General features: G+C 38.6%; 2 protein-coding genes across 2 annotated transcripts; both read right to left on the bottom strand.

Annotated features, from left to right (window-relative positions):
- Positions 1-9774: 9774 nt before the first annotated feature.
- Positions 9775-15871, bottom strand: LOC149089309 (uncharacterized). The gene is made up of 3 exons (XM_089239717.1): positions 15790-15871; positions 12365-12974; positions 9775-9962 (listed from the first exon to the last, which is right to left on the bottom strand). Exons 1-2 carry the CDS (start codon positions 15796-15798, stop codon positions 12372-12374), a joined length of 612 nt encoding a protein of 203 aa, XP_089095843.1. The 5' UTR covers positions 15799-15871; the 3' UTR covers positions 9775-9962; positions 12365-12371.
- Positions 15872-22701: 6830 nt separating this feature from the next.
- On the bottom strand, positions 22702-31614 carry LOC149089308 (uncharacterized). The gene is made up of 3 exons (XM_089239703.1): positions 31530-31614; positions 26585-27477; positions 22702-22926 (listed from the first exon to the last, which is right to left on the bottom strand). The coding sequence occupies exons 1-2, from the start codon at positions 31536-31538 to the stop codon at positions 26587-26589; spliced, it is 900 nt and encodes a 299-aa protein (XP_089095829.1). The 5' UTR covers positions 31539-31614; the 3' UTR covers positions 22702-22926; positions 26585-26586.
- Positions 31615-54000: the final 22386 nt, after the last annotated feature.

Genomic DNA, 54000 nt, shown 5'->3' with positions numbered 1-54000 from the left:
CTCAATCCTCCAGACTTCTTCCTATTCCCACGACTCAAACTCACTTTGAAAGGAAAGAGATTTGACGATATTCCTGACATCCAACGAAACGTGACGAGGCTTTTGAACTCCATCCCAAAAGAAGACTTCTTGCAAAGTTTCCAGGACATGTATAGGAGATCTCAGCGGTGCATAGTAATGGGAGGTGACTATTTCGAAGGACAGTAAGGTAACTTTCGTTAACATTTCATCTACGTTAATGTTACAGGACTATTCACCGAACTTTATTGTCAGAGGTTGTATAAAAACTGATTGTGTCCTTTCACCACACACCTTCCATGTTTTTGCTCAAGTTGGAATTTTTTGTTCCACTGAGATCAGACGATTTCAGTTTGTGCTCCCTCTTTCAACAGGGAAGTGATTTAGCGATTTTGGTGGAGTTTTTGCTGTGTTCTTACTTCTGTGAACCCTCAGCTCGCCTTGTTTTACTCTGCAGAAGCGTAAGAATAAATTGTAATAAATAAATAATTTTGTTCATGTTTGCTATAGCTGGTGTTGGTTTGGCATCATAGACTGGGGGGGGGGGGATTCATTCTTTCTCTTCCTTTGACCACTAGTTCTACATTTCGGATGGGAATGGTGTATGCCAAAATTCGCTCTCAACGCGGATGACTAAGTAAAGTGAGTAGTAATTTTTTTTCTCTTGTTCTGCATTTGGTTATTTTTTAATATCATTTATTTATCGTTAAAGCCTTTCATCGTAACTGAGATTTTTGTGAGGAGGAGCAAACATGATTTTGTCGCCCCATCCACTTCAAATTCCGATGATTTTATAATGGTATTTTTTGTTCTTTCCTGATATATGGCACCCGGAACAGTTACCCCATTTCTCTCCCCCCCCCCTTCCCCCAGTTCCGGCCCAGAGTTCGTCTTTTTTCTTTTACTATTTTCTCGTTCTTTTGACAGCTTCTTGCATTTCGTGAATTTTAATGTGGATACTTAAACGCGCGAAATCAGTGATACTTGCGTATCAGTTGTCATGATTAAAAAACCGTGGGTATGTGTGGAATACTAATTACATAGCAGTGGAATATGGTAGCCCAGGTCAACAAGATTCTCGCGAAATGTGCCTCAAGCCGCCTGGCAGTCCAGTGGTTAGGGAGCTAGCTTCTGACTGTGCAGGTCTGGGTTCGAATCCCGGGTCGGGCATGGATGTCTACTAACACTAACAAATTTCCTGGACAGGTCGTAACGATCTCTTGGGAATACGTGCTGATGATATTAAAAAAAAAAGATGCTCAGAGATGTCGTGTGTTCAATACCCTCCTTTGCCCTTGCCAATGCCTTTTCTGATACAAGGAGCAGTTGATGATGAAACAGCACATTTTTATAGAAGAAAGTCTGTTTGGCGTACGAACCTCTCGGTGAGATAAAAAAGCCGTTCAGAATCAGCTGTGAACTGTATAAGTAACAGTCTAAGTAGTCCTAATGTGCAGAAAATGAAGATGGTGGAAAAAAAATAGTTTCATGAGCATGCTTTTCGTTTTCCAAAAGCGACGTGTATAACTAGGATGACCAAATGAAAAAAAAAAACAACCACGTTTTCACATTGATGCGTAGCTAATGTTAAAATAACGAATTCACGATTTAAAAATTTCAAAGTGAGTTTTTTTAGAAAGCTTGAAAAAATCGACATTTTTATTAAAAGGATGCCGAATTATATGAAAAAATAATTCTGCTCTGTAAAATATGGGACAAATAGGTGTAGTTCAGAAATATATTTTTATGACACAGATTCTTGTTCCGCAGAGCGAATGCGGACTTTTTTTGACACCCGGTCCATCGAAGAAATTTTCATAATTTGATGAGTTTCACGTAACCTCACCCCTATCGCTAACGAGAGGATAAAATATCACATTTGATTTACACTCCCGTAATCTTAGCATGATTTAAAGCAAACTAATACATATGTACTTAATTAAATTATTAAAATGTTTATTGTCATTAATGAAATATTAATTACTTCACTTTACAATAAAATTCATTATATTATAATAGAATAAGCTCTTATCCTTGTTATTTGAATTTTTTACAGGAAACTAAAACTAGAATAACAGAGTTTTCAATCTATGTGATAGAATTGCAATTCATAGATGTCGCGCGTTCCAATACGTAAAATGAAACGCGTGACGTAAAAAATAATAGACGTTAATAAACGAAAAAAATTCGGATTTATTTCAACACAGAAAATAATTGAAACTATAAATATAGGTGGCGCTCTCCGCTGCCGCACGGAAAAAAAATGCATGAAAAATGAAACAAAATTATATAGAGCAGGCATTCGTTTTCATTTGCAAATGTAGAAACAACTAATAAATGTCAGACTTGTTTACTGCCATTTGCAGAAGCATTCTGCAATCCTGCGAGGAAACCATTTACAGAACACAGAACTACACTATTTTTCCAAGTTTGTTTAATTTTCTCAAATGGGGGGGTAAGCTATTGCATAGTTTTCCAAACTTTTCGCTCCACACCCCCCGCGAGATGCCACGGGTGCTCCCTAATTGTATATATTCCCCCCACACAATACTTCTATTTTGTATATTTTCATTAAATCCGCCGGAGCGAATGAACTCAACCCAATAAAACTGATGCTGGCTTCCAGTCTGCAAGTTATCAAACCCATTTGCTCATCAATAAGGTGTTAAGCGAGATGACTCGCTCCGATGGATATATATTATTACACAATAAGATTCTCATTTCTTTTTCTTTTTGTATCCTGTGTATATAATATGGCAAGTGTAAGATGCATGGGGGAGGGGGGCGCTCAATTGCTTTTAAAACATACCTCCATCCTAATATGTGAGTTACATTCATCTTAACTAAACCCCGAAACTTCTCCAACTCCTAATCCCATCTCGTCTGTAATCACCACAAAATTTGTTAATCGCGACTGTACCCAATTGTCCGGGGAAAATATGTTGTAAAAAAAGTTTGTATGTTTTTTGTTTTTTTTGACACAAAATAAAGTGTTCCAGCCTCTGCCACGAAGCCTGGCTGGAAGAGATCTCGGCAACGGGATAAGTCCAGTGGCAAAGTTCTGGCGTTCATTCATTCATTCGCTTCACACCCCCCAAGAGGCGGTGTTGCCACTTTGGGAAACATTGAGCTATTGTTTCGATATTCCTTATTTTTCTACCTGAACACTGGCTTTATTTACCTGTACATGATATGCGCACTACACATTTTTTGTAATTAAAATAAATGTGAAAACCAACATTATATTTGACTTCACCACCCTGAACCATACTTATGTGAAGTTAATTAGTGATTAATTGACGATGAATTACTTATTAACTTTATAAGTAATTAAATAACGATTTATAATTTTTGCCACTTTGGGAAACATTGAGTTTCGATATTCCTTATTTTTCTTCCTGAAAGCTTGGGATTAAACATAATCTTAGTTGAATATTACGAATTCTCGGTTTTTGTCTGATTTTACTGTTGGTTATCGAGAGCATCCGCTAACGGGGAGTGAAATACATTAAGGCCCTATTCCACGGGATCGGAAATCAGAAAAGTATCCGTTAGGGGAGGTTCTACTGTACTGTATGTGTTCTACGAAATGTAAATTCTGTAGCATATACTCATAAATTTTATTGACTAGCCAAGAGCAGCCCACCTCTACAGTAGACCTAGTTGTTGATAGAAACACTTCTAACCATAATTGACGATGCAAAGCTCTTGGAATATCAAACGGAACATTCTAGAAGATTATCTTTTCCATTTGCACGTATTAGACACAGAAATGGATGGGACACACCTACGAACTCCATCGGGTTGTGTTAACACGAGCTTTAGTAGCCAAAAGCTGGTATTGGGTGTGTACATAGAGTAAAACGAAAAGATCTTCAATTTCTGATCTTCCTATAGATTCTAATTTATCTAATTGTGAAGCTGTTTATTTCAGCCTTCAATCAGTTTTTGTCTTTTTTATAGCATTCCTTGGTGTTTTTTTTAGAAAACAATTTATCTTTAAATTTTGGTCAGAAATTGGAACGAATCAAACGATTTTCCATGGAAACGTATGAGAAATCACGTTCCGGCTAACGAACGTGATTCTGGAACGAAACATCTTCGTTAGCCGAGTTAACACTGTATTGTATTAACGTGGCACCGAAAAGCACCGCATATTGGGAGAATTCTTACTGTTTTCTGTGCCAAAAAAAATCCGACTCTTTGATAGTTCCAAGGGCGAAATCTGAGTACATCAATTCATTAATTTTTGTTGTGAATTTTCTTTTAAAATCCTGTGAAAAATTTATAGCAACTTTGTATTTACAATGATTAACCCTTAAAGCGGCAATTAGAAATCACCAAACACCCCTTCAAAAAATGCCATATCTATTTTAATTAAGTAGGTTGGGCGAAACGTGATTTCCCATAGGTTTCTATGGAAGACCGTTTAATTCGTTCCAGAATTGGCCCAGAAATTAAAACACCTAAGATCACTATAGAAAAGACAAAAACTGATCGAAGGCTAAAATGCACAGCTTCAAAACAACACTAGCTTCGAGGTCGTCGGTGTCCCTATCCATTTGTGATTTGATCAGTTCATTTCTGTGTCTTACACGTGCAGATGGATTGTCGATGAAATGCTCTAAGAATACAAGATTAATTGAAAGACTGGTTATTTGTGGAGATGAAGATTACAAGGAAGAAAATTCATCACTGCCCCCCACGGGGACTCGAACCCCGGTCTCTCGCTTGCCGGACGAGTGCTCTACCATCTCGAGTCCCCGTGGGGGGCAGTGATGAATTTTCTTCCTTGTAATCTTCATCTCCACAAATAACCAGTCTTTCAATGAATCTTGTATTGACAAGTGGAGAGGACATTTCTATATGCTCTTAGAATGTTTAGAGTCTAGGCCAGTGTCTCCCCGCCTTTTGAAATTCGCGGCACCCTTGGGAATAACGTCAAGATTTGGGGCACCCTTCCTTGAACACAGAGTTTACTGCAACAAAATTCACTGAGTGGAAATACATCAATAGAGTTTTGTTCGATTAATCATTAATGCGAAACATATATGTGAAGAAATCTAAATGAGCTGCGGATTTTACTTGAACTAAAAAAGAAAAACTCACACGCTTCCTGAAATTTTAATCTATGGTCCTCTTGCCATCAGTGAGCGACGATGGTCGACTTTTCGCGTTCTTCATTCTCAGCACAGCAAGCGTGCTCATTTAATCTTGTTTTTATGGGTCTCTTTGTCCGCCCTTCCAAGAGGGCAAACACCACATAAAATGTAATGAACGTTTATCCTGCGGTGTAGCATCTTTGGGGGCTTGAAACCTGAGTTTTTAGTAGGAAATCATAGATGTGTGTGGCTACTCAAAATTTAGTGCGTCACAACGGTCACACGACCGCACAGCTGCATAACGTATTCTATGACGCAAAGCCTACCTCAATTTTTTTATTTGCTCTACCACTCCTTTTTTTTCAGTTTTTTTCCTTCTCGCCCTCTTAAGACAACATGAGGCGATTATAGGTATTTCTGGGAGTTCTAAGACAATTCATAGAATCCTATACAGTCACACTCCGACTTACGTCAATGATTCGTTCCAAGACTGATGACCTAAGTCGAAATGGAAGCAAGTGGTGGCAAAGTTTTCCCAATGATAATGCCTATCTTTGTTCTGAGGAGCAGGGGGGTCGAATTTTTGCGGATTTTTTTTATTACTTTCTATATATTTGTCTTTTTTTTTATGGGACACCACTCAGGAAAATTTTTTTTATCTGAGAACACGATGACAAAAGCCGTAAGTGACGTAAGTGCGAGAAGACGTAAGTCGGGGAGGGGTATTAACGTAAATTATACCCATAACTCGGTGTGCGTTGCGGCTCCTAGGGACGTCGCGGGAACATGGAGATATTGATTATTGAACCTATTTATGCTTTGAAGTGCCCTTTTCATATGGGAAAATATCCACTCAACTATTTTGGGGAGCCACAGATGAACCATGAATTGGGCAAGGGGGCCGAGTGTGAAAAAAGTTTAAAAATAACTGCCATAGCTGCCACCACTCTCTTGGATCACTCCATCTTCCACATTGAGAAACACTGTTCTAGAGTCAGCCACATATTCTATCATCAACGGAGTGTCTACATGAAAGAAGATGCAAGTGGATCAACAGAGATTATTATGGCCCCCTAAATAATTGGTTTAAGGGCCCACCAGAATTCTCGGGGACTAAATAAAGATCGATATTAAACAAATTAGTGACCCGCAGACTGAAGATAACAATCTACTACACCCCCCCCCCCCCACACACACACACACACACACACACACACACACACACACACACACACACACACACACACACACACACACACACACACACACACACACACAATTGCCGTCCTCTATATAATCATTACACTTCATTCACAATTTGAAATATAGCTGAAAGCACTGAAAAATCTGAATCCACCCCATTGAAAATTTTGAACACTTCGATCATATCTCCTCGACAACTGCGTTCATCCAATGTAAAAATATTCAAAAAATGAAGTCTGTCTTCATAACTCAAGCCCCGTGTGCCAATAAGGACACGCGTAGCTCTTCTCTGCACCCCTTCAACCAAGTCTATGTCTCTCTGTAGGTATGGTCTCCAAAACCTTACAGCATACTCCAGTCCAGGACAAACTAAGCCTCGAAAAAGTGGAAGAATGACTTTAGGAGAACGCGAAGAGACATTTTTGAAAATAAGAGACCAAGCATTCTATTCGATTTTTTGACCATTGCTGAACAATGTTCAGAAAACCTAAGCCGCTCGTCAATGAGAATTCCAAAATCGGTGACCCTAGTTGCATCCGGGATAGTGACACCATTCAACTCGTAAGAGAACCGTGGGTTGTTCGAACCAAAATGAGCGACCATGCACTTATCAACGCTAAACGTCATGCTCCATTCATTTGAGCCAATTCGTTGAAAATTCCGCAGAGGAATGTGTATGAAGTACATGTAAGTTAAGATGTATCTGTTGGGTCCAGTCGCACAGATATACACGAGTAGTGTTGCTGAGGGTATCGTCCCAAGGGATTGGGAACTTGCTAACGTTGTTCCGATATTTAAGAAGGGTAGTAGAGAAGCGGTGTCAAATTATCATGCAGTGAGTTTGACGAGCTCCCTCTCGAAAATTTTGGAAATTATCATCAAAAGCCAGTTTGTGAAGTGGATAGACGAGAATAATGTATTGTCGGATAATCAGCATGGGTCCAGGAAGGGGAAGTCATGTGTAACTAACCTTCTTTGCTTCTATGATCACATGACTAAGGCTTTGGGTAAGAGCAAAAATGTAGATGTTGTTTACCTTGATTTCCAGAAGGCATTCGATCGGGTCCAACATGGCAAACTCTTGAAGCGTTTACACGAGATTGGAATTGGGGGCAACTTGCTGAATTGGATAGAGTCGTGGTTAAGAGATAGGTCGCAACGAGTTATGGTGAACGGGGAATTCTCTGGTTGGACAGGCGTCGCAAGTGGAGTTCCTCAGGGAAGTGTCCTTGGCCCCATACTTTTTTCACTTTTTATCGATAAACTCGATCAGGGTATCGATGGGATTACTAGCAAATTCACAGATGATGTGAAGCTAATGGGGATAATCGGGAATCAAAGCGATAGGGAGTTGCTCCAGACCAACTTAAACAGGATTGCAGCAAAATGAGCATTGGCGTTGTGTACGTGCTCTTTGAAATGGTATCCGAATGAACATGATGGGGTTCTCCCATTTCATTTGCACAGTCTCGCACTTTTGTATAATTATTTTTACTTGCATACGTTACTTTGAATTTCGTATTTAAATAATGTCAAAGAGCATGGAGGAAAGAATAATAAGAGGTTATTCTTTCCTCCATGGTCAAAGAGGGTTCTCCAGACATCTTAAAATAGTGCCTCCCCCCCCCCCGAACTTTTTGTATAACCTGATCATTTTCGAATATGCCTGTCCCCTCACATGATTTTTTGAAATTGTGTCTGAATCATGGGTGTAGCGGGAGGGACTTAGGGATCTGGTCCTCCCCGAAATGTGAGAAAATGACCGAAAAAAGGGAAAAAGATGGCGAAATCTATTGTTTTATCACTTTGGTCCCCCCCCCCCCCTCGAAATGAAAGTGGTCCCCCGAACGTAATTTCTGGCTACGCCCCTAGTCTGAATGCACGTACATGATTGGGGGGTCCTTTAGGCCCCACAAAATAGGAACCCAATTTCATTTTATTTATTTTTAGTTTCCCCCTTGTAACTCAGAATTTTCTCCGGCACGACCACGCACTCCAGGGCAATGAGCTTATATCGCGTAAGCGACATTGCCAAGTTATGCTCGGTCCGTTCTGTCTGTGTATATGTTCGTTCTCTATACAAAACTACAATTTTAGACAGATCTTCGCCAAATTTTGCATATCTACCAAACAAGACCCAACTCGAACGATTCAAAAGTTCGTCAAATGCCAAAAATGGGCAAAAAACTGTCGGGAACAATGGTTTAGGACAATGACTTCCGGAATGTTTTCACATTGGGTACCGTGATTCACAAACAATGCATTTCAGACATGTTTACCCTTTTAAAATAGGTTGTAACTTCTCTTATGCTTCCTGGAAAATACTCGTGCAGCGCCAGGTTTTGTTTTTGCTAGTGTATAAATAATCTCAGAAAATAGAAACTTGACTTGATGCATAGATACTTGCCTTTCTCACAATCAGCCGCAGTGTTGAATTTATTAAAACTATCATTGAAGAATTCAATAAATATGTAAAATATTGCAATAATTTTCGGGGAACCTGGACATTTGCAGATGCGAGAGAAGTGTTCTGTGGTCCAAATTTTGATATCGATTGACTGAAGCTGCAGCAGAATGTTCTGGATAGACCAACTTATTTTATAATCGAATCACCACATATATATATAGGGTGGGCAAAAAGTCCGTAGAAACTTTAAAAATCCATAAAAACCGGAAAAATAACCGAAATAAAGAACGGTTTGCAGGGTTGGCATGGCTAAGGTCACGGGAATTTTTTTGACAGGAAAAAAACCATCCGATAGGTAGCGCTGACGTACACAAGTCAAAGGAAAGTGTATCGATCCGGTCCGACCAATCTGTCGAAACTGCAAGATGCGATCCGCCGAGAGGTGTCATGTATACATCCGGACGTGCTGTACTCTGCCGTTGCTGGATTTGTGACTCGCTTGCAATGTGTTAATCCCTGTGGTGGTGGTGGTCATGTTGAACACATACTGCTGTAATAAACGATCTGGAGGAATTTTGTTCGTTATTTGCGATCTTTTCTTTGATTTGTGTACGTCAGCGCCAACTATCTTTTTGTAATTTTTTTTCCTGTCTTAAAAAAATTCCCGTGATTTAGCAATGCTAACCCTGCAAACCGTTTTTTGTTTCGGTTATTTTTCCGGTTTTTATGCATTTTGAAAGTTTCTACGGACTTTTTGCGCTCCCTGTATATTAAAAAAAAGAAGAAATAGTAGAGAAATTTTCGTTTTGATTATTACGTGCTACACACTGTTTTACAGGCCAAACAATAATTTTTATTTCAAAAGCTTCAATAGAAACCCCCATTTTACGGTCAGTTCTCTTTTACGGACGCCGGTGTGTGTGGAAAAGAAGGTTTTTTTGCTGTATAAAATCAAATGCGTACCGAAGGAATAACAATCACTATAAAACAATAACTAAGTGAAAGAAAAAACAAGAAAACGGGACACTTTTTTGGCAGTTTTTCATGGATTTTTATTTCACAAAGAATAAGAGAGAGATATTGCAGAGTGGAAAATAATAAATTATTGAGAGAAGAGACAAACACAATCAATATTCAATTTTTTTTACAAACGCTAAGATGTTCTTTTTTTTCTTCTTCTAATTTCAGTCCTTGAGTCGGATCATATCTTTCAGTTGTTTCTGGATTTTAATCTGGAAACAAATTGAAATGAAATTAATGAAAAAATAATTTCTTATGTCACACAAAAGTTAATTTTCTATTCCCTCACTAATATATATTTAAAACAAGGAATTCATCTGTTTTAAAGTTGCACCGGAATGTGTGTCACGTTCAGGAAGTAGGTGAGTTTAGAGAGAGATGTGCAATGCGTGTAATACGCAAATTGGTCTCGCCATCTGTCTTTCAAATTAGAGGCAGGGCCGTCTTAAGAGTATCATGGACCCCCGAGCCAATTGATTTTTCTGAGGCCCTACCAAACAACTTCTCGAAAATTTCAATCAGATCTCATTTTTGTGAGGCCCCCGGGCCGTGCCTTAAGACGGCACTGATTAGAGGGGAACAAATGCAATCCAGTTTCGAGGATCAAGAACTTAGATCATATTTTCCCGAAGGAAATATGGATTCTAGATATGAAAATATACGGGACATAATTAGTTATCGCCAAAAAATGGTTCCTAACCGGTGATTCTCAACGTGGGACTCGCGCCCTTCAAGGGTGCAATTTGAGAATGAATTTTTTTTTTGTTATGGCTTGGAACCTTTCAGAATTTCTACCATTTTCTATATCAGTTCGAATTTATACTTTTTTAACAATTTCTTTTGTGATGACTTCTTTTATTTTTCTTTCAGTGTTTTCTTCAGGAGGAGGTATAGCCAGGGGGTTTTGATGTATTGTGTCCAATGGACAATTTGTGTCAGTAAGATGAAGTCCACGTACCCCACGGTAGGAGGGGAGGGGGCAAAGCTTCCTGGGTTGCAAAATTTAAGGATGCAAAACAAGAAAGTTTTAACAAAACCAAAAAAGAATTGTCATGGAACTATGAATTTTCAATGGGGGAGGGGAGGGCAGTACCACTCCCCCTGAGAAAAGTTATAGTAATGACGTTGATGGGGGGGGGGGAATCAGGATTTCAGTGGGGCTTTGGTGGAGCATGGACTATAAACGGTTGGGAACCACTGTGCTAAAGGTAAGCTAAGTTTGCCAAATTTGTCCTAAATCACTGGAAAATTGTCAGTGGAGTGAAATGAAGCATTGCTGCAAATTGCTGGGAAAAATTAAAATGAATTTCACGAAATAAAACTTTTAAACATGACGAACATGTGAATTTAATATTCTTATTCATAGTTGTAATTATGGTATATAATTTATGGGTTGAAAAATAATTTTGATTTTGATTGATTTGAATAGAAACTTTAACTGGGACTTTAAGTGGGAAATACGTGGGAAAAACGGGACGTTTTTGTAAAAAAGTTGGGATGGACAAATTACTTGAGAACATACGGTAATGTTTCGAGAAACACGCCACTTAGCACCCGAAACTTAGCAATTATGTATAACAAGTTATACTTCTTCTTATACTGCTGTAATTCCTTTAATTTTGGGTTACCATATTTCATTAAGACATTGCCAATAAACGTCGCTAAATGGTAACGAAAACTGCTAAGTACGGCGAAATTGCTTATTTTATGGTTGGCTAGCCAATCAGCGATAAATATAGGGATTGTACAGCAAATAATATTTGCAAATAACATATGATCTTATATTATAAGGTCATAATTAAAATGTATTGTACAAAAACAAAGGTTTGCAGATGACAAATACATTGGTTAATTCAATTTTATTTTTATTTCTTTTGTTGTGTTCATTTTAATTTGGGATTAAAATATACAGAAAATCACCAATTATCGCCAAGAACAGTGCCAAACGTAAGAAAATAACTGCAAATTTTGATTGAAATCGGTGAAAAATTGTGAGCTGGCGGGAAATGAAGCACTACTGCTAATCCCAGTGTACTGAAATTTAATTAACGAAAAAAAAAAATGCTACATGGCGAATATGTGAGATGATCATTTGTATTTTCGGCATAATTATCATAATTAATTTCGTGGTAGGCTGACCATATTTCTTAAATACGAGAAAATACGAGAAATCGGCAAAAAAAAAACGCCAAACGTAAGAAAAGTTGCCAATTATGACTGAAATCAGTAAAAAATTGCGAATTGGCGGGAGATGTGAAGCACTACTGCTAACTCTGCAGTGAATCAAAATTTAAACTCATTATGGTGATGATGATAATAATAATAGCATTAAACGATTAATATGTGAGATGACGTTCACATTTGCATTTTAGTTATAACTACCACAACATAATTGATAATTTAGGAAAATAATTTTCATCTGATTTTTTAGTAAAGAATTAAAATTCACGTAGGCTTCGTTGAAAGTGCGGGGAAAAATAGGACATTTTTACAAAAAGTCCCAGAAAAGTCCTGGGATGTCCCGGAAAATACGGGTCGTAAATTGGAAACAGTGAATTGAAATTACTTTTTACAATTAGATTCCTTAAGAAAGTAATCAAAATTCGGTACTCACCAATAAATTAATAATGTCTGTATGCGGGTGCTGCGGCAGCTGCGTGGTACATCTGTCCGTGGGATGCGCCATGTCGGCCGTATGCGCTGTTTTGGTGGGCCTGGACACCGTATCCGTGACCTCCATACCTGTCGTGAGCTCCATAGCGGTCGTGTCCGGCACGAGCGTAGGCTCCAACATTGTGGTGTGCGTTCCTGTCGTGGACTCCGTAGTGTCCGCTGCGTGCACCGTGGTCGGCGGTGATGGCGTGGTGTCCGGCCTTCTTGTCGTAAGCGTAAGCCTTCTCGTAACCTGCTCCCTTATCTTGGGCGTAAGCTCCAACGTTCCTGTACTTGTCTTGACGGGCGGCGTGGGCACCGTAGGCGTCGTGGGACCTGGAAGCTCCAACGTTGTGGTGTCCGTGAGCGGCGTGGGCCCTGTCGGCGTAACGTCCGTGGTCACCGTGGTATCCGTGTCCGTGGGCACCGTATCCGGAAGCCTGACGTCCGTAGGCACCGTGGGCTTGTCCGTGGCTACCGTGGCTGACGACAGCTGCGGCAGGGTAGGACTCTGCTACCTCCATCATTTCCTCTGCGAAGGCAACAGCCAACAACAGGGCGACGATTGCGAGCTGCGAGAAAAGTAAAAAAAAACAATTCTTTCATAAAATTTTCACTCATGAACCACAATATTTAGCATTCGGATTACAGTATATACAGTATTTGCCACTAAGTGCTGATCATTTAGGGCTATCAATATTGATGAAATTAGTTCTAGAGAGACTAATGCATTCAATATGCGGATGTCTTGAAAAATCCTCATTCGCACTACGATAGACACATACCCAGTATCAAGAATAGTTCCGCCGGCTTTCTGCTCAGGAAAACTAGGCAGATGCCTAAGGACATGTTCTCCACAAGGGTGGGGCTGACAGGGCTCCAGCCCTGAGACCCGGGACGATTCTAATAATTTTTTGTTTTTTTCACGCTATAAATTCATCATAAAGGGGCCCATGAATGTCTGGTCTGAGGGCCCAGAAAAAATCCAAGCCTAGGGGACTTGCTCCAGGATGTGGGGGGGGGGGCATGCCTAAGGACCCCTTTTAGGACGAATTGTACTCTCTGAAAATATGGAAGGTTGTGAAATTTCTCTCTGGACTGAAATTATATACTCCTATGAGGGAAGAAAGTTTATTACGTGGAAATGTAATCTTGTGTAGTCAAACCTCCGTTTAAAGACCACACATCTCGATTCACTAGGGCACCCAGGGCTCCGAATCAAACCGGGGGGGGGGCTATATTATTATAGAATTTATTCTGAGATAATTCATCTCTTTTTTTAATTTTCATAATCCTCGAATACATTTTTTTACATTAAATATGAATTTCTATTTCGTCTGAAATTATTTTACCGTTAAATTTGAATTCCATTAATTCTGAAATTGTCAATAATTCTGAAAATATTTCTTAAAATAATTCTGAATAGATTTATTTCGGTAATTGTTGAAATATTTTATCATTCGTTGTGATTTTTCATGAATTACAATATAGATTTTTCCGATAGTTCTGACGTTATTTCTTTCAATAACAACCATTTCTATTAATAAATTTTGAAATTATTTCGCATTAATTCTGAAATTATATCTCACTAGCTTTGAAATGATCACTTATTAATTCTGAAATCACTTTTTCATTAAATGTGAACCCTCATTAATTCTGAAACCGTTTCTCTCAATCATTCTGGAAATATTTCTTATTAATTCTGAAATATCTTTTTGAAAATATTTCTTTTAATATAGTTCTGGAAATATTTTTCATTAATTATAAATTTTCATTAATTATAAATTTTCATAAATTACGAAATAATTTTTTCCACCGATTGCGAAATTATTATTTTTTCGATAATTATGAAATTTCTGAAATCATGTGAATTCAGAATTAAATTATTAACTCTGATCGGAATTAAGATTAAATTAAATATCATTGATTCTGAAATTATTTCTCATTAATTCTGAAATTATTTCTCATTAATTCTGAAATTATTTCTCATTAATTCTGAAATTATTTCTCATTAATTCTGAAATTATTTCTCATTGACTCTGAAATTATTTCTCATTATTTCTGAAATTATTTCTCATTCATTCGGAAACTATTTTCCATTGATTCCACAATTATTTCTCATTAATTCTGAAATTATTTCTCATTAATTCTGAAATTATTTCTCATTATTTCTGAAATTATTTCTCATTGATTCTGAAATTATTTCTCATTATTTCTGAAATTATTTCTCATTGATTCTGAAACTATTTTTCATTATTTCTGAAATTATTTCTCATTGATTCTGAAACTATTTTTCATTGATTCTGAAATTATTTCTCATTATTTCTGAAATTATTTCTCATTGATTCTGAAACTATTTTTCATTGATTCTGCAATTATTTCTCATTAATTCTGAAATTATTTTTCATTATTTCTGAAATTATTTTTCATTGATTCTGCAATTATTTCTCATTATTTCTGAAATTATTTCTCATTAATTCTGAAATTATTTCTCAATATTTCTGAAATTATTTCTCAATATTTCTGAAATTATTTCTCATTGATTCTGAAATTATTTCTCATTAATTCTGAAATTATTTCTCATTGATTCTGAAATTATTTCTCATTAATTCTGAAATTATTTCTCATTGATTCTGAAACTATTTTTCATTGATTCTGAAATTATTTCTCATTATTTCTGCAATTATTTCTCATTAATTCTGAAATTATTTCTCATTAATTCTGAAATTATTTCTCATTATTTCTGAAATTATTTCTCATTGATTCTGAAACTATTTTTCATTGATTCTGAAATTATTTCTCATTAATTCTGAAATATTTTTCAAAAGTAATCTCAGTCAAGAAGTTCACCTGGTTCTTTGAAATTACATCTTTCATTTTAGCATTTTTTTTTCCATCGAGTTCTTTCTCTATCATTTCAATAAATTCTGCAATTACGCAAGCTCTTTTCGTCACTGCAAAAAAGCTTCGAGAGCCACATCCGGCCCGCGGGCAAACACGTTCAGGTCCCTCGGCGTACATCATCGTCGAGTATAAATCGGGAATTCTACTCAATCGGGAAAAAACCAGCAAATGACAAACTAATAAATTCAATTTATCAGAGCTGCAAAAAAATTTTCCAAGTGAAAAAAATTAAATTTTTAAATGAATTCTTAATAACTTCAATGAACTTTCAGAATGACTAGAAACATCTAAACCAATTGGAATGAGTAATTTTAAAATTTACTATTGATTTGATTAATCTCCAAATATTTCAATGATTAATTCAGAAATTTTTAGACCAATAAAGTGAATATTCGAATGAACTTCAAAGTCAAATTTGAATCGAATTTTCAATTTTACGTCGATGAAATTAAATGTAATGATTACGAGGTTTTCGTTACTCACCACTTTCATGTTTGCTGATGTGTATTTGAGAACGTATCAACGAACGAATACGACTTATCGGTGGCGGGCGATTGGCTTTTATACCCGATCATCAATTATTCAATTTTACTCTATTTATTTATTTATTTTCCTTCCCCTTGTGGCCAGTTTTTCACTCACTTTTCTTTTCATTTTTTTTTTCTTTTTTGCGCTCCACCTGTAGTTGTTATGAGCGTATAATTTTTCAGCGATGTCTTTAAAAGGGTGGTGCCCGAGGTGGAGCCGAGCCACGCTATTCGGATCGGAAAGGATCTCGCTCCCGATCGAGGTCAAGACCTGGCCCTGGTTCTTTTCTAACATTGGCGTGACCCGTGTCCAGCCCGTTACAAACTTTGCCTATGCATTACCTTGATTTAAGGGTCAATATATTGCTCAAGGGGGGCTTTTTTTTCTTCTTCACCCTCCCTTCTCTGCGCGTGATTTTAACGTTGTCCCGTGTTTTTTTTTTTGATTTGGCGGTAAATTATTGCCAAAGATAATATTTTCTCGCCGAGACAGATTCATATCTCTATTTCTAAAAGACATTCGCCCATGGCCTTTGGTCAAATTTTGGTCACTCCCCTCCCCCCCCCCCCCACTCGAAAAATGTAGCGTTGTATACCGTCGAGGACCTTGAACGTTTTCGTTTATTATTAATTACATCGGTGAGTTTACACTTATTACCAAATGTAGCTAGCTGATGTATTGAGAAATAATGTAATGATCTGTGAGCGGGTATAATTACATCGTGCCATGAGAAAAATGGATTGACCGCAATATATTAGTGGCTTTCTATTTTGTGTTCTTAACAACTTAATCCGAGGTTATCAAGCTGCGTGGGTGGCCTCTCTCTTGACTTCTTCTTCAGTTTATACACTGAAAGTTCGTTATAACAAGTACGACTTGTAAAGAGAATCTCGCTATAACGAGGGATTTGCGAGTGATTGTAAAATAGCTAATGTTAACAGAAGCGTATTTGTATTTACCGGGGGGGGGGGGGGCTTGACGAACTATAGCTCAAGGCGGCAAGTTCGAAGGGGCGGAAAATTTTGAGTAAAGTGTGGTCAAGGAAATTAGCAGAATGGGGGGATAAAGGAGACGAAATTTGTTTTGCTCACGGGTGATGAAACATACTAAAGAGCGAGGGTCTAAGTCGACGAGTAACCAAACGAGTTACCTAGAGGATTTACAAGGATGTAACTAACCATAAGGGTGACCAAAAGCACAAGTGATAGAGCCAGCGAGAGGCCAAAAGAGTGACCTAGAGTGTTTGTGACAAAAATAATGTGCAAGCATGTGAGTGACTAAAGCTGTTTGCAATCATATGAGCCACCAAAATGGTTTGCAATCATATCAGTATCATTATTATCCTAAAATAACTTTCCGATAAGCGGGAAAAAGTTCACGAATCCGTACAGCCACAAAAAAGATTGCTATCGCAGGGAGTCCCACACCGAGGGGTTAGCGTACTAACCTCTCGAGGAGTACAAAAAGTCTGCCGTTCTGAATCGACAATAAACTTAGTAGGTCTCAGTCTAATGAATGATCAAATGACCAAATGAGTGAGCACTGTAATTGAGACTTTTAATTGTTCAGTTGGTCAACGAATCGCTTCGATAATACGAAATTCTATGCGAAAATGTCTTAGGCCGGTATTACACTATAAAAGTTTGACACAAAATATTTTTACAAAACTTGAAAAAAAAACAACAAATAAGCGTATAGGTTATAGTCGCTGGAATCTAACCAATAATCTTATTGGTTGCATTTTTTAAGTTTTATAAAACTTTTATAGTGCAAAGAATTAACAGCTACGAGAGACCGAAAATCAATTTCGTGACCAGAGTTCTGTGCATTCGTTCGATCTTAGAACGAAACGATCTAAAAGACATTTCAATGCAGATAAAAGTAGAAATTTTCTACAATTTTCTCACCCGGCATAGCAAAAATGGCAATTCGTTTGCAACAAGTATTCCGTTCTAACGACAATTTTCTTCCTAAGAACTGTTGTTGTAACGGACTCTTACTTTATTACACGAATAATGTGATAGTGATGCTTCAAAATAGGGTTCAAACTTCAACTTTTTAGCCATTGCGGGCCGAATAGAAACTTATTTCCACGAATCCCACTGCCCACCAACTCTTACTGCTGTATTTAGAATTGTAAGAATGGAATCCAGATTGGCAATTGTTTAAAAGAGGGGAAAGCCTGATCAGGGCCGCAACTAAGGGGGCAAAGCTCCGGGCGCAGGGCAAAAGGAGGGGTGCCAATTTAACCCTTTAACCTCTCTTTCAGCATTACGAGGGGGCACCTAAATTCGAACTTGCCCCGGCTGACCAAGTAATTCGTTGTGGCCCTGGGTCTGATATATTCTATAAAATGGTCAGAAACTATGTTCTTGTATAAATGAACATCTTCTGTTATGGACGAATACAGGCAGTCTATATAGAAAATGAAAAAAGTGATTACCTTGAAATAAAAAAAGGGAAACCTCAGGGAACAGTACTTGGCCCCACACTTTTTCTGATATATATAAATGAATTATGCCTTCTAAATTTGCATGGTAGAATAGTGTCTTTCGCGGATGACACCGTATTATATGTTGAAGGTAAAAATATTTCTCATTTGATAACTGAAGTTGAAGATGACCTTAGACAGATTAACACATGGCTAACAAAAAATAAATTACTTCCAAACGTAGAAAAAACAAAATTCATCTGTCTAAAAATTAGAGATATTAAACCAGAAACTCCAATATCACTAAGATTACACGTTTTTAAATACCCCTCCCAAATTTGTTCTTGCAGTCACATAGAAAGAGTAAGAGAATATAGTTATTTAGGTGTAGTTATACAAGACGACCTAAAATGGAATAGTCATTCTAACAATGTTTGTAATACGATAAGAAAACAAATTGCAGCTCTATATAGATTAAGAAACATTGTAAGTCCGGAACTCCTTAAAACAATTTTCTACGCCTGGATCCAATCAAGAGTAACTTACGCTATTACAGTGTGGGGAGGTGCCTATCACGACAATATTAAGAACTTAAATAACATCTATAATCGCATAAAACGTAAGGTAATGTTATTTAATAATCCAGATCTACTGAAATCAGAAATTTTAATACTTGATCTAAGACAAATTTATGTGTATAAAATGATAATTTTTATGACTAAAAACCATAATTTATTTCTTAAAACTAATAACGATAGAACCTCAAATAGATACAACTTCTTGTATATAACTCCAAAAACAAACAAATACCTTGTTCAAAAAAGTATAAATTACCTAGGACCAACTATTTGTAACAAATTCGGAAAAAAATTATCAGACCTTAGAATAAATAAACATCTCAAGAAAGAAATCTTCACATTCTCAAACTCTATAACGAATTTTGAAAGGTTTATTGAAAATATAAATAGGTAACCAAGGAAAAATTTGAAATATCTATAATAATAAAAAAAAAAAAAATGAATGAAATGAAATAAATATAAATCGAGTGTGCCGTTTATTATATATAATATTTATTAAGCTGTAGGACGGACCAAATGGGTCCCTAAGAGCTGCATAGTGTATGTTTTGTTTTTTGTTCTGTTGTCTTTATTTTATTTTGTATATTTGTGTCCATGTATTTATGTGTGCTGTTTTGAATTATTAATAAAAAAAATATATATATGATTAAAATTATTTTATTTAAAATTTGGTAACTCATTGCCATAAAAAATTTGCGCACCAAGAAATAATTGTGGGATCGAAACGAAAGTTGGCCTGAAGGTACATGTCGGGCAGATATGCAAATGATTAGAAATGCAGCGTGATTGCGCATTGCGTAATGCCACTAGAGGGCGTTGAACTTCGTTCTCCTTGGAGTATAAAACAGGTAAGCAGAGCTTGATGGAGTGTATTTAATCGTTTGCAAAGGAAATGCTGAGGTAGACATGCCGTTACGCCGCCGTCGAAGACCATATGAGCAGTTGTCAGAGTTCGATAGGGGAAGAATCATCGGGATGATGGAAGCTGGGTGGTCAGCTCGGCGAGTAGCTCGTCACTTAGGCCGTTCTGATTTTACTGTGAGGAGGTGTTGGGACCATTGGACAGAAGAGACGTCATTTACACGGCGACCAGGTTCAGGACGCCCTCGACAGACCAGTCGTCGAGAAGACCGTCACATCATCCGAAACGCACGCGTAGAGCCAACTGCCTCATTGGCCGCTATCCAGACACAGGCAGCAGCTTCACTAAGGGGCCCTGTGTCTTCCCGAACCATCGCAAAGCGCCTGGCTGAAGGACATCTGGTATCGCGGCGCCCATTACGTGTGCTGCCAATGACACCCACCCACCAACGCCTCCGTTTGGAGTGGTGTCGAGCACGACGGGATTGGACTGCAACGGAATGGAACCAGGTCGTCTTCAGCGACGAATCGAGATTGAACTTGAGCAGTGATGACAATCGTGTTCGTGTGTGGAGGCCCCGTGGTGAACGCTTCAATCCTGCCTTCGCTTTACAGCGACACACCGCTCCCCCAGCTGGTGTCATGGTATGGGGTGCCATTGCTTACGATACACGGTCACCCCTAATATTGATCCATGGCACAATGACAGCCCAGCGGTACGTCCATAACATCCTTCAGCCACATGTGTTGCCACTCATGGCAGGGCTCCCAGGCACCATTTTTCAACAAGACAATGCTAGGCCACACACAGCAAGGATGTCACAAGACTGCCTCCGCCACATTACCACCCTTCCCTGGCCTGCTCTATCCCCAGATTTGTCACCAATCGAGCATATCTGGGATCATTTGGGACGGCAAGTTGGACACCCTACGAGGTTGGTCGAACTAGAGGCGCATTTACAGCAACTGTGGAACGAGATGTCTCAGGACATCATACGGAACTTGTATGCCTCAATGCCCGCTCGTATCGCATCGTGCATTCGCGCTAGAGGGGGTCCAACAGAGTACTAAAACTTCTGTTCATCTGTACTTTTTTCTGCAATAAATGATCCTTTTTCTTGGATTTTCTAATCACTTACTTATATCAACGTAGTACTTACATGTGTAAAATTTCGTTTTATTTTGACTTCTTCTGGGTGCGCAAATTTTTATGGCAATGAGTGTATTTTAGATTTTGAATGCCCGGGTTTTTCAACCGCTGATCACCGGTCCGTGGGAATTTTCTGCCAGACCGAAATTTTTATTTTTGTGTGTTTTTGACGCCCTGAATGAATGAACGCCAGGGGCTCTGTCACCGGACTTATCCCGTTGCCGAGATCTCTTCCAGCCCAGCTACGTAGCAGAGTCTGGGACAAAGTGAGTGCCCCTAACAGTCTGAGTGTGTAGCTATAGTGTCGTGTTTGATATTTCAGTGCTGTCATCTATACTTCAAATTGCGAGTGAAGTGTAATGATTGAATATTTGTAACGTTGTAGGCCTTTTGCTCTCTGTGGCGAGACTTTTTAACGGGGAAATCGACTCGCATTCGCGCCTTGAAGTTGGAAACCACAGAAAACCAACTTCAGCCGACCACCGCTGTGGTGCCAGTAGGGTTCGAACCCGGATCCTCGCGATGCGAGTCCGTCACTATGACCACTCGACCATCACAGCGGCTATTTTGGACAGCCTGCAAATTATTTCTCACATTAATTTATTTTTCGGTGGTGGTTCAAAAATTATTCTCTCATTGCTTGTATTTACTTTTACAAGACCGCAAATTATTTTTGTCATGAATTATTTCTTCCATTTCTTTTTTTTTTCCTGTCCGCAATGCATTTTTCTCCTATTTATTGATTCTTTGTCGGTCCGCAATTAATTTCTCCCATTTATGAAATATATTACATTGTAGGGTGGGAGAATGAAACGATCGCCCCAAAAGCCGAATCATACTAGGTAAATTGTCTTTCCCGTAGAGGGCCGTTAAAGTATTACGTTAGCAGCCACCCTAACCCGTGGCCTTCGGGGCGATTCGATGTGGTCCGCCATCTCAAACCTAATTTTGCAAAAATGAACAACGCGACACGTTTTCGTATCGCTAAGGTGACCCTCTGAATAATTCCGGAACACTTAAGCGGTCTGTGTGTCACATATTTAAGGTTCCTCTTAAGTGACACGTGGCGCAGTTTTAGATCACTTAAGCGACCAGCAGTGCAGTTCTGCATCACTCAAGTTACTCGCGGCACATTCCCAGATTACATAGGGGATCCACGACCTAATTGCAGATACTTGAGTGACGCGCGCCAAAGTTACAGAGCACTTAAACGGCCACACACATTTTCAGAGGACTTACTTTTCTCGCTGTACATTTCAAGAACACTTGAGCGACCCGGACACATTTCCAGATCACTTGAAGGATACGCGGAACATTTAGAGATCAGTGAAGGGGCTATATAGAGGACTTTTCATTAGGGGAGAATGCCAGTTCAGGTGCCCACAAACTAGGGAAAGGTTTTTCTCGTTTTTGGTATACCCCGAGTAAGATGCCATTAAGAATATTTGATATTTCCATATAGGGAAGGGCGGTTGGTGACGTAAGCATCATTCAAAATCCTTCCCCCCTTGTCATCAAAAGTCAGCAACCCTCCCCCCCCCCCCCCACACACACACACACAGATGCTGACGTAATACTCGGATGACCCCCTAAAGTTAGAACTCCTTAATACACGTATATGAAGGCGTCTTACCTAAAGTACGGTCCAAGAACTCACAAAATTTGTCCCTTCCGACACGTTTTCCTGGACCCTCGCCAAGGCTTATGCACCGGAAGGGCGTCGAAACGATGTCTCATACTATTGAAAATTTTGTTTCGAGCCGCCCCTTCTTATAGATAAAGAGGAAATACATATTAATACACGTTGAGACACACAATGAGATACAATACTCCATTTTTTTCCTTTTCCTAAGAAATACAATCTTTATTATCACTTTGCGGAGTCCAAGATCGAAACTCGGACACAACTTTCTCTGACGAGATCTACATTCTTTTTAAACCTTTGGTATATAGACAGACCGCTTTTCCGACTGAAGAACCTTCGGAGGTGCCGCAGGTGCTCCTCGGATCGATGATGAGAGGCGATGACGTGATATTGCTGTTGAGGTCTTTTCTACGGACGAGTCCTCTTCCTATTTACGAATATATGACACGAATCAAAATTTACGCACAAATAAAAGTCGGTTAAAGCAATTATGATTTGTTATACGGTAGGCATTGCTTATTAGAATCACAGGTAATGTTATCATTCGGATATTGTTATCATTTTTACCAAGTACGAAACAGACCAATAAGGAAAAAAATAATTCGTTTCACCAGGAATTCACTTTATGATTTTTTTTTCGTCGAAAGTTTTTGCTTTTTGATATTCTCCGGCCCGCGGGCCAAATGTGGCCCTCCATTGAGCTCGATCCGACCTGCGAAAGATGTTTCGGTAGAAAAGTGTCAACATACACAACACTATAAATACCTAGGCTGACCATATTTCTTTCATAAAAGTACGGGAAATCGTGACTCATACGTGATATTACTTATTGTAGATAAAAAATTGTTAGAGGCAAGTAAAGTAGTAAATTACAGCCAGCAATATTTGTCAAAGCAAGTAAAGTTGCCCATTGCTGCCAAAATTATTCGTTAAATGCAAGGCAAAGTTACCAATTACAACCAAAAAAAAAAATTGTCAAGCGCAAAGAAAACCACTAATTACAGCCAATACAAATAAAGTTGCTGAAAGGCAAAATTTGCAAAAAAATCGCTAATGGCGGGAAATAGAGGGTTGCAAGTCGGAATAAAAAAAAACACGCCAAACAGTCCATATGTCTAATAAATGCGTGGGATGAATATATTTATAAGACGATATATATATACAATTAATTATATTAGAGATAATTATCCTAATACGTTCTTATGAAAATAATCTTAATTCTTGATTTCAGCAATTCAAGTTAGCCTTGTTGAAAATATGGGAAGGAATGTCCGATTTTGTCCGAATGCCCGAATTTCGGGCATTGGCCGGCCAGTTCGGAAAGTGGCCGGTGATTCCTGACAAAAGACATGATTCGGGATCATCGTCAAGTTGACGTATTTTTTTCGCGATAATTATGTCCACGTCAGTTATGGAAACCCATCGAACCGCAGTCACGATGCGGTAATAATTTTTTTCCTGCAAAATTTGGCAGAAAAAACGATGTCTATATAGTTATTTTCAGTTTTTTTTCTCGAAAATTTCAATTTTTTTTTTCGTCTCATGGAGCTAATGCAATAAAGCTGCTCTATATATAGACGTGTATCACACGTTGACGATTAAAAAAAATTGATTTGGCTTCTATCGGGCCGTCTTGCATCAGCTCATCGAACTTTGGTTATGGATCTCCGGTCAATTCACGAAATGGCCGGCCAGAGTCCGAATTCGGGCTTTTTCAGTAACATACAAGTATATGGCCGAACGGCAGAAATACCTACCGCATATATCTGGCTCGCGGACTGAAAAAAGGTTGTCCATTCCTGGCCTACTATAGAAACACGATGTGTTTTATGAACGTTTTTTTTTTGTTAACATGACAGCGAAAAGCGCCACCTACAAGGAGAATCTTAACTATTCTTTCCGTATGGGAAAAAAACATCCGATTTCGTTTTCAAATCCGTTTGAATTTCTGATATATTCTGTATTCTCTCCGAACGATTGGAAAGGTATCTGCTGGATTTTCGCCTGAAAAAGACACTAGATGGAAATGCTGATCATTTTATCTATCCAAGCGCACGTCATCTATAAATAATCCTTCCATAATATGGATATTCACAGTTTCAATCAGTCTAATTACTTAAAAAAAGCCAAATAATGAGTTAAAAAACTCATTTTAATGAATTCTTTTTATAATATGAAAATATTTGTTGGCCATGAATCCATAACGGATGGGGGAAAAACACGGCCTCGAGTTAAACAGGAGCCCGTAAACAATCGAAGATGTGTTATTTGTTCTGAAATCATTACTTTCAACAATATTCTGAAATTATTATTTTTTTTTCTGTTTCTCTGAAGTTATTTTTGTCACTAATTCTGAAATTAGTTCTTTGAGAACTGCTGAGATTCCTTTTTGATTAATTATTTCTATTACTTATTTTGAAAGCACTTCAAATAGCACTCATATTATTTCTTTCATTGATTCTGAAATTATTTTTTTAAATACTGTATATCTCGAAATTATTATTTTTTTGATTTTTCTCAAAATTTTCTAAAATTATTTCTGCCATTGATTTAAAAACCATTTCTGTACTGATGCTGAAGTTAATTCTGTCACCCATTCCGAAATTAATTTCTTAAAAGTTCTGAAATAATTTTTGTCCATTGGGAGGGGGGGGGGTTTCATGCATATCCATTAATTGTTAAATTATGCATGCTGAATTTTCCCTCCAGGGATAATGAAATTAAGGTCACCCATGAAAAGTGTTTGGGGTCCCAACTGCTCGCTATCTTATTAAGACGGGAATGTATCAGGTGAACGAGGTTGTGGCGGTTTCATAGATTTATTACTATTGAATTTTGGCACTTTTTATTCAACCGTGTTCCAATGTTTTTAGCTTTTTCTTGAAAATGATCGGCGGGCCACGGTGAAGAGCTCATGAGGCCACATTTAAACCATGGGGGTCATTTATTTAAGATCCCTGTATCATTAAAACTTTCAATATGGCACGTAAAGAATAATAAAAAAAATATTAATTGAAGCATCTCCTGATACCGTTCAAATTATTTCATTTATCAAGGAGCCATCTATCGACGATTACCTCTGGTCCCATAGGGGAAAGAACTTTGGTGCTGTCATCTGCCTTCCGAATTCGGTAGCAATAACTTGGCAGGTTATTTGGGCCTGTACATAATTATGTATGAATTTTAAACGCTGCTGAGAGAGAGAGAGAGATTGTTCTCTGTGTGGGGAATACTTTGAATTTCAGACAGGCTCGTATTCGCACCTCGAAGTAGGTAAACTGCAGGAAACCAACTTCAGCAGACCACCACTGTGGGGTTCGAACCTGAATCCTCACGATGAAGAGTCCAGCATGATGACCACACCACGTGCTAGACTGTTGGGGAGCCGTGATTTTTTTTCAACTTCAGAAAATTACTAAAAGTCATTAAAAACCTTACGGTATGGATAAGAGATAATAGATGAGGTAAAATTGCTTTTTCGGGAAAAGGGGCAGAGTGTTGTTTCAACGCATGGGCTCACACACGGGTACGGCCAGCACCTCCTAGAGATAGAAGGCCTCTGCACTGTGTGCCATAAACGTCATTCAGACTACCTACATTTTGAAACACAGCATCCTATTTCGTTTCTTCTTATTTTGGCGTAGAATCTTCCTGATTGGCTCACAAATACCGCATAGTGATTGGATGTGGGGCATAGAAATCGCCAATATTCTGAGCTCGATCATTTCTTTTCCCCACAACGGGATTTTTTTCCCCTGTATATTCTGAGGGAAAATGGACTACTGACGTCACAAGAAGAGTGCAGAGGCCTTCTATCTCTAGGAGGTGCTGGTACGGCTCGGGGGAACCTCAAGAGAACAGGCGGCCTCACAAAAATCACTTGGCCCGGGGGCCCATGATACTCTTAAGACGGACCTGGTCGGGGGGGGGGAAGTCTTTAAAAATTTACGAAAAGTGCCGTCAATTAACAGTAGGTGTCTACTATGTTAAAGATTAGTATCTTGTATCTATGTAAAAAGAGACGATTATCATGGTGCCCACCGATTATGGTGCTCGCGTCCGCGTCAAATTCAAAGATGGCTTACCTCTAATAGTGATAGCCGTATCCGGGCCCGTTGAAGTAAACTTTAGAGTAACCGCTTCCGCTGTGGCTCTGGTATTTCACTGGTGCGTAGACTGCATGTCCTCCTCCGAGTCCTCCACCAAGACCGTGAACGGCACCGTGATGTGCGATGGGTGCTGGTGCAATGACGGCAGCGTGTGCTGGTGCGTAGTGAGCGACCGGAGCTGCGATAGCGTGTCCGCCTCCGTAGTGAGCGATCGGTGCGACGGCAGCGATGGCTCCATGACCACCACCGTAGATGGCTCCAGCTCCTCCCAGACCGTGTTTGGCAGCAGCGTGATGTCCACTAGATCCGTACCCGTGTCCACCGGCTTGATAACCGGAGTTTCCGTATTTGTGTCCACCGAAGTTCTTGTGTGCTCCGTGGGCGTTGTGTCCGACGGCACCGCTGGCGGCCTTGTTGTGATAGGCGTTGTTGCCGTGGGATCCGTATCCGGCCTGGTGAGCTCCGTGGTCGGCGAGGACCTTGTGGAAGCCGGAGTTCTTGTCGTAGCTGTAGGATTTTTCGTAGCCGGATCCCTTGTGGTGCTCGAAGGAACCGACGTCGTTGAACTTCTTGAAGTTGGATCCGTGTCCGCCGTGCTTTGAGTGGGCGCCATATCCACCGACTGCGTGGTGACCGTGCGAGTCGTATCCGGCGCTACCGTGGTTGGCATGATCTCCGAAATGTCCAAGTCCGTGAGAACCGTGGCCGGAGTTCAGGTGACCTTGAGAGCCGTATCCGTGGTCACCATGGTGCGATACCAAAGCCGGGTAAGCGTAGCTGCTTTCGGCCACTTCGAGTGTTTCCTCAATCTTTCCGGTCATTTCTGCCATGGCAGAAACCGAAAAAACGAAGAGGGCTGCTGCAACAATCTTGACGAGGGAGAAAGAAGAAAAAAAACAAGACTCAGACAAGACAGCTAATGTGAACACAAAATATAATGCATGAAATGGGGGAGTGACCATATTCCACCGAAAAAAAAATGTGGTTTTATACGTGACATCACCAACTACAGTCGGCCAAGCTTAAACGGATATCAACGGTTCCGCGGTATTCGATTATACGGGGAACTATTGAATGACTGTTTCCCACCATATATAGTTTGTAAGATGTCATATACAACGTATATACAGGGTGATCATAATTGAAGTTCCCGGGCTCTCTGTGAATAGTTTCTCTCAAAAAACTACTAATCAGAACAATAACCAAATTTTCAGGATATCTTAACGAGACAATGTAAGAGACATTTATGCGATGAAAAAATGGTTTAATTTCTTACCTCTAGATGAATAATGGCGTTTTTTTTATTGTGTTATCCTTTAAGTTTCAATGAAATGCGTCCACCAGAACGGTCTGGTGAACGTGCAACAGAGGTCTGAGTTGTGTGAGTATACCGACTGACACTACATTGGTCTGAGCAGTGTCAGGATACTGAAACTATTCAAACCTCTCTCGCATTCGTTCTGGTGGATGAATTCCATTGAAACTTGACTATACACCTTATGAACCATGGGAAAAAGCAAAATACAATAAAAAAAATTGCCACTTTCTCACCTGGTGATCAAAAACTGAACTATTTTGCATAAACCTTTCTTCAATGGTCTCATTGAGATACCTTCAAAATTTCTCTGTGTTCGGACGAGTATTTTTGACAACAAACTATTCAGAATACAGGAACTTCAATTATAATCACCCTGTGTATTTTGCAATATCTTAAACATCAAATTGTTTTTTGCTGTCATCTGTGTAGCCTTCATTTTAGAGCAGAAAAGTTTTCAGTTTTCAAAATCTTTGGTGCTTTTCGCCTAATCATGGTGCCGTTGATTACTGCATTTTTGACTCTTTCAACATAAACTATTGCAATACAGCTTTGTCGACAACGTGCACAAATCAGATTTTTTTTCTTGCGTTCTCTGATCAATTTTCCGTTATATAATTCACCATTTAAGTTAAATTTTATCAGATTTTCTTTATGTTTGTGCCACCGGAGATTTAGAAGTTTCAAAAATTTTAGAATTCCATTTGAAAATCGATATTCTAAGAGGTTCCCGGACTGAAATCGAGTGAAAGAGGGATCGCTAATGACAGATAGTTTTTGGTTTAGGGGCCGCAGAGAAAACCTGATGTTCAGAAATGATGCATTCAAGGAAAATATGATATGGGGGGAAATATACGAATACTTTAGAGCAGCGTTTCTCAACCTATGGTCCGCGACGATGGTACAGATGGTCCGCAGGCAGACTCGATAATTTTAATTCTAACTAAATAAAAAAAAATGCTTTTATTGATTTTAGTAATATTCTTATGGGTTCAAATATAGAAATTTTTTAGAACAACTCGGAGTAACGTTATCGAATTGAGGAAAATGGTGTTTATCGCAATTTTAAATATGGAGTGAATTGTAGTCAAAAATGCAATTTACAACAACAAAGTTGCTGATTATTGGTAAAATTACTGAAGAGTGGGAAAATGAAGGACCGCATCAAATCGCAGTTAACTAAAATGTATTTCATGAAAAAAAAAAAATAGAAAACCTTCATCATGACAGTCCATCAAGAAAAATACGAAAAACTGTGATCTGAAATACGGCAAATTACGGGATATTGCCAATTGCTTTCTTAAACATTGCCATAAGTTCGCAAAATCACCAATCACTGTTGAAAGGGCTGAAAATTATGCGTGAAAAATGAAGTACTACTGGAGATCACAGCAACTTGAAATGTAGCGTGCGGAAAAAACCGTTGATTATGAGAGCAGTGAGATGAGTAGCCTATATTCATAATTATCATAGTATAATTTATAAGTTACGAACGCTATCTTCATTCAACATAATTTGAGGACCGGCAACATTAAATAAACGAGAGGAGGAAATAATGAATTTGAGGAGTGGGAAAAATAACTCCAGTGAAACTCGGTTATAACGACACCGAAAATTCAATTTTAAGTAATGCCGTTGATTTTTAAAAACTATTTCTACCTCGATCTACCGAGCGGCCATTTTGACCGCTTAACCAGATTTTAAAGATGAATGCATATTTTTTAGGGGAGAAGTAAAACTTCATTTTTCCTTTCTAACACTTTGAGGTCCAGAGGTATTTTCGGTCCTTCGTTGGTACAGTTCGTGCTTTATAGCGCCTTCCCGCAATAAGGAAGGGCCCTCGAAGTTCGTCGCTTTATAATTTTTGTACAGCTTATGAGTATTGCTAAGAAGCCGAACCCATAGGGACATTCTCATTATCGTGAATGGCAGTTGTAACGGTGAAAAACCATTGTTACCTGATGCGACCGACCCCATAGGACCGCAAAACTGAAACTAGGGTATAGAATCGTTCATGTTTTGTTACAGGCGTAAGCAAACATACAGGGTGTTTCACACACACACAAAAGATGTACTCATTTCTAAAAGGTCGTGGAATATATTGAAATTATTTATTTTTTGTTATACAAATACTTGGTCGCAAGACTACTCTTAAGGGTAAAGCCTAGGAAGTGAATCACATGATGTGATCATGTGACCATGCATTTTGTGTCTGCAGGTCCAGGTCGAAGCGCCAAAGGGTCGACTTTGTGGGAGTAAAAGAGAGAGAGAGAGAGACCTAGTTTTTCCATAATATTTAGGCTCACATTATACAATTATAAGAGAAGTGACAAAATTGTTTGCCTGTTGCAACCACTTGAAAACAAAAGCGACAGAATTACAAGACAACACCTCGTGTTCTTCCAGCTGTGATGGGCACCGGAGTACGAGGGGGAAATGACCATAGGTGGCGGAACCCTACGGATTCAGATCACTTGAGCTCCTAAGAATTTCTATGAAGCGTGCCCTCAATAATTCACAAACGTACAAAGCAATACACGTACCCTCCCCTGCATGCTTTATTGAATCCCTTATATGCCAGAGATGTCTGGTATCCCTTGTAACCCTTCATTGTTTCGCCTTATTGGAATCCATGAGTAGGAGGGGGGGGGGAATGTCTTTCGACCGTCGTGAAACAACTTGCATTCCGAATTCTTTTAAAATTAATGAATTAATACGCAATACAAATTCGAAAAATACAAACATAACATTTTTTTTTCACGGTATCGGGGGCCCCCAGGTTCCCCATGTCCTCAAAAACCCCTATACGGCAATATTTCAAGATAGGCAACTTTGTTTCTTATGGCATTTGTTTTAATCTAAAATTCACATTTACAACTATATCATGCATTTTTTTGTACATGCTACTTTGAATCCCGTATTTGATGGATTATATGGATTATATAGATCCTATAGGTACCCTAAAACAGGGGACCTCCCCTCCCTCGAACTTCATTGCATAATATGATTCTCTGCGTTATATGGCTGATCTTGCACGTTTTTTTTTTTGTAATTGTATATGAATGCACAAACATGACTAGGTGTCATTTTGATCCCATTATAGAGGACCCAATTATTATTATTTTTCCTTCTCCTTTTTAACTCAGAATTTTCTCCGGCAAGACCCATACCCTCCGGTCGTGCTTGGTCTTTTCTGTTCCCCCATCATGCACTTTTGCAATAGCGGTCAAAAAGACCGCAGACGTTGTTCTAGGACAGCGTTCCTCAACTGCCGGGCATTGCCATCAATGAGAGCGGGCTGTGAGTAATTCATCGTTTATTCCCCCCCCCCCCCCCCATTTATTTCCCGTTAGTCGTGCTATGTCCAGGTCTTCCACTCAAAAAACAATTCAACCCAGCCACGGGATTCTGAAGTTTGAGAACAAATATTCTGGGATAATATTCTGGGGGGGGGGGATATATGGAAATTCCGGTAGTTTTTTAGTGTTGATCCACTTATCATACAACACGAAATATTCCAATGTCAATCGACCTCTTCGGTAATTAATCCCCAGAACTTTCCAGCCCGAAAATTACAGTCTCTGTCAAACACTGAAACCAACTTACCAATTTCATGATGACGGTATAGTCCAAGTTATAATAACAACACTGTTGCACACACAAAACGTTGACCACAAAAAATGCTTGTGAGTTTAACAGAAAAGCTGTCACACCTTTTATATATATACTCTAACACAGATCTCGGGTATCGGGCCATATGGTTCGCCTATCTTAGATTTCTCTATATGACCCCCCCCCCCCCCCCCCTCCACTGCAAACTCCATCTTGAAGAAATAACAAAGCGAATTCCAGAGATCAGACCCAAGTGATAATAAAAAAAAAACAAAAAAAAAAAAAACGAGCCGCAAAACAATGCAAGTGAAGTAACCGCCATTTTGTTTGTTCTTTATTATTATTATTACTACTATTATCTCTCTTTGAATTTCGGCTGCCATGTTTGTATCAAAAGAGGTCATTCATGTAATTTCCGGAAAAGAAAGTTCTCGAGATACGAACGAACGAACGAACGGACCATAAAGTAACCGAGCAATTAGAGCCAAAATGTACTAGAGAGGGAGATTGAGTACCTACACCACTGTATATATATATATATATATATATATATGTATAAAAAATGGTATGTCCGGTTACTGTGGACAATAGGGTGTGTGTTGATATTGCGATACACACACACACACACACACACTGGGAAAGTAAAAATGTTCGATCCTATTTCAGACAAAAGAGCGTTTTTCTTCTTGCTCCTAGAAAAACTTTTGCAATAAAGATCAGATAAAAGATGGATCACGATGCAACACTCTCGCAGGGTGTGGGCCCAGAGTTGCCAATTTAAGAGCCGCGTGCGTGTGCATATGTGCCTATAAAGTATATTTATTATTATATTTCCACACCCTGGTGTCGAAATAATTCCCAGGAGGACAATGAAGGGGGGTCCACTTCGAAAGTCCGAAATTCAATTGAGAGAAGAAATCTGTGTGGATAATAGCGTCGATCCTTGACCTTTATTCGGATGAATGGTGAAGTTAATGTGTGTTATAATGAATTATTGTGGATGTGGAGTATAATGTGTTTTAGGTGCTAATGAATCGTTTTTTGATTGCTCTTCGGCGTTTAAAGACTTCTAATCTATATTTCTTTAATCTCTTACGGAAAGCTTCTGGACATTTTTCTTTTTTATTCAGGGACGTGTTTGGCCAATCCATTAAGACATTTCATACCGTGCACCGCCCAGGCTCTATCGACCATTGTCAGTTTTAGCCATTGCCCCGGATGAGGGGGGCTGGGCGCAATCCGTTAAGACACAACTGCACATTACATTAAGCACTTGTGAATCTGTTTGCATTGCTTTTACAATTCTAAATACCAGAATATGACTTGGTGAGGTGGCCCGCGGATTTCATGGGGGAAAAATTTGGCCCGCAATGCCTGTAAGATTGAAGATTTCTGACTCGAGGGATTTCATACCTTCTAACATGGCCTATAGCAGAGATCTTCAACCTTCTTCCAGTCGCGAGCACTGCCTGTACTCTTCATCAGAAAAAAAAGAGCACCCTTACGGCAAGTTTCACATACGAATGCATGAAACCAGAATTGTTTCAATCCTTCCTTGAAATTGATTTGTACAAGGTGTTTAATTGGAAAGAGATGATCAAGTGCTCGGCGAGCACAAAATCAGATACGGGCATCGAGCACTCTGGGTGCTTCAGGGGAGCACCGTGGTGCTTGAGAGTAACGGATTGAAGATGCCTGGTATAAAGCTTAAAACACTATGACTTTTCAGTTTTAGTTTTTAGCTCAAGAAGAAATATCATTGAAAATATCGATAAATTCGGTATACATATTTTTGATCACATATTCTATGCTATGCTAATAGAATGGTTTCCCATACAGGGTGATTACTTAATACCCCCCTTGGTCGCATTTTACTGGTAAAAACCGTTGATCCTAAAGGAATACTTCCAATTAGAAAAAAATATTCAAATAACGTGTTGACTTATTTGGATAACTGGAAATCATACATCATTCATATTTCAAAAGGGTTGTAAAGTTATTAAAAATGATAATAACTTTTCAAAACTGTCCCCGCATGTGCCCAAAAAAACTCAATTAGAAAATTGTGGACCTGTCTCTCCTTATGCTAACTAAAATATTCCACGTTTCTCGATGCAATATTCACTGAGACATTCAAATTCGAAAAATAGAGGAAAGTTGGGGGAAAAAACAACATTCACAATAAATTCATTATGGATGAATCTCAAGTATCTTGTCTCATTTTATGAGCTGAATAGTTCCATTTATAGTTGAAAATTTGAAAAAGCATTGGGTATTGGAGATAAGTAAATCATTGCATCGAAATAGCATACAGTTGTTGAAAGTATGTGTACCAAATGTGAAATGAATCAATCATTAATTAATAGTTTTAATGATATTTCTACTAGAGCTAAGTTTTTGCGGCTTTTTGACAACGTTCAAAAGACCCTTTAAAGTAGTATTTCCCAAAGTGGGCAATTCCGCCCCCTGGTGAGTGGTCCGGGGGGGGGGTCGATAGAAGCTACTGGTTTAATATAGGATCCTATGGGTTAATTTTGAGTAGGGGGGGGCGATGGGAGAAAAAATTCCTGGAAAAAAGGGCGATGGAACAAAAAGTTTGGGAAACTATGCTTTAAGGCAGCGGTTCTCAACCTTTTCTGACTTGCTCTTTTCAGTGAATAATTTTTATGGCGGAGCCCTGTTTAACTCGAGGAGCCATTTTTATTACATTATTTATACGGCGGTACCCTTTAGGCCTTTTTTTTGTTTGTTTATCAAATTTATTGATTTATTTTATTATTTTCGAGTGGCCGCGGAGTCCTGGGAAGTGCACGGAGTCCTGGGGCTCCGCGGTGCACCTGTTGAGAACCGCTGCTTTAAGGTATCGGCGTACGTAGGATCGAACTTTGGAGGGACGCACAAAAGGCTTGGTGGGGGACAGGGGAACACAAAATTTTTTTTCAATATAAATTTTGAGCTACAACAAAAAACATTTAAATTAACATAAATTGGTAAATATATCATAGAAAAGGTATTTTCTTCTCCGATCATATGACCCGTATTTTACGGGACATTCCTGTATTTTTGATCATGCCGACTTTTCATAATCTTTTTCGGTTCTTTCACGAAAGCCTTTTCCAATTTGTGATCCATACTGAAATCATGAATAAAGATAGTTTTCATGATTTATATAAATTATATCATGATAATTGCTTGTTATAAATATTCATCTCGCATATTTGTCATGTTCATCGGTTTCCCCTTGGCCTACATTACAATTCGTTACGATTTCCTATAAAAAATTTTTTCCTCACTCATTTGTGCATTTCGGCAGTATTGGCAGTAAATTATTGGTTTTTTTCCTCTCATCATAAATTTTTTTGGATGTCCCGTATTTTGCAGTATTTAAGAACCATTTTCCCACATTTTTCTTCATGAAATATGGTCACTCTGTTCAGGATAAACGTGATAATACTAATTCTAATTTTATCGGAAATTGCATTTTTTGGTGACAATTAGTGTATTTAAAATCGTAAATTTCTGGGTTTTTTTACTCGATCAAATATGGCCACCCTGATTATGCGGACCTAATTTTTCGTTGGAATATATAAGGAAACGTATATTACTAATATTAATCGCATAAAACTGAATAATTCTTTAATGAATTGAAATTAAATCACCGTCTTCCTGCGAGCCACCCGCTTCTAGTCCACGGACCATACGTTGAGAAACACTACATTAGAGCGTAGCTAATTCCTCTCTTCGCAAATTACTGGCCAACCCGTGGTCCTAGAAGCATACTTCTAATTAGAAAAAGTATCCAAACAACGTGTAGGCTCCAAATACGTCACTCATGTTGCAATGGGCTGTATAATTATTGATATAAAAAAAAAAATTAACTTTTTTTTGGTCACCCTGTCCTGGAAAACCCTTGTTAGAAAGTTTTTGCCTTGTCTGTTCTGAACCCAACAGAAAAGAATTCCACGTTTCTAAGCGCAATATTCACTGAGATATTTGAATGAAAAAAAAATCGCCGAAAAGAAGCAAAAGACTAGCTCAATAAGCTTGTCCGTTAATTCATGCTGTTCTTTCCATTTTCGGTGATTTTGAATTCAAATATCTCAGCGAATATTGAGCTTAGAAACGTGGAATTTTATTGTTGGCATCTGGAGAGACAGAAAAATTTCCATAATTGGGTTTTTCAGGACAAGATGACCAAATAAAAAGGTTTTTAAAATAAAATTTTTTATTTTTTAATAACTATACCACCCCTTGCAATGTGAATGACATATCTGAGATGTACACGTCATTTAAACATATATATATATTTTCAATTGAAGACGTGTTTCTAGAATTAATGGTTCACGAATTATTCCAGGATAGATAGAACCGCTCACAGCCCCGGACTGATGCAAAGCGCCTTACTTCCGTTACCTCTAAAGAGGCAGAGTTGTGTCGGAAAAGTTAGCAGAGATTTATAGTGGTGACTCCCCTTGCCCCGTGCTCGCAAGTTTCGAATTACTCGCCTCGTTCTCCCCATGAAGACAGCCATCAACTCAATGCAACATATAAGCCATTTGACAAAAATGGGTGACTGAATTCAATGTCTAGGGAGAAAAATTGCACGTGCGCCCAGTGGCACATAAGGACCGGAGACCACAGCTTGGGATTTCGAAAGAAGTGTGGAAAAGACTTGTGGGCAAGAAAGAAGAAAAAGAAGCTGGCATGTTGAAGTGGGAGAGATTTGAGAATGGTCTAAATACACAATGCATACAAATTACATATATACATGGAATATGTACATGGAATATGTACATGGAATATATACATGGAATATATACATATACACATGGAATATACATATGGAATATGTACAAATTACATATTCCAGCATAAATGGACTTTTCCTTACGCACTCTGCATAACTCCCAATAATAAATCGAAATATTTTTTTTTTATTGCACGAATTAACAGTGGATAATCCGTGGATTATTTGTAGGAAAAAATGCGGTATAAAATTTTTTAGGGGGGCTTGACAATCCGCGGATTATAGTTATGAAAATACCGTACTAAAACTCTTTAACTCTATCAAACTCTTTCTCTTATGAATTTCCATCCGGGGTGTTTGATAATATACGGATTGTACGTAGGAAAATACGCTGTAAACTCCTTCCGGGGATTTGTACGTGATGTATTATCAAATATTCATTTCGTCACAGCTCATTAACATTGATAAACAAACGAGAATAATTTTCCAATCGTATCACGAGGAATTCGAAGGTGATAACGACGGCAAATCGACGATCAATCAGCAGAAAAACGCTGACATAATAGTGGTCATCAATCTAAAGGAAACTGAACAAAAACACCATTCACGAGAAAGATATTTCATGGCGTCGGTGAAAACGAAACTAACTTATCTCGTTGTTTCCGCCATTACCTCACGTGTTCCGCAATTATTATTATTATTTTTCGCTTTCCATTGGTTCCCATTGTTTCAGATCCGAAGGTCCTTGACATTCGCAAACAAAACGCCAGTTGACAAAAAAGAATATCTGGGTTAAAACACACTCACGCTGTTCAATCGAATGCATAAGAAAAGCGTAAACACATTCCTCCATGTTGGATCGATTCAGACTCGCGAGAGGCGTGTCCCGTTTTTTTCCTTTTTTGTAGCTGATAATGTTTATAAGGCAAGTTAATTGCGAGCAAATATTTCATTGTGTGAGTGTCTAGATACCAAATCTGTGTATCTACAATGTCCAATGCGGTCTTGGATCTGGAATGACAGGACGGAAACGAGGTTGCACATTTCCTGTCCATGCTTTCGGTAGTGGTGGATGCATATCTTCGTGACAATTGCTTAGAGGTCAATGTGGTCAGCTAGTAAAGTTTATCTATTTGACTTTGTTTCTTATGCTTTAACCACTGTAGGGAAAATGTTGAAAAAATCGATCGAAGTGGTGCAGAAAAAATATTTCCGGTGGGGGAAGGAAATATATGAGTATGTGAGGGTGGTTCAAAACTCGACGTGAATACATTTCATTTCATTTGAAAATGAAAGATACCGTACATTGCCCAGGCTCAATCGACGATTGCCAATGATAGCCATTGCTCCGGATGGACGGTTTCGGGTGCTTTATTATGCATGTGTAAATTACCATATATGCACACATGACAATATAAAACACAAAAAAAAAAAAAGTAATAGAAATAGGAGGGAAAAAGAAAAAAAAATTAAAATAGCAATAAATTAATAAAATTTACAAAACATCTCAAATATCGCCGCCACGCGAACAGAGGCCTCATTCGGCGCGGTTATATGCTTTTTCAACCACGTCTTGACGTTGCCGGCCAAAGGGACTTGCGGCCTCCCAGTCGAGTCCCCTAAGCGTTCGGTTGAGCTTTTCAGCCATGTCCCGACGTTGTCGACTGGCCCAGGTGCCGGCCAAAGTAATTTTTGTTGCGGGCTCCCAGCTGAACCCCTGAGCGCTCGGTTGAGCCGACGTGAATACAGGGTGTTCGGTCTAGAGCAGTGATTCCCAACGTCGGCGTTAACGCCCCCTGGGGGCGATGGAATGTTCCAGGGGTGTGGTAGAAGCTACGGGTTTAACATAGGATCCTATGGGTTAGATTGCGTTGGGGGGCGATGGGAGAAAAAAATTTCTGAAGAAGTGGGCGATGGGAGAAAAAAATTTCCGAAGAAGTGGGCGATGGGAGAAAAAAATTTCTGAAGAAGTGGGCGATGGGAGAAAAATACTTCTGAAGAAGTGGGCGATGAGAAGAAAAAGGTTGGGAAACTATGCTCTAGACTCTAGAGCATAGTTTCCCAACTTTTTTTGTCCCATCGCCCCCAACTAAATCTAACCCATAGGATCCTATGTTATACCCGTAGCTTCCACCGTATCCCTGGAACATTCCATCGCCCCCATGGGGCGTTAGCGCCCAAGTTGGGAATCACTGGTCTAGAGGTATCCAAAAGTGAGGAAACCAAACACTCTAAAGGAAAAGGACTTTTTCTGAATAGTACGCAGAAATGGACTCAGGAAGTCTACTGCTTCCCGTCGGAAATGAAACCCGGACCTCTTGCAATCTGTTTAATCGCGTTTATCTGTGTACACCGTTGGTGACACGACTTTGCTTTCCTTATTACGTGCATTCTGACGCGATGTGCTGGATTGGAGACAAAGCAGCCATCCTTAATTTCAGTAGGGCAGTCTTGGATTATTCCATATGACATAATATAATATCCGCAAGTTAAGTAATTAACATTTATTCAATTAACTTGAAAGCAAAATTGTACGCGACCGACGGTTATAATAAGAAGACTCTGGAATATTATACAGGTAGCCTACATGAGAATATCGGACAGCGCGTGAGGCGACTGAGCCGGAGAGGGCGCGTTCATCACAACAGCAATCTCGAGGGATATTGCGTCGCCCCAGTGACTACTGAAACGACGGAGCTATTTGTAAATAATCACTAAAAAAGGAGATGAAGGGAAATGACCACTAAGGCAAGAGAGCTGCAAGCATATGAGAGGAGGATTGTGGCCACAGGGGCAAGAAAAGGTACCATATTCCACAGCATTAGCCAGCACGCCGCCAAACTCGAGAGACACCAGATTATTTGAATGTTGGGATCTGGTCCGTTCCGTTCCCAGTATGCCGGGAAAAGAGAGAATTTCAATAAGGATCACAGTGTACATTCAGCCAATTCAATGGATTTTTATAATCAAGGTATTTAAGAATTTTCCAGAATCTGTGATTCGAATTTCCCGACATGCCAGGAAATACGGGTATTCCCTGCAGCTGGTCTCTCCACCCTCCTCCCGTGACTGCAATAACAATGGAGCTGTTCACAAATTATCCCTAGAAAGAAAAACTTGGACGTTAACGCCATATTGAAATTTACAGCCATTAATGAGATGGGTTGGAAATGAAGGCGCTGTCTATCGGTGGTCGCCTCAAGCGCATTAGGGAAACTATCTTATCTATATCCTCCCTCGGGTTTGAACCTGGGACCGTGACAGCAACCTTTACAGTGATAGAAGAACATCTTGCCACTCGAGCGCAACACTCCGGCCAGTGGTTCTCAACCTGGGGCCATATGGCCCCCTTGCGGTCTAGAGATATTCTAGGGGGGGGGGCCACGGGAGAAAATCAGAAGAAAGGTGATCCACGACAGGTGGTGAAGGGAGTTATAGAGAGCTGTGATGAGAAAATGTTTAAAAGTGAAACATGGTGGAAAAATATTACTAATTTCAGAATTCATCAGATCCGTCCATAGAACCAGGGGTATCTTAACCCTTGGGCCTATGTGGGCATGACCAGGGTCTTCATGTCTATAATAGGAGGGGGACTGCACTATATGGTACTATGGGGGGATTTGGTACTATGATTTTCATATGTAAGCTGTTATTTTCAGCTAAGTATGGAGGGCCGCCAGAGCAACATTTGATGTGCTGGGAGGGTCGATTTATCGTGCTGGTTCGTTAGATCGTCCCGTATTTTACACAGACCATTCTTTACCATATAATTTGACTCCTGGGAGGAATGATAATCCACCATTTTTGAATCCGTGCCTAGCCAGGATTCCAGAGATTGATCTGATTTATTAAAATTCCATTCATAAGAAAAAAATAGAAAGCATCTCACTCTTGAATGAGGGTATAGGGGGGCCCTGGATAGGACAGGGGGGCCACGGGAAAAAAATGTGATCCATAGGGGGCCATGAGCTGAAAAAGGTTAAGAAACACTGCAACTGTTGGAAATATCGGCTTTTGCCCCTGTGCAAGGCTGGGCCATCTCAGAAGATAGGACAAGGGAGTCTTGGGTAACAACGAATATAGTCGGGTAAAGTCTAATTCCCACTAATCACCACAAAGGAAGACATCAATATTTCTGGTATTTTTGTGAGCCGTGGCGTACATTTCGAGAACCACGGCATAGACACGTGAAAATCGTATCCGTCTGTCAATACTTATCGAAAATCATTCATTGTTTGAAGGAAATGAAAACATTTGCTTCCGTTCCTTCGACTGCAATAAAAAAGTGTATCAAACACATTTAACATCATGATCTTGTGCAATTTAAGCTCCATAAGAATGAGACGCGCAGAGTAAAAAAAAAAAAAATGAACGCGTTTCTTATACAAGTGGTAAATATAAAACTTGGCTTATCGCAGACGAAGTAGGTCGATGGGCGAGTAAAAGTTTCGAGATGCGATCGCCGTGTCATACGACTACAATATAAATGACCAATCGTTAACAGAAACAAAAAAAAAGGGAGTCTAGACCGTTCCTGTGGAAAAAGATGTCGATCTCTGGCTTGAATAGAAAGCGCTCTCTCAAAAGATTCGATGAATGGCAGCCGAACGCGACTTCCGTCTTTTTCCTCTACCGGATCATGTTCCATATTATTCTGTAGATAAATTTTTTCTTATTTACTTTAAAATCAGAGAAAGGCGTCTCGAGTTTAAAACTTGATGGAATCAGACGCGATATGGTTGATATGAGACTATTCTGAAACCCATAGCGCGGGGGTGTATGACCTTCTCAGTCCGCGGGCTAGAAATGCGATATTGCTGTTACGGTAAATGTCATGTTAATCCGGTGATTATGCATGAGTGTGATAAATTTTATGAATTTGTAACATTCACTGGTGATTATTTATGTACAGGGTGTCCCATAAGTTCGTAAATAGTTAAAAAATTAAGAAATGGGTATATTTGAATGGGGTTTGTGAAAAAAGCGTTCTTTTAGGACGGGATTTATTTTGGTACGGAACAAAAATTTAGTTCATAATTTCGCATAAAGAGGGTGCTGAACGGATGCAAATCACAGAATTCTGGAATCCGAACCCTTCTTCAAACTTTTCTGCGCCCGAAACGTTCGTAAAGCTTCAGCCGGTGATTCGTGGCTTAGGTAAAACCACTTATCCAATCTGTGCTTTACCCGCCAATGTCAGCATCACATTTAAAACCTTTGGGCGTCAGTGGGCGCAGTAGCACAGGTTGATGAGATACTCGCCAGAGCCGTCTTAAGGTATGGGCCCACCCGTGTATGGCCCGGGGACCTCAAGAGAAAAGGGGCCCCCCTCAGAAAAATGAGATCTGCTTAAAATTTCCGGGAATTTGTCTGATAGGGTGTAAAAGAAATCACTAGGTCCGGGGACCCATGATGCTCTTAAGAGGGCCCTGATACTCGCTTGTAGTACCAAAGGATGTTCGGAGGTGTCGCGAGTTCGATACCCGGTTCGTCCTTGTCAGAAACTTTTCCGACACAGGGGTACAACAGAAACGGTGATTTGACCACAGAAAAAAAATTGCTACCTCAGGGAATTCGCGTCAGAAAAGAAGCAACCGAATTATAATTATCTTACAGAATCCAACCCGAGAATTACTGTACGGGACCTTGACTTCGGAAGGAGCGGGCCTAGAATAGGGAGGCCAGATTATGTGACTTCAGGCCGTATTCACCTACATGGTTTAAACTGTAGTCACAATTTTTGGATTTAACCAATCCGTGTCGATCTCTTATCAAAAGATTGTGACTATTGTTTAAACCATGTCGGTGAATACCGCACTTAGACGGAGGGGGAAATCCTGATAAAAACCGAGACATCTTGAAATTTTTTTTTGTTTTCAGAGGGCATCGCAGTGTTGAATTGTAAGGCAATGGATAAAATTACCTGTTGGAACCCAAGCCTGGGCCTTGTACTGTTTGTACTGTTTACTTCTTTCAGTGGCCTTTTGAACCTTTTTTCACATTAGGGGCCATTCAAGTATTACGTAAGCAAATTTTCAGCCATTTTTGACTCCCTCCCCCACTGTCAGCAAAATTTCGTCAGCAGCTCAGAATATTTCGTATCTTCAAAAATGGGCGGTTGATGACGTAAGAAACCTTCAAACCCCCCCTCCCCCCTTGTCATCAAAAGTCAGCAAATCCGAACCCACCCCCCCCCCCCCCGATGCTGACGTAATACTTGAATGACCCCTTACAGGCCGCTGAAATCAATTGCACATATATTCGCGAACCGCCATAAATGAGATAAATAATTTGCGAAACGGGGCAGAAAAAAGTGTTAGGAGGAAAATTTTTTTATCTTCTGACTAGGGTGAAACCTCGCTACAACGATACTCGATATAACGATAAATTCCTTTACAGCGATATTTTTTCAAATCTTGTCTTTAAATGCATATAGCATACATGCTCAACTCGTCAAATGTGACCCTCGGAGTGGGTCATCTGATGTGGCCCGCTACCTTGAAACTAATTTTTAAAAAATGAAATAAGCGGCGCAACATTCCCACATCACTTGAGGGACCCGCGGTACACTTCGAATTCAATCCAGGGGCTTACGGCACATTGTTACAGTTAATTTGATTTACCCGAAGCACAGTTCCCGAGCACTTGAGTGAATCGCAGCACTGTTCCACATCACTTGAGTGACTCGCTGTACATTCTCAGATCACTTGCGTGACCCACTGTATGTTCTCAGACCAGTTCAGTGACCCAGGGCACAACTCCAGATCACTTGAGTGACCCAGGGCACAACTCCAGATCACTTGAGTGACCCAGGGCACAACTCAAGATCACTTGAGCGACCCGTGGGACATTTACAGATCATTTAAATGATCCACGGCATAACTCCAGATCACTCAAGTCATCCGTGCCAAATTCACAAATCACTCAAGTAACCTACGGCACTATTCCAGATCGCTTAAGTGGTCCGCGACACGTTTTCAAATCAATGAAGTGGCTCGTATTCTTCTAAAGCTTAAGTACCTTTGGCCTATAGTCTAATGTTAAATTGCTGCCTCTCGATAAAACGGTATTTTTTTCTGTCCGCAGCGTTTTGTTATATCGAGGTTTCACTCTAGTTATATTCAATATTTATACTTTGTGCTACTGTAAATACTAGAAAAAGCGTCAAGTTAGGAGCTCTGCCGCCACCTGTTGAATAAAAACCAAACTATCTGTTATGATACTTTAAATAAAATGGTTGTTGATTTTAAACGGATGAGCAGCAAGAAAATAAACAACACGTATTATGAAACTATGAGTTTTTTTTAAAATTGTTTTTGCTACATACGATATAAATTCTATGCGCCATAATATCGGTCACTATATTTTTAAGCCTGCCGCGAACTCAATTCCTGCCAAAATCTTCTAACTTTTATTTTGAGTATTACGACAAATAGTTTCGTTTTTATCAAATAGGTGACAGCAGAAGTTCCAGCCTTCAAGTAACATCCAAGAACATTTCTCTCTACCACTCAAAAATTATCGGTACGGGAAACGAATATAGCTGTCGAACTCATTCATCGGTACTCAAGACGACAATAATTTGTCCTTAGGACACAAACCAATGTTTAGGAGTGATTTTTAACAAACGTCTTTCGTCCGCGCAATCGCTGCTCTAAAGCATAGTATAACAGAACTTTTTTGGTCCATCGCCCCCAAACTCAAGTCAACCCATAGAATCCTATACTATACCATAGCTTCTACCGCCCTCCTGGACTATTACATAGAGCGATATTGGCCACTTTGGGAGACACTGTTCTAAAGTTATCAAGTAAAGAAGAGCCCAGTTGCAGAATATGAGGGCCCCATGCAGGGCCGTCATTTCAACTTACTCCGGGGGGGGGGGAGAAGAAAATGTACTCAATGTATGTATATATATATATATATTTGTATATATACAATTTTTAGTGTATTTTCAAAAGCCGGGGGGGGGGCAATGACACCCCGACCCCCCCCCCCCCCAAATAACGGGCCTGGGCCCCCTGACCACACGGGGCCGCTTAATTTTAGAACCGTAAAAATATTTCCCATTTGCACCATTGACTGTCAAAGGAGGCATTTCTCTGCGAAATTTCACGCCTGCGTGTAAGAACACTTTTGCATCATTGTCGATGAAAAAATTTGGTCGAAGAAAATACACATACCCGGTCAGAATTTTTACATGGCCCGGGCATTTCGGGCAATAGATTCGTCCCTGTTGAGCACCTGCTGAAAAAATCGGAAGAAAGCCTACTTCATTAGAAACAATTTACAGGGGAATTCTGTGATTTCTACTATACGCCGCGGAAAGGGGTTAAAGCAGCCAAGGCCCCTTAACCACAGCATTAAGGGTCCTCTTCCTCCTTCTCCTAACCAGAACATGGACCGCCGCTCTGTTTCAACAAAGAGATATAAGCAGGTGGTGTCAAAGACCTGGGCCATGCCGGAAAACCGTTGGATGGAGACCATGCTGAAGGGCCACAGAAATATTGACATCGATACCTGTGAGGTACTTCAGAGTGGGTGTATGTATTTTTGAATTAATTTTTCCGGTTTTACGATATCATAAATGATTTGTTTCTTAAAACAAACTGAATTGAATCAAGTTTTTCAATCAGATATTTTGCAAAAGGGTTAATAATTCACGCTAAGATTAAAAACGTCTTATTTTGGGCTGACCACGTATTTCTCGTGTTAAGAAAATAGATAAATATATAAATGAAATAGCCCTAACCTTTCTCCCCACCAACAACGCCCATGTCGACCCGTTGACCCTGTTTCCATAAGAAGTAAATACACACACACACACACACACACGCCGTTTGAACACTTTCCACGAGTGACATGTTGCTCTTTTTTGCCATAAGCTGCCGGCCGCGTTCACTTTCACTCTCCCGTTATGATAATAATTATAATTAATAACGCAAACCAGTTCGACCGTCCCCAAACCAGAATCAAATGAAACAGGGCGTGGGTACGGAATTTACAATTTCACTGAAAAGAGGTCCGTTTTGAAAATAAACAAATACATAATCCGCTTTGTTTTCTTTTAAAATAGTAATTTTTTTCATTTATGAATATTATTTCTTTTGAGTTTCGTTATTTTGCAATTCTTGTAGCGTGGGTTAATAATCATAATGTTATTATTATTTGGGCTACAGTCTCTGGGATCTTGCATATTTTACTGTTTCTTTTTATGGGATAGGACATTTTTTTCAATGTTTTCAAACGTTTTAGGGCGGCGTTTCTCAACTTCTGGTCCGTGGAGGTGGCATAGGACAGGCGCCTTGAACCTTTCAGACACGACAGGGCAAATTGAAACTTCCTTCAAAGCCCGTGGGCCATCATTTCATATAATTTAGTGCCATCTTGATAGAAGGGGCCCCACAATTAAACAGGGACATAACAAATTGAAGACTTATTTATTCTGAAATTATATTTCTTTTATCAATTATTAATTTTGATTAGTTCAGAAATTTTTTTTCACTAATTCTGAAAAAGGTTTTTCATTAATTACTGATTGAATTAATTAATGCTGAGATTAAATTGAATTTGAAATAATTTTAAATGATCCTGTAATTATTTTTATTTCGATAATTCTGAAATTATTTTCGTTCTTAATGTACCTCGAAATCATTTCTTTGAGTAATTATGCAATTACTCTTTTTATTGATTGTGAAAAATAATTTCTATTAGAAATTACGGAATGATTTATTACGTTATTTCCTTCACCAATTTTGGAATTATTTCTGTCATTAATTCTTAATTTTCATTAATTTTTTTCGGAATTAATTCTTTCATTTATTTAAGAATTAATTCTTCCATTTATTTAAGAATTACTTCTTCCATTTATTTAAGAATTACTTCTTTCATTTATTTAAGAATTACTTCTTTCATTTATTCTAGAATTAATCATTTTTCTATGTTTTCAACATTTTCGTGAAAATGATCGGTGGGCACGACAAAATGCTCCGAAGGCCAAATGTGGAGCGCGGCCCATGGGTTGATGATCCCAGGCAAAGATGGTCTGCCAGCAGACTTGATATAAATTGATTTTATTTGAATAAAATAATATTCAATTGATGTCATTGAGATCTGTGATAGCTCAAGGTCCTATGTCAGTGTTTCCCAAAGTGGGCAATATCGTCCCCTGGTGGGCGATGGAATTGTCCAGGGGGCGATAGAAGCTGCGGATATAACATAGGATCTCATGGGCATACTTGAGTTGGGGGGCGGTGAGAGAAAACAATTTCTGGAGAAGGGGCGATGGAACAAAAAGTTTTTGGGAAACTATGTCCTTGAATGAAAAAAGGGACCTCCATATACACATACACTTGGGGGTGAACATATCGAGGGAAAATACGGGAAATCACAAATACTAACTGTAGACAAAAAAAATTGCTAATTATTGCTACAATTGCTAAAGCGCGGGGACATAACAGGCAACTGCAATTCGCAGTAAAAGAAAAATGCATTGCGTGGAAAAAAACGTTCATCATGACAACTTGACCATGTTTCATTGAAAGAAATGCAACGACTACTTGATCATACATGCATTACTTTGCGGAATTTCTAACGAATCGGTATACGCCGAAAAATGAGTGTTATGAGTGTATGTGTGGCCCCTAACGTATTAGTGTCGCCAGAGTTGTGTTTGTTTATATCATGTTCTGCTGGTGCTGCCATTTGTATTCCATATTTTGAAGAAGGCAATACTGAAAATTGGGATCTTAAAAAAAAAATTAAAGAAACAAGAAGATATCGCCAATCTAGATTTGCTTATTTCATGAGTCGCGCAGGAAGTCGCCATATTGGTTAACTTGGACACGGTTTGTATGTCTGTCAAAGAAAGAGGGAGATATTACGTGATCCACAAAAGCCTCATCAAATAAAACCCGGGCAGCACAGGGTATTATAGCCAGTTTTAAATAAAAACGTAGCCATAACTTGGTAAAATCACCAATTATTGCTGAAATTCCAGAAAAATTGGCGATAGGTGGGGGAAACGAAGGGCTACTGGAAATTGTAGTGAATAGAAATGTAATTTTCAGGGGTAAACATGTTGAAAAATACCAATATGTTAAATTACAAACATCATTATCGTAATAATAATTACAAAGTTATGGAAATTATCTCTATTCACGATTTTAGTGGAGATTATGAATTCAAAAAAGTTTCGTTGGAAAAAAACTGGACAATTATATGAAAGAAGTAAAAACGGCCAAAAATACTTAAAAATTCGAAAATGCCCCTTAAAATACGGCACACACAGTCAGCTCACGCGTGCTGCAAATTAGTGGTCCGTCGATTTGTATGAGATGTAGTACTGGTCTTTGGGCGTAGAAAGGTTGAAAAAACATGCATTAAAAAAGGCAATTTTCACATTTTTTCGAGCATAAATTTGCATATTTCAGCATTTTCAAAGAAAATGGATTTTTTTTTCTTTTCCATCTGAGCCTTTCTGATGGATACGTAACTCCAACTGAAAGACATATCGAGGGCTCACCAGAGACAAACAGCCGCAGCAGTGGCCCAGCACCAGGGCTGGCCACATAAGAGACACTTGCGCGGACTAAACTGCGCCCGAAAGGCATGTATCGCGTGGCAGTACCAAAAATTATGTCAAAACCGCGCCCAACAGAGGAAACTGTCGCGCCGCCAGCGGCAACAAGTATGAGCGCAGGCGCTTTCAAAATGTAAATTCTGTAAATTTATTTCGATATTGATAAATAAAACATCCTGGGGAAAGGCGAACACGGGGCGATGGGGGTTTGACCGAGGGTGGCTTCGACGTCTGTATGGGTTTGTGGGGCCCCTCCTGGGCTTGCCCCTGGGTGAGGGGGCTCCGGACGATGGAGGTAGTGTGCCGGGGCCTCACGGCCTGGAGCCCCAATCATAGGAACTGAGGACTGGGAGCGCCGGACCGGGGGGGGGGGCTTGGCATACAGGCCTTCCGGCCCGGAGCACTCAGCTCTCTCCATCGTGGCCCAACCCCTCGGGGTAAAGGGCTTATACCGTTCATGGAATAGAGCCTGGGCCATGTTTGGTCTTACAGTTCACTCTCTAGAGAAAATTTTTGTGAGGTGCATGTACGGGTTACCAATCATTTACAATTTTCCCTTTTTCAAACGCTTGTTTTTACATATTTTTGAACGGTGGAACTTTTAGTTCCATTATCGTATCTAAATTTGAAACTGACGGCTGTAAAAGTTAGTTACAAGCTAAATAAAAATATTTTAACAAATTTATAAAAAACAAAAATTTTAATTAATGTAAGTAATAATTTTAATTTAATAAAACTTTTTCTCCGAAACAGTTTTTATTTGATATCTCATTCATGTTATCACAAAATGTCCTTGTTTTTTTTTAAAATGTTAAATAAAAGAGGATTTGGCGTGTAATGGGTTAAGGCCGGAGGTCTTCAACCTTTTCCAGTCGCGAGCGCTGCCTATACCCATCATCAAAAGAAGAGCACTCTTACGGGAAGTTTGACATACGAATGCATATAATTAGGAGTTACTTCAATTTGTGCAAAGTGTTTAGTTGGAACGTTGATCAAGTGCTCGTGAGCGCGAAATCGGGCACGAGCATCGAGCACTCTGGGTGCTTCAGGGAGCACCGTAGTGCTCGTGCGGTTGAACATGCCTGGGTTAAAAAGTAGTCTTGTCCTCAAAGTTGCCTTGTGGTCCCTGCATGAGGTGTTACTGCAAATCGCGGTGGATTAAAATTAAAAAAAAATTCTGTTAAATAAAACATTTAACATGATTAAAATGCGAGATGAACGTATTTATTTATAGTCTATCGTAATATAAATAATTCCATTCCATTGTTTTCAGAAAAGAATTAAAACTTGCGTTATCTTCGTCGAAAGTTTAAGATAAAACGAACCCTTTAACATCCTGTGAAACCCCGCTACAACGGTACTCGATATAACGCTAACTCCCACTACAGCGACATTTTTTTCTAAATCCTGTTTGCAATTGTCTATAGTCTGATGTTAAACTCCTGTCGATACAATGATATCATTTTCTACGATAAATCCCTCTATAACGATATTTTTGAAATGATTTAGCAACTGTTAAATCGATATTTTTCATATTTCGCTCAAAATCACTTTAACTATGTTTTTAATTTAATCACCAGCTTTTTTTTCTTTCAAAGGTGTTTAATAATATCGATATTTTGCACTACTACTATTAAACCCCCACGTGCACCTCGTGTGAATGTATTTAGCACTACCTGCTCACCGGAATTGTCAAGTTATTGCGGAAGTGAGGGTCGTTAACCCCTTTGCGATTGTCGACGAAATGTTTCGTCCAAGTGCCAATGAATGAAATTAAATCCAGTGTTCTCTGTGTTTTGTTTCCTCCCTACTCACCGTCGCGAAGCTTTATTGTTATCCTATGAACCGAAGTTGATTTTTCTCCCTCCGATATTTCTGTTGATGATTTTTTTTTTTTCAATACGTTTTTCCCTTTTCTGTTTATTTTCTTTCGTTTATTTCTTCTTTCCCTTGCTTTCTTTTTCTAAAACATGCGAACAAGGTTACCAGATTTATCGCCGAAACATCAAAAAGAGATCCAAATTTGTTTGCCAAAAGCCTGTAGGTGAATGGGGGTTAAAAAAGTTGCCGTGAAACTACTTTCTGTGTAACACACAAAAGTGTTGTGCTGAAAACCAACTTACAGCATGTAACAGCTTACTGTGAATTTCATGCATCATTTAATCATAAATAGAATTTTTTTTCTGCTAATAAATACTTTCATGGTGGTATTAACAACTCCGATTCAGAAGAGATAGCAATATAGATTTGGAGGCTTCCGATGATAATGCTACCTCTCGATATAACGATAACCTTTCTACAACGGTATTGTTTTCTTGGTCCACCGAGTATCGTTTTTCGAGGGTTCACTGTAAAAGAGGGAAGGCCAAAATTGCCTTCCTTGGATCCTTTTTTTGTCTCGGCGAGTTTTCTCGGAGTCATGCATTGCCGTTTTCAATTTTGAGCCTCCTGTTTAGTGTTAGCTGTGTTTAGTGTGAAGCTGTTTTTCAACCTTTCTATTCTCGCGACACGCTTGGACCTACAGTTGAACTTTCACGGGAAAAAATAGTAAATTTATAATGATTTAATTACTAACTATAAAACAATTCATATTGTCAGTGTAATAGAAAGACAAAGAACATTCCTGAAAAGAACTTAACCAAGTCATAGAATTATGTATGTCTGGTCTTCTTCAGAAATAATTTGATCGATTTCTTTCAAAAAGTTTCGTGGCACACCTACGATTCTCTCACAGCACACCAACGTGAGCGGCACAGCGGTTGAAAAACGCTGATGTAGTGTTTAGATTTGTCTTAGTTATAGTTTAGCCTATCCTGTTTAGTGTATCCTGTTAGTGTGTTATGCCTCCTGTTTTTCCAAACTTAGAATTAAAACGAAAAAGCTAAACGCTTAGTGGAAGTACTACTTTTTGCAAGCTTAGTATTACGCGAAAGGCGTGAGGAAAGTAACAACACATAAAACGCGCACGCCTTACGTATTACTTAAAGCTTGTTACTTGTTACTTACGTACTTGAATTGTTACTTTCCTCACAAACTAACAACACAAAACGCGCTAATTGGATATCGAAAGCACTCGGTATGGTTATAACGGAAGAGTAATAACGCGGGAAATGACGGGAAAGTCCCAAGAAATACGGGTCATATGGTCACCGCAGATACATCTCTCGTTTCTTCCGGAAAAATTTATCTTATTTCACTGATTTTATTTGCAGTAGTGCTTCATTTCCCGCCATTGGCAATTTTCCGGTGAATTTCCTCAACAATTAGACACTTTGCTCACTTTTGGCAATATTTTTGGCGACAGCTGGCGATATTCCGTGCGCGAGAGTTCCCGATATTCCATATTCTTCTTGATATAATATGGTCAGGCAGATTATTTATTTATTTTTCTTTCATTCACTGCTGCCATCTATCGGTTGAAATAACAGTAATGTTTTATTTATTGTGTATTTAATTTTTTCTTTCCAAGAAATGTCGAAAAACAGTTAGTAATGAATACCATTCAATTAATTATTCATTTTAATACTTTTATGATTTTCCTCATACTTTGGCTTCATAGTCTGACTAGTGGCGACATCAAAGGGTGTTGGCCGTCAACGGAATCCACCTTGAACCGCGTCATAATTACAATAAAAATTCAATTTTCCATAAAGTGACACAAAAAAAGGTTAAATTTAGAAATTATGATAATAATAATTAATAAAATAACTTCGTGAAAGTTATAATATCGGCCATGTGTTCACTCAAGACGTGGCCTTTGAGTTGAAATAACTCAATTCCGATTGATTGACCCCGTGTATTTGCTCTTAGGGGTAATGTGACCCTGCGTAGCGGCCACAAACTCGCCCCTCTGTCTTATTTATTCATTTATTATTGCTAGTATTTTCATTATTAGCATGAATATTAATGCGGGGCGTAACTCTTGGCGATGATAATGGGGAAAATAATGCGCAACCATTTTCGACCCGTGTCCACCCTTTTATTTTTTCCTCGAAAGGTAGTAAGTAGCCCCAAGTGTCTTTCTCCATGACCCATGATCAAATTAAACTGGGTCATGGGTTAGTTGTGGTTTTCACTTTCTCTTTTCTCTTATAATAATAATAATGATGTATTTATATGTGTATGTGCATAATGTCTCGCCACTTCGCGTCATTTATGTAAATGCCGGGCGATTTGGCAAATAATGATAATAAAAATTGTAATTTTGGATCAGTGAAGTGTCGTAATTTCTCCTTTCAGGAAGGGTGCTCACACCTTTCAACATGACAATAGAAGAACCTTTATTACAAAATTATGAAACTGGAAATTCCTCTAAAATTATAATATTGAGGATCTTTCTGAAATCATAATATTGAAGATCTTTCTCAAATTCCAACATGGAAGATCCTTTTGAAATTCCAACATTGAAATCCTTTTGAAATTCCAACATTGAAATCCTTTTGAAATTCCAACATTGAAATCCTTTTGAAATTCCAACATTGAAATCCTTTTGAAATTCCAACATTGAAATCCTTTTGAAATTCCAACATTGAAATCCTTTTGAAATTCCAACATTGAAATCCTTTTGAAATTCCAACATGGAAAATCCTTTTGAAATTCCAATATGGAAGATCTTTACGAAATTTTAACGTTGAACACCTTTCTGAAATTTCAATATTGAAAATCATTCTTAAATTCCAACATTGAAATTTTTCTAAAATTCCAACATTGAAGTTTTTCTAAAATTGAAACATTGAAGATTCTTCTAAAATTGAAACATTGAAGTTTCTTCTAAAATTCTAACATAGGAGATTCCTTAAAATTCTAACATAGGAGATTCCTTAAAATTCTAACATAGGAGATTCCTTAAAATTCTAACATAGGAGATTCTTATAAAATTATAACATAGGAGATTCTTACAAAATTCTAACATAGGAGATTCTTATAAAATTCTAACATAGGAGATTCTTATAAAATTCTTACATTGAAGTTTATTCTAAAATTCCAATATATGGAAGTTTTTTCTAAAATTCTAACATAGGAGATTCCTTAAAATTCTAACATTGAGGATTCTCCTAAAATTCTAACATTGAGGATTCTCCTAAAATTCTTACATTGAAGTTTATTCTAAAAATCTTACATTAAAGTTTTTCTAAAATTGAAACATTGAGGATTCTCCTAAAATTCTTACATTGAAGTTTATTCTAAAAATCTTACATTAAAGTTTTTCTAAAATTGAAACATTGAAGACTCTTCTAAAATTGAAACATTGAAGTTTCTTCTAAAATTCTAACATAGGAGATTCCTTAAAATTCTAACATAGGCGATTCCTTAAAATTCTAACATAGGAGATTCTTATAAAATTCTAACATAGGAGATTCTTATAAAATTCTAACATAGGAGATTCTTATAAAATTCTTACATTGAAGTTTATTCTAAAATTCCAATATACGGAAGTTTTTTCTAAAATTCTAACATAGGAGATTCCTTAAAATTCTAACATTGAGGATTCTCCTAAAATTCTAACATTGAGGATTCTCCTAAAATTCTTACATTGAAGTTTATTCTAAAATTCTTACGTTGAAGTTTATTCTAAAATTCCAATATATGGAAGTTTTTTCTAAAATTCCAATATATGGAAGTTTTTTCTAAAATTCCAATATATGGAAGTTTTTTCTAAAATTCTAACATTTAAGATTATTCCAAAATTCTAACATTTAGGATTCTTCTAAAATTCTAACATTTAGGATTCTTCTAAAATTCTAACATTTAGGATTCTTCTAAAATTCTAACATTAAGATTATTCCAAAATTCTAACACCAGATATTCCTCTAAAATTCTAACACCGGATATTCCTCTAAAATTCTAACACCGGATATTCCTCTAAAATTCTAACATTGAGGATCCTTCTGAAATTCCAACATTGAATTTTCTTCTAAAATTCCAATATTGAAGATTCTTCTAAAATTCTAACATGATATTCCTCTCTCTAAAATTCCAATATGGAAGTTTCTTCTGAAATTAAAATATTTAATATTACTCTAAAATTGTAACATTTAGGATTCTAGAGAAATCCCAACACTATAGATTATTTTAAAATTATAGAATGGGATATTCTCTGTATAAAAGATGAACTGAAAGATTCTTATAAAATTCTA

The sequence above is a fragment of the Pholcus phalangioides genome, unplaced genomic scaffold, assembly GCF_987345545.1.
Source record: "Pholcus phalangioides strain wild (caught in Gottingen) unplaced genomic scaffold, Ppha-v1.0 ptg000002l_1, whole genome shotgun sequence".
In the NCBI taxonomy this organism is placed as follows: Eukaryota; Metazoa; Arthropoda; class Arachnida; order Araneae; family Pholcidae; genus Pholcus; species Pholcus phalangioides.
Note: the sequence above shows the minus strand (reverse complement) of the source record. Positions and strands in the feature narration are given on the sequence as shown.